Source organism: Vitis riparia, chromosome 13, assembly GCF_004353265.1.
Source record: "Vitis riparia cultivar Riparia Gloire de Montpellier isolate 1030 chromosome 13, EGFV_Vit.rip_1.0, whole genome shotgun sequence".
Taxonomy (NCBI): Eukaryota; Viridiplantae; Streptophyta; class Magnoliopsida; order Vitales; family Vitaceae; genus Vitis; species Vitis riparia.
In genome coordinates this window covers 5,268,132-5,340,220 of record NC_048443.1, presented here as the reverse complement: position 1 = coordinate 5,340,220, position 72,089 = coordinate 5,268,132, and the positions used below count along the sequence as shown (strand labels likewise).

The 72,089-nt window shown below is 32.7% G+C and overlaps 1 protein-coding gene and 1 pseudogene across 1 annotated transcript; both read left to right on the top strand.

The window, feature by feature from the left end:
* The first annotated feature begins 36,702 nt into the window (after positions 1-36,702).
* LOC117929005 ((-)-alpha-terpineol synthase-like) lies at positions 36,703-39,325 on the top strand. Its single transcript, XM_034849183.1, has 7 exons — positions 36,703-36,933; positions 37,013-37,280; positions 37,519-37,897; positions 38,000-38,218; positions 38,294-38,432; positions 38,535-38,783; positions 38,896-39,325. The coding sequence occupies exons 1-7, from the start codon at positions 36,703-36,705 to the stop codon at positions 39,190-39,192; spliced, it is 1,782 nt and encodes a 593-aa protein (XP_034705074.1). The 3' UTR covers positions 39,193-39,325.
* A 21,535-nt stretch (positions 39,326-60,860) lies between these two features.
* On the top strand, positions 60,861-63,842 carry LOC117928207 (annotated as a pseudogene).
* The last annotated feature ends 8,247 nt before the right edge of the window (positions 63,843-72,089 follow it).

Below are 72,089 nucleotides of genomic sequence, written 5' to 3'. Positions count from 1 at the left end.
TAAAATTATATTTCAATATTTAATTTTTATATGGACATACATAAAATCAGTATATATAAAACATATGAAATATTTTTCATAAGAGTAACTTTGCCTAAGTAGAAAGGGGTCACACTACTGTAGATATTTAATTCGGGATCTATATTTATTTGCACTTGTGATGTATATATTATTGATTGAAGGGAGCAATGCAAAATGAATTCATGCATATCTAAAATATACAAATATATTGGTAATTCGATTTTACAGATATATTGGGGTATATTAAGGAATATCAGTGGATATTTAATTATAATATGTTTAATTTTAAAATATATTTAATATTAAAACCATGATCCATTTAATTCAATTGTAATTAATGATATAAAATAAATATTGATATATGTATAATTTTTTTAATATTTAATTAATATATTAATGATAAAAAAATATCAATGAAGAAAATGATTATGATAATTTTTATATTTTTTGATAATCAATTAAATGAATTTTTTTATTTAATTATAAAATAATTATAATTAATTTATTAATTAAAATATCTTTTTAATATTTTGTTTTTATAATGACCGATGGTCTAAGTAGTCATCTAAGGCCAACCTTTTGTCATGGATTGCAATACCGAAATATTGGAGAAAAATGAGCAAATGAGACTTTGCCATTGAATGCTTAATTGTAAAAATAATTAAATAGGCATTCAATAGCAATACCCCTAGAATTTTACGGACAAGCCTTCACGTGGAATTGCAGGCATGCAGTGGTCGTAGTCCTTTGGTGGGGCCCTTTGATTCAGCCTCTGATTCCCCTCTCATAATTTCAATAGCAAAAAGACATGTTGCATGCATGAAAAGATACTTAGATGATGTAGGGCCTCACTGCAGTACTGCACCTGCGCCGAGCACCTGCGCCGACCCACGGCTTTCTTCCGTTGCCGCATTGATTACTCAATACCCATTTGTCATCATCTCAGTCTCCCTGTCTGCTTGAGTTCTTCTCACCCATTGTTTTTACGTAGGAAATGCTATTTTATTTTTCGTGTATAGATATTTTGCCCAATCCTACATTTACTTCGTATTCCTCATATTTTACAAGTCAAACCATGTCAAGTCTTAATGGTAATCAAATACACTGTAAGATGATCCTAGAAACCGATTTTTTTTTAGATTTGGTCAGAAAATAAGGCGTATGTTGGTAATATATTTTAATTATTTTTGGAGAGTATTTTAAAAAATAATTATATAAATATGAAAAATAACTAAAAATATAAAAAATTTATTTTAAGAAAATTTTAAAAATATAAAAATAGATCGAGAATATTCTAAGTTTTTAAATAAATTTTTTATCTAAAAAATATTGAAAAATTATTTTTAAAAATTGTTGTTTGGGAACTATTTTTGAAAATAATCCTTGATTGGATACGGAATTCCAATAATATCTTAATAGGAGGATGCTTATAAGGGAAACATGCGTGGATTCTACTCAAATCAAAACAGAGCATGTTTAGCCTAAAAATCATGACAAATATTCGGTCATCAATTCCATACTTGTAGCTGATTCTATTTTTGTATTATATAGCTGTCTGCTGTAAACTTTAGCATAATTCTAGCATTACCATATATGTATTTCCTAAATTAGCTTCTCTTCATTCTTGTATATAACATACAGATTTCTATCAATGAGAGTGTGGGAATATATTCATTGAAACCTCTGCAGTACTTATTCTCTATATGGTATCAGAGCAGCCGATCTCCACCGAGCCACCGATCCAAGTACCTATAATGTCTTCCTCCTCCGATCAAACTCCCAATTTTATCCTTCACACCCAACCCCCTTCCGCATCCGAAAAATCTCTCGTCGCTCTCAACATCACTGCCCAAATCAATGAAAAATTAACTCCCTCCACCTTTCCTCAATGGCGTGCTCAATTTGAAGCACTTCTTATTGGTTATGACCTCCTCGACTATGTTGAAGGCACCTTTCGGTGTCCCTCTTCAGATGGCACCCCGGCTGAAGCACTACGCAAGACCCACTGGGTCCGACAGGACAAGCTTATCCTGAGTGCGATTTTAGCCTCTACCTCTCCTTCCATCACACCCCTCATTGCTACAGCTAAATCCTCTCATGAAGCTTGGAAAAAGCTTACTCACCTTTATGCTAGCCGATCTCGAACTCGTGCAATGCAGTTAAAGGAAGAACTTACCTTAATCCAGCGTGGAAACAGGACCATCACCGAATATCTCCATGCTGTGAAGGCTTTAGCCGATGAACTAGCCATCATCGATCATCCAATTTCGGATGATGATCTAACCCTTTATGTGTTGAATGGTTTAGGTCCAGATTTTCGGGAGATTGCAGCGCCGATTCGTGCCCGAGAGTCATCTCTCACCTTTGAGGAGTTGCACGACCTGCTGGTTGGCCACGAGGCCTATCTGAGGCGCCTGGAAACTGCAACGCAAAACTTAGTTGCGTCTGCCAATTTTACGAAGACGAAGTCGTCTGCAAATGGGGGAAGTCATCAGCGTTTCTTTAAACAACATGATCATTCCCGTGGGCCTCAAGCCTCCAGTCCAGGCCGGTACTCAAATGGAGCCCAACGTGATGGACGACGCCCCAATTCAAGTACGGGTAAGCCCAACCACTCTACTCGGCGCTATCAGCCCAAGTGCCAACTGTGTGACCAGTTGGGCCACATTGCCAAGGCCTGTCCTCAGTTTCATTCACAGAATGTCTCTATAAATTGTGCCACCACTTCTACGGGCAAAGATAAAAATTGGCTGCTTGATTCAGCCGCTTCTCATAATATTACGGGTGATCTTTCAAATTTATCAATTCATTCCGAATATGATGGAACTGACGAAGTAGTTCTCGGTGATGGTTCAGGTTTGGCCGTCTCACACATTGGTTCTTTGGCTTTACACTCTCCGCACCGCACATTCACCTTACGTGATACTCTTTATGTTCCCAATCTTTGCAAAAATTTAATTTCTGTGCATCATCTCACCAAACAAAATGATGTCTTTATTGAATTTCATCCCTTTCATTTTTTTGTGAAGGACAAGATCACGGGGGCGATTCTACTAAAAGGAGCATGTAACAATGGCATCTACACCTTCCCGGAATCATTGGCGGTATCCAAAAAGGTTGCTAATGTGCATGAAAGGACCTCCATTGATGGATGGCACAAACGTCTTGGGCATCCTTCTCTTAAAATTGTCCATCATCTTGTTAAGAATTTTTCTCTTCCTATTTCCTCGCATAAAAGTTTGTCTTCATTATGTCATTCATGCTCTATTAATAAAGCACATCAACAACCTTTTCGTATCACCAGTCTCCAAAGTCATGAGGCCCTTGAACTTATTTACACGGATGTGTGGGGACCCGCTAGTTATACTGGGATTGATGGATCACGATATTACCTTATTTTTGTTGATCATTATACAAATATATATGGTTTTATCCCATGACCACTAAATCTGGTGTTTCTACAATTTTTCCGCACTTCAAAAAATTTGTTGAAACCCGCTTTCAAAAATCCATCAAAACATTATACTCCGATAATGGAGGTGAGTTTATTGCTTTAAAATCCTATCTCTTACTTCATGGCATAACTCACCTCACCACTGCCCCTCACACTCCACAACAAAATGGTGTTTCTGAACGTCGTCACCGTCATCTCGTTGAAACGGGTCTCACGCTCCTGTCTGATGCAAATCTTGATTTTTCATATTGGCCCCACGCTTTTCAAACAGCCTCTTATCTCATAAACCGTCAACCCACGCCTCTCCTAAAAAACAAATCACCTTTTGAAGCCCTTTTTGGTCACTCACCAAATTATTTAAAATTTAAAAAATTTGGGTGTATTTGTTATCCTCTCACAAGGGCCTATAACTCAAACAAAATGCAACCCAAATCCAAAGCCTGTATTTTTCTCGGCTATTCACAAACTCAAAATGGCTACAAGTGTTTTGAGCCCCAAACAAAAAAATTCTTCATATCGCGCCACGTGTTGTTTGATGAAACCCAAAATCACATCAGCCCATCCTCACCCGTGCCTTCCGAGCTCACTCTGCCCCTTCGAGACCTTCATCAACTGATTCCTCTTCACTTCGGTGCCCAGCCGACTGCAGTGCCATCCTCAACGGTTTCCGATGCACCGGCACCCTCGCTGCCTCCGGAAGGTTCACCTGCCATTGCTGCGTCCTCCCAGGTAATTTCGCACCCTCTGTTCCTTTATTTTCGGATTCATTGCAAGCTGTAGATCCCAACCCCGCCCATCCGAATCCTCATCCAGGTGACAATCGGACTGGGTCTTTCTTAGATTTACCGCTGTCTCTTTCACATGATACAACTTCCCGTACAGCTAATCCTCTTCCCAATCCGAATCTCACAAACCCCAACCCAACAAATCCTCAACCTCAACGCACTCACACCATGACCACAAGATCAATGAACCAAATCTTTAAACCTAAACAAATCCACACCGTGTCCAAACATCCTCTCCCTCCTACCATTGAACCAACAAGTGTGAGTCAAGCCATCTCTCAACCTCACTGGCGTGAGGCCATGTCCACAGAGATTACTGCTTTGATGAAACATGGGACTTGGGATCTCGTTTTACCCACTGCTGGTTGTAAACCCGTAGGGTGTAAGTGGATATTTCGGGTAAAACGGAAAGCTGATGGTTCTGTTGATAAATTCAAAGCCAGACTCGTGGCTAAGGGCTACAATCAACGTCCTGGTGTTGATTACACCGAGACCTTTAGCCCTGTAGTTAAACCAGCTACTATTAGAGCTGTACTGTCTATTGCAGTGATGAATGGATGGAATTTGAGGCAGATGGACGTTAATAATGCTTTCCTAAATGGTGACTTAACTGAAACTGTTTTTATGGCACAACCTTCGGGATTCAAAGATCTGTCCAAACCCCACCATGTGTGCAGACTCAAAAAGGCTATCTATGGGCTTAAACAAGCCCCACGGGCTTGGTACACTGCCCTTAAAACAGCCATTCTTCAACTGGGTTTTCGAAACTCCAAGGCAGACTCTTCTCTCTTCATCTACAGCCACGGCTCCACTCTTTGCTATCTCTTGGTGTATGTTGATGATCTCATCATCACAGGAAATAATCCATCTCTTGTGACTTCCATCATTAAACAGTTGGGTGACAAGTTTTCTCTCAAGGATATGGTTCCCTTCATTTTTTCTTGGGATTGAAGTTATTCCTACCAGAGCAGGGTTATTTCTCTCACAACATAAATACATCCGTGAGCTGTTAGACACTACAAGTATGAGTGGTGCGAAAGATGTCTCAACCCCTCTCTCCACTACTCAACCTCTTCAACTGATTGATGGCACGGCTGCTGTGGACAGCTCTGTTTTTCGTCGAATCATTGGCAGTCTTCAATATCTGTCCTTGACACGTCCAGATATCTCCTTTGCAGTCAACAAACTATCTCAATTTATGCATAAGCCAACTGCAAATCACTGGACAGCAACCAAACAGCTCCTCCGCTACTTAAAACAAACCATTTTTTATGGTATTCAGATCCAAAAAGCTGGACCTTCTGTCCTAAGGACATACACTGATGCCGATTGGGCTGGCAATATAGATGACCGCACGTCAACTTCTGCTTACATCAGTTTCTTGGGTCCTAATCCAATTTCTTGGAGCTCCAAGAAACAACGTGCAGTTGCAAGATCCTCAACCGAGGCTGAATACCGGGCACTAGCTAATGCGGCTTCCGAGACAATGTGGTTGTCTACACTTTTCCAAGAACTTGAACTTCCATTCAAAGACTCTCCTCATCTGTTATGTGACAATATTGGAGCCACACACTTAAGTTTCAACCCAGTCAATCATTCGCGCATGAAACACATTCAAATCGATCTTCACTTTGTGCGTGACTTAGTCCAAAAGGAAGCCTTCAAGTCAGACATGTCCACACTCAAGACCAGTTAGCTGATCTCCTCACCAAGCCACTGTCCAAACAGCGTACAGAATTGCTGCGTTCCAAGATTGGTCTTGCCGATGGAAGCCCAATCTTGCGGGGGCGTATAAGGGAAACATGCGTGGATTCTACTCAAATCAAAACAGAGCATGTTTAGCCTAAAAATCATGACAAATATTCGGTCATCAATTCCATACTTGTAGCTGATTCTATTTTTGTATTATATAGCTGTCTGCTGTAAACTTTAGCATAATTCTAGCATTACCATATATGTATTTCCTAAATTAGCTTCTCTTCATTCTTGTATATAACATACAGATTTCTATCAATGAGAGTGTGGGAATATATTCATTGAAACCTCTGCAGTACTTATTCTCTATATTGCATATGGAATGCTGTTCCAAAAGCTGCCGAATGCTTTATTTAAAATAATGGTGTTGCACCCAATTATTATTATTTTTCTGACACAACTCAGTGTAATATTACTGTTTATTGAGTCATTGAACGTGATCATAATCTGGATCTGGGTCCAGGCATGATTACTTCGCATAAAATATTAACGAGGCGATTCACTATGACCATATGTTATCCCTAACGCTATCTTAAGGTGAGAAAAGAAAATGCTTAGATTAATTTGAGTGTGATGTAGGAGGGTAATATCATTTCAGTGTTTAGCAAAGACAAAGGTGATTTTAAGTAGCTTTATTGATATTATTGAATCAATTAAATTATGAATTGTGTGATTAGAAAGAATCATAAACAATGGGAGAAAAAAATACCTGGGGTTCTTATTATAATTAAATTACTTGAAAAATAAGTATAACAAGAATGGAATTTAAATAGGTTTACCATCAAAGAAAATAAAGAGGAAAGTATTAATTAATCTATACTCCCAAATAATAATAATAATAATAATATAGAAAACAAATAAGTTTACGACTGTAAAAAAACATCGAAAGTTTGCTAACCAAAAACTGAAAACATGGAAATGGATACAACTTGGTAAATAGGTTTGTAATTTATAGGAAAGTAAATTACATAAGGAGGATATACTTAATATTGGAAGATATACTTAAGGTTGTGTTGGCTCAAGATTTGATGGCTTAAGAAGTAAACTTGAAATTATGTGTACTTGAAATTTAGTGTTGCCGTAGGAAGCACACCCAATGTATTCGATTGAGATTTGGTATAATTTAAATTACATAAGGAGGATTGATTTAGAGTGTATTTGATAATAATTCTACAAAACGTTTTAAACATTTTTAACTTTTTTAATACTTGAATGATAAAAAATTTTAAGCATTAAAAATGTTAAAAATATTTTTTAAAATCAATGTTAAACGGGTTCTTAGAGTATATTTGATAGTGATTTTAAAAAACATTTCTAATTTTTCTTATACTTAAAATTTTTTTATTTTTCGAATATTAGAAAGATTAAAAATACCTTTTAAAATCACTGTCAAATACACTATTAATATCAATGGTAGTTAAATGATTTGTGGATCATAGTTGGAAGAAGGCTCTTCTAAGAAATGATTACAAGAGATGGCCTTAGATTTGGCCAATTGTGTAGTTTTGAACTAAACTCACACATTTCTCTATGAGTTTATTTATTTATTTATTCATTATTATTATTATTATTATTATTATTATTATTATGTTGTTGTTGTTGTTGTTATTGTTGTTGGTGTTGTTGTTTCGTATATTCAGAGTGCTTATTACATTGTTATCTTTTTCGCATGAAACTTTATACGTTTATTTGTTTTTGTTTTAGTGGAGCTTTAAGGGGGTGTCCATAAATTAATTTATAGAATGGCATGTGTAAACAGTGGCTTTATCCTTTAACTTTTTGCTTATAATATAAAGTTGAAGGTCAACCATATACAATTGATCACTAGCATATTTGACTCTCCAATAAATTAATTAGATTCAATTCTTATTACTTTCATCTCTAGATTATTGATACGTGAAGTTTGAATCAGTTTTATCAGTTTCATTGCAACCAAACATTTTTGTCTTGTAATTTATTTGACTCCCAACAAAATTAAATTTAGATTTCTATGAATTTTTGGTTCAAAAAATGAAAACAATAATACTAAAATCATAAATTTTGGAAGATATATATATATATATATATATATATATATATATATATATATATATATATATATATATATATATTACTACAAAATTTTAAAATTCAATCTTTTATTGCAATACAAAACTGAAATATTCGATTCTAATGAATTTTTGTAATTAAAACCTTAAGACATAATTTAAACTCTTCTAAATATCCACTAGAATCAACAATTTTAGTTCAGTTTGAAAAATAAAATATTAGAATTTTATACTATTTTTCCAGTTAAAAAAAATATTAAGAAATTAATATCAACAATAAAACTCACATTTAATCATAAATCTGAATAAACTTTAAATAGAAACAAATGTTAAATTAAAAAAATCTTCTAATATTTTCTTAGCAGTCAAATATGGGAAATTCTAATTATTATTGAATTACCAATTTTCTAACTAATATTGTGAAATATCTAGAAATATGTTTTACTTTTTTTTTTCAATTGATTAGTTTTCAAATTAAATTAAAAAAATATTATAATTAAAATTTATATGCATTTTTAACATGAAAAAAAAAATTATTATACATTCACAAATGAATAAAGACAAACTATTTAAGACTTAATAATATTCAGTCATTAATAAAAAAAACTAATGATATAAATACTTAATGATATTCAACCCTTTTTAGATTTAAGTCAAAATCAAGTTTATTCAGATTTAGAAAAAAAAAAAAAAACACTACCTAAATTCCATACGAGAGGTGAATGCATTTAAGTGGGATTTTAATTAAATTGAAATTGATTAAGCCAATGCTATGACTAGGCCACACGAGTGTTAAATCTGGTTTCTACTTTAATTAAGTCTTAAAATTTGAGGTGAGGTCAATGATGAAAATATCGGTAATTACGGATATATCGGTAACTTGATTTTACGGATATATCGGATATATCGGAGAAATATCGACGGATATTTTGGAAAAAAATTTTGGTAAGCAAAAAATTGATCAAAACTTATGGAAATGTAAAAAAACCTTGTAGTAATGTAATTAGAAGTATATTAGATAATTTAAAGTTATTTTGTTGAAAAATTTGATATATATATATATATATATATATATATATATATATAATATGATTTGTGAATCGCAATATTAGACATAATTATATTATGTTGGTTGTACTTGTACACTCATTATGAAGTTTTATGAAAAATTTATTCTAGTAAATATCAATAATTTGTACATATTATCATATAGCTTGAGGTTCAATTCTGACCGTTGGATCACATCCGACTTCAATTTGGACCACCATATGCACATGGGTCATGATTTGTTTCCATTTATTTTTTATTTTTTATTTTATTTTATTTTTTATTTTTTATTTTATTTTATTTCTACTAAATCTAAAAATCAAATGGGCCACACACCACTTCTCTCACCCGGGCATGCCCTTTTCTGAAGATGCCCCCCGACAGAATCCCTAAAAAAACCCTATTTTCCTCTGCCACTCTCAATCCTCGCAGGTACTAATCTAAACATGTTATTATTATTTTTTTTTTGCAACCCCCGTTTGATTCCATAGAAAATCCATCCCCCATTCGATTTCCGGGAAAGTTCATCCTCGTTTGATTTCCGAGAAAATCCATGCAAAACCCCCAAAGAAAACCAAAAAAATTGCTTTTCTTTTGCTCCCTGTGTTTTCAGAATCTGTTTTAGGGTTCTCTTTGCTGTTGTGCCATTGGATTTAAATTTCACGAACCCTAAATCCACGATTTTTGAGCCAGGCTGAAAAACACAAGTTGTGCCTGCAAATCATGATCAGATTTTGTATCCTGTGCGCGGGTTGGACTGGTAGGAAATTTTCTGTTTTTTTGGCCGAAAAATCGCCGAAATAAACCGAAACAAGACGATTTTTCTCTGAAATTTTCCAACCAGAGGCGATTTTTTAAAAAAAATCGCCGAAATTTCTCCTTTTACCGAAATTTATCTGAAATTTCTCCGATTTTTGGCGAAATTTACGGATATTTCTTCCGTCGACATTTCGCCCCCCTCTTTCGTTTCGCCGACCTCCGAAACACGAAATTTCGCCGAAATTTCGGCGAAAAAAACAGAAATTTTCATCCTTGGGTGAGGTCTATGCATTAGTATGAAGGGTTTAGCACTTAATTTGCATTAAGTGTTTGAAACTATAACACACCTCCACATCATAGTTTTAATTTTGAGGATTTGGGTTTTGTTTTTAGGCTTTAGGCTTCAATTGGATTCTCCATTTGAGTTTAGGCCTGAGTTTGGGTTCATGTGCTCTACTCCTTGGGTTGTAATTTGCCTCACTTGGGTTTTGGCCTTTAGACCATAGTATTTGGGCTTCTATTATTGATATTGGGCTCATTGGATTGGACTTGGACATTAGATATTCTTTTGGGCCATCTTTTATTTGATTTTTGGCTTTTTTTTTCTCTTGGGTCTAGAGTATTGATTGTTGGATTTGGGCCTCTGTTTTTTATTTGTTTGGGCTGACATACGACTGACTTTGGCTGTGTTTTTACTTTGTACATGGGCCCATCTGTGGACTGAGATTTGCGGAAGAAAAAAAGGTTGGAAGCTATAAAAGGGCAAAAAAAAAAATTATAGGGCACAAGGGGTGGGCCCATGTATTTTTCAATTTTTTTTTAAATAAAACCCATAAAAATAATATTTTAGATAAAATTACAAAATCTTTTTAAATAAAATGGTAAAATCCTTTTTCTTTAATAAAGTTGTATAACCTTTGAATGAAAATAGGAAACCCTTTTTTAAAAATCATATTTTTTTTATAAAAGTAAAAAAAAGTATATATATTTTCTTAAAAAATAATAAAATTAAAATTCCCTTTTTTTAAAAAATAGGGATAAAATCTCTCTGTTTTTTAATTGTTTTCTTTATATAATTTTGAAATTGTTTTTCTTAAAAATAATAAATTATAATTTTTTTTAAAAAAATTGAAATAATTTGCATAAATTGTAGAGCTTTTTTTTTTTGATAGAATTGAAGAACTTTCTTCAAATAAAATAAAGTTAAAATCATTTTGTAATATAACTTTTCTAATAAAATTAAATAAAAATCACGTTTCTGAAATCAGTACACAAGTACAACGATACAACTGACCAAATTTTAGAAGACTTTTTACGGGGATGGAAAGGAAATATTTTAAAATAGGAAATTTTTTTATTAGAGTATTACTTTGAAAAGAAATTAGGATAAATTTAAAATTCAGAAAACTAATTTCAAGTCTCACTTTATATATATGACAATGCATGAACATGTTTCACCTTAAAGCAAAGGATGTGTAATTGAAAATTATTACTACTAAATTGGTCATCAAAATTGTGAATGCTCAATTCAAAAAATTTGAATTTGACAAGTGATATGCCATATACCTTGAACATATGACATGCAATTTAAGAGGTTATATGGAACAAAAATTCGAAGGCTAAAAAATTAAGTTTGAAAATAATAATAATAATACGTAGATCCAAAAGAGAATTAAAAAGGAAACATGGTTTTTGTCAATAAATTTCTTAAATGAAAGAATACAATCAAATTTCTTGTATTAAGCAATCAAATTTAGGAATATGAAACTCAATTCCCATGTTCCATGTATATATAAAGGTAACCTTTTTCAATTCAAATACGATTTGAAAGCTAAAGTACAAAGGCCCTTACGAGCCACATCAAGTACCAACACATGCCCTTCACTACCTTGAAAGGTCAACAAAGTTATTATGGGGATCTTAAAGGTCGAAGCATGCACAAAAGTCCTTATAATTTTGTGAAAGTAGATCAAATATCATACACATTCTTTCCACCATGAACAAAAATCGATAAAGTCACTTGAAATAAGTCATGTTAAGACCCCTTTAAACTTCAATCCCAAAAAAATGCTTGTATCATTATCTTTGGATTATAATCTAAATGATCAAATTAAAGAAAAAAAAATTATTTTGTAAAGAATATTATTGCAAAAGATTGTACCTCCCATTAATTTAATACAAACAATGTTGTTCATATATTTTTCTAGGAAACTTGTGTTTTGATGGGGCCATTTGGGAAATATATGGTTTTCGAAACCCAACTTTATGAAATTTGAAAACTAACTTTTAATGTGAAAAGTTATATATTTTTCATGCACTCTGAGCCGACTCCATATTTTGTGTCAAGATTGGCTTCCTAGGTTTCTAGGTCAGCAGCATCTTTGAGTCTATGTCAGTACGGGCCGAAACTGAACTGCTGAAAAACTCAAAAATCAAAATTTGACCTTCCCAAAAAAACACCCTAGCCAACAGCACCTGTAATGTCTTACATCTGGGACTTTCCCTCTCTCTCATTTGATACCCATTTCTCTTATCTTTCTTCACTCTGTCACTGAGGCGAAGTAGAGAACCGTGTATATTTTTCAAAAATTTCTCTCATTTCAGTTTAGAAGCCCTTAATCCCAAACTCGAATCTACACTTTTCTTTCTTCAACCCCTTCTCATCTCAAAGTCCTGACCATTCGTACCCGATCGTCCCAATTTCCTCATCCCAAACTCCAATCGCCTATATGTTTTGATTGAAATTCTAGTTAAGGCTAGCGAACCAGAATGGAAATGACAACTGTGATATATTGGCTTCATGAAGAAGAAATCTCCTATTCGTCTCATTGGGTGGAATTTTTCCCTAACTCCCACATAAAATCTTAAGGTAATTAATTTTTATTTAGGGTTGTTTTGATTTTTTTTTTTTTCAAATAGAGCATAAGAGCGATTGTGGAGTGGTAGTTGCAGTCCCAATCTTATGTGCATTGGTGAGGCCATAGCTTAAGGCGCATGTGGATTTTGGACGACATGATCGGACGCTCGATCTCTGTCTTTTTGTGGATTGGAGACTCATGAAATGTAAAATGAAAGTGGTAATTTATTTTTGATTGTCAAAAGAATGTTGTGGAGATATATAGAAATTGGGTGGAAGACCTTTGTTTTTTTTTGACATTTTTAGACTGATGGTAATTATCGATGACTACAATTAGGCAAAATCATTTTTTGGCGAAAAACTTCATAATTCAATCATATTTGTTAAGACTAAAAATAATAATAACAATAAGAATTAAAATGCATAAATTATGTGCTAGTTAGTAGAAATTGTTGGTAGTGTTTGCGAATTTGTAATTTTTGTTAGATTGTGAGGGTACATCTCACAAAGCGAGTGTGGTTTGATTAACATGTTTGTCTTTTTTGGGAATGATTTCATTGTTGTAGTCTTTCAGAATTTCTTTGTAGGAAGATTGAATTTTAGTGATGATATGAAATAAAACCATTATAATCTCCTTTGAGCAATATTTAAAATATTTCATTATGAAATTTTGTAAGCTTGGCTTTCACTGATTATATTAGATTAATCGATCCAACCATTATTATTTCTCCCTTTTGTGATAGTAAAAACATTTTATCTACAAAGGAAGTGTTTGCAAATTGACTTGATGTTGGAAAGAGAAGAGATAATAGGGGATGTTGATGTTTCGAGGGGAGTGCATAAGGGGTTTCGAATAGATTCTTATGATCTCGTTAACATGATCAATTTTGGGTAATCGGTGATTGGGAGGATCACTTTTGAATAGTGACTTTATCAATCCTAGGTAGTTGTTTCATCAACCATAGGACCTACTTTTGTCATTGAATTCAGTCCTAATTTGAAAATGATTCGATATATGTCAAACTTCTGAACTCAGTGCACAATTGACAGAATTGTCGATGACATTGTTATGTTCTAAAATATGTTTTTTAGAATGTTCTACTTTGGTACTAGACTAATGCACTTTAAGTACTATCTTACCACTCTTTAGATAGTAAGGTACATTTCGTTACTACCTTTAATGCAACTTGGACAAAATTTTGCACTTCTGTGACAAAGACACAATTCTTTCATTCATTGCATTACAGATTGGAGCATGACATTATTCTGTTGTTATTGGCTAGTCAATTGGTAGGTTATGAATCATAACAGTTTAAAGATACCACCTTAATGCACCTTAGGTACGACCTTAATGTACCTTAAGTAGTACCTTAAGGTCCTTTAAGTATTACCTTAATATCTAGAAAGTTCTACCTTTAGCACATTGTCATGACATTTGTGAACTTGCTCGATACACCTGATTAGAGCTTGGCCATTAGCTTTGTAAACCATACATAGTTACTATGTGAATCCATTATACTACCATGGTCAATGATGAGATGCATCTTTGGAATACAATTCCATCCTAGTTTGACAAGGAACCAAGGAACAAGACTGAATAGACAATTTCCTTGATTGAGTATGGCATTATAATGTTGTAATAGGTTGGGCATCCCATTGACCTTAGGGAATACCTTATTACACCTCATTCACTACCTTGATGTGACTAAGTTACTACCTTTAGGTGCCTAAGGTCATACCTTAATATACCTAAGGTACTACCTTAGTGAACCTTAGGTACTACCTTAGTGAACCTTAAGTATTACCTTAGTACACCTTAAGGTGCTACCTTAGTGCACCTTAGATACTACCTTAGTGCACCTTAGGTACTACTTGAGTGCACCTTAGGTACTACCATTGTCAACCTTAGTTTTACCTTCAATCATCTTAGGTAGTGCATTCGTTAACCATGGGTAGTTACTTTATAAATCCAATGTAGCACCTTTGTCAACCAGGTCACCTACGTATCCCATTGAATTCTAGCTTAGTTTGAAGATTTGACTATATATATATCAGACTTTTGGACTCAGTAGCAAACCATAGTATTAGAATTGTTTATGGCAGTATTATGTTCTAATTTTTTTTATGTTCTCCTTAGGTTGTAACCTAATGCACTTTAGGTACTACCGTAATGCATTTATGTCCTATCTTACGAGTCACTAGGTACATTGCTTACCATTCCTTAGGTACTAAGGTCCATTTGAGTACTACCTTTAATGCACATTGGAGAAAATGTTGGACTTTTGTACTACAAACACAATTATTTCATTGCATTACAGATTGGATCATGAATTTCTTATGTTGTTATTGGTTGCTAAATTGGTAACTTATGTAACCATACTAGAGTGAAGGTACTATTTTAATGCACCTTAGGTACTACCTTAATGAACCTTAGGTACTACCTTAATGTACCTCAAGTACTGCCTTAATGCACTTTCGAGAAATTTTCCTCTTAGGTCACTGAAGACAAAATTCTTTCATTGCATTACAGATTGGAGCATGACTTTGTTCTGTTGTTATTGGTAACTCAATGTTGAGCTTATGTAATCATACCAAGATGAAGGTACTACCCTAATGCACCTTAGGTACTACCTTAATGAACCTGAGGTACTACCTTAATGTAGCTTAGGTACCACCTTAATGTACCTTCAAGAAATGTTGATTTTCTATCATCGAAGACACAAATCTTTCATTGCATTATAGATTGGAACAGGACATTGTTCTGTTGTTATTGGTTACTCAATCGGTAGCTTATGTAATCATAACAAATTTAAGGTACTATCTTAGTGCACCTTAGGTACTACCTTAATGAACCCGAGGTACTACCTTAATGTATCTCAGGTACTATCTTAATGCACATTCGAGAAATGTTGCTCTTCTGTCATTGAAGACACAATTCTTTCATTGCATTATAGATTGGAGCATGGCATTGTTATGTTCTTATTGGTTACTCAATCGGTAGCTTATGTAATTATAATAAATTTAAGGTATTACCTTAATGCACCTTAGGTACTACCTTAATGAACCTGAAGTACTACCTTAATGTACCTCAAGTACTACTTTAATGCACCTTCGAGAAATGTTACTCTTTTGTCAATGAAGACACAATTATTTCATTGCATTACAAATTGGAGCATGGCATTTTTATGTTCTTATTGGTTACTCAATCGATGGGCTCTTCTATCAACTCTCGCATTGGGTATTTGTAGCAATCATCAACAAAATCAGTAACGTTTTGGCCAATGGAAATAATGACGGTTGCCGTATGTTCATAAGGCATTCCCAACATCTACCAACCCTTAGAAGTACATGTACGGTTCATAATGTCTACATTTTTTTGTCTTCCTTTTTGTCTTACTTTGTCCGCTAAGACCCCCTCCCCTATGTTGATCGAGTAGAGTGATGGAAGATAGTATGGGCTCACGGATGAAAGGAGTTTGATTTCCCCTAAAGATCAAAGTAAGAATCTATGAGTGAGAGCTCGTCTTGGAAAGAGAAAAAGATGAGATGTCAGCTTAACTTGATGCTAAAGAATCGACTTTCTCTTTTCTGTCTGGAAAGTGTGAATTCGATCCAAAATAAGTGAATTGCATTTGAATCTGAAAGTGACTACTTTGAAATCCGGATGATGTGGAGCTAGGCCTGAAGCGAGATCGTACGCTTGTGGTACTACTAATCGTCTTCGTAACAAGGCCCTCCCGATTCATACCCCAAATACTCCATTCATGAACGAGTCACCGGATACACCTCACCCTTTGCAATATTTTGCAACACCTTATTTTCAATTTTTAGGCCTATAGACCCTTTCCAATTGTTGGACTCTTCTTTATGCTTCACAAGCATAGAACCTAACTTAGACATGTGTTTTAATAAAAAGTTACAAATAGAGTGATGTCTTTCATTTTGTAACCAAGCATTAAACAACTCAGCAAGGTTGGTAGTCATTTTATCCTTTTTTTTTTTTTTTTTGGAATTTTGACATGGTCTAATGGTGAGATGCATTTTCTTCAACCCATGTGGCTAAAGCATAGTTGTATTTTTTTAGTTCAAACATGGAAATATTATAATCATGTTCTAATCTTGCATATGCAATACTATCTAGGAATTGAAGTGCATTTTCTTTACCCTTGTTCCCTTGTGTGTTATGCTTGGACAAGAAACTACTATAATTCTCCTTCAAGTGACGGTAGTAATAGACATGGTTTTCAAGGCCAAATACCTCAAGAACACTATGAAGGAGAACAGGATGTCTATCTGAGATAATAATAACTTCATTATTTTCGACAACTATCTTCATAATTTTTTGAGCTCATCACTCCAAATGCTAAGGGGAACATAGAGTCATTAGCATCGTAGGCGGTAGCAGAAAATAGTGCACTGCCATATGGCCCACTCATATGGGCTGAATCAATTGCAATGATTGGTCGACACCCCATTAGAAACCCTTGGATGGATATTGAATGAGTAACAAAAAGCTACTCAAAATGGCCATCATCGGAATAACTTAACTCAATGCTCGATCCCGGATTTGTTGCAAACATTCTTTCACACATCCATGGCAACAATTTGTAATAAATTTAGGTAGTCCATAAATGCGCTCCTTACCCTTTTCTTTCATTTTCCATTCTTGAAGGTAAGTCAACTGGATGCCATGTTGCCTTACAAAGTCCTTACAAATTTGTTGTTGTTGGTATTCAAGAGTAGATCGAATGACATCATCAATGTCCAAAGAGGCACGAGTAGATCTCACTAAAGGTTGAGAGGAGGCAACATCTTCCAAGCAATGGTTATGCACATTTCAAAATGTGTGAACTTGAACAATGTTGGAATTCCCTATTGCACGAGCAGTGATTTTTCGAGGACAATCTTGAATTGCGCATACTACGGTCATGTGTTTTGAACTATTCCTTTTGTAAGAATATCGAAATTTGCCAGCCAAAAACATCAAATAGATTGCATCTCAAAACTCCAAGGCACTTGGGAAGGTATGTCCACTACCTATAATTGAATGTTGGAACCAACTTGGTTGAAGTTGAATGATATTTGTTTCAACACATCTTTGAGAAAACCTAAATGACTCAATTGTAGGCGAGTCATTAGACATGTGCAATGGTAGCTCGCCAATGGAGGAAACATGTGCCAAATTGGAAGCAACAATAGGTGTTGGGGCACTGCGAAAAAGACACGAAAAGAAATTACTCATCCATTGACGTATGTGTGAAAAGTGATTCTACAAAAGAAAAAATGATTGTGGGAAGACAAAAGGTACCTAGTAGGGGCAATGAAGCCATCACCACCTTCAGTACATTGGCAAACATAGGTATGACAAAACATGTTGTTGAATTTGAACATATTGAGTATGTCGGCATCATTATGCAACGAGAGTAAACATAATGGGTCAAACTTCACTTACAAATCCAATTTAATTGAATTGGCCTCCAAGTTCAGTTCACCACATACTTTTGAAACAAATTCAAAATGTGAGATATTCTTGCTAACGACAAAGAAATTGGTCCGACCACCCTTATATTCGACGGACCCAACAACAGTCTTAACAAGCTCACCACCTTCATGAATGTAACAAAACATCTCCTCTTCCATTTCCTTAATGATATAAAGATTTGTTACAAACAATACAACAACGAAAGATTGAGGAATTATGTATGTTGATTGCATTTACTTGTATGTAGGAAACATATAAGCTTCACATACGCATTGTCGAAGCTTCCAACAACAACTACCTAATTGAGGTTTAGACACGATCATTGGATGATGCACAAAAGTAGTGTGCAAGTGCAACTATGGTAGTACCTAAGGATCACTAACTTAGTACCTAAAGATTACTAAGGTTGGACCTAAGGTTAATTAAGATAGTACCTAAGGTACAGTTAGTAGTAAATCTAAGGGGAACCAAATGAACAGAGTAATCAAACACATAATGCCATGATCAATTGTATGTGGAAGTGAATACAATTTAATTTATGCATGGATTGAAAACAGCTTGTGGGTCCTATGTTTGACAAATTGACTCTCTTAGGTTTAAAAATAAGACAACTTATATTCACAAATGAAGTATCTGAATGTTAAAAAATGCAGTTTCGAGTCGTCACATAGGTAGTACCCAAGGTGGGCTAAGGTAGTACCTGATGTTGACTAAGGCAGTACCTAAAGTCAATTAAGGTCGTACTTTCAGGAAGATTAAGCTAGTACATAAGGTTTATTTAGCAGTCGAACAAGGTTAACCAACTGATCACCAAAATAAAACATGATGGGCTAAGGCAGTACCTAATAGCTTGGTAAGTTCTATGCGCAATTGAGTATGTTTTATGGACATAGCCCACGCAATGCCACTTATTGGTTATATCCTTGCCAAAAGGACTATGTAACATTGACAAAGGAATTACCTAATGTTAAGGAATGAAGTTACTAAGGCTAATTTATTCCTCACTAATATTATGATGGACATGTGAAACTTATAGTGTCAAGTACATTGAGTGTCCAAATAATATAGGAAAATGATACATATAAGTGTAATATATAAACATAGGGATGAAAAATAAATGTTTAGGTTCCCATGTATTTATAACAACCTCCATGTCTAAAGCATGCCAAATCTAGTTTCATAATACGTACAACTCTATAATGTTTGGTAAAGAAGAAGTACTGATGGAGGCTTGCAAATGAACCGTACTATAGGTTGAAATGCCTTCAGTTTACAACTTCGAATGGAATTAGAAGAATATCACCTGCATAAAGGAAGCAAGTGAGAAGTCAAATTGCGTATTGTAAGGAATTAAAAACATGTTCAAATTTTATACTAAAACTTATCAACAAAGCAACTTTTAAGTAGCTTGTGCATTAAATGTCAACATTTCTAAGTCATTAAAATACTGGACCAAATTTAGGTCTTAGATCACATATAAATTGTATGGTGCATAGATAATAAAGTGATCTTCCAACTGGCACATTCATTTCCTAAAAACTATTAATTTGGTTCTTTACATATTCTGAAGATCTCCAAATTTACATATTGAGGATTTTTAATGATATTCAAATTTACATGCCTTAAATTACTGGCAAAATCTTAACAGCATCCATGCCTTAATGAATATGAGAAGTGAACATTTTCTAACCAGCACACCACTTCTAAAAATTTGGTCAGCCATAATGAGAAGCAAGGTTTTGTTAAATCAACTTATTTTTTTAAGGAATCTTCATGAGAATGGGAAGTTTGTTTTGTCATAGTAAATAAAAAAGCAAATGAATGGGAACAGGTTTATGGTCAGCCATGGAGAGGAAGGTAGTTCTCTATTCTGTAGAGGACCAAAACTAAGAACAATACCCATGGAGATCTGGCTCCTCCCCACATTGTTTATTCATAAAGAACCATTTATCTGAAGACGAGAGTCATAAAATTTTCATTTTTTCATTAAAGTCGTTGAAAATTTAGTTCCTTCATTTGAAGGGTTACAATTATTACCTACATATATAAAAAATAAATTTGACCAGATAATTTTAATTGTTGAAACCTTTATCATTTTTTCTAAGCATTTATAACAACTGCCTAATATTTCAAGTAATTTTATATAAATATATGAAAATCAAACTGATAAAATTATCAAATCTAGGTCATTTTGTACTAAATGGGAGCAATCACAGACAAACAAAACAAAAAATATATAGATCAAGAAGGTTGAACTCAACACATCTAGGAACCACTTCTCTGATACCATATCAAGCAACCATTTGTCCTAAATGCTTAAAACATCATGAAATGAACCATAAATACATAGGAATCCAATAAATGGACCTTAAATATTTTGAGAATGACTAGACATTGAAAAAGATCAAACTTAGATCAACGATTTTAATTTTTCTTAGTGGTTGGTGTTTGTGCTTAGTTGTGAAAGATCATAGTGACTTTGAGTGATAGCTGTGATGGGAATGATGAAAAAGGTGAAGATGCTATCAACTTTGGCTGTAGCAGTGATGCACATGGCAAAATATGGGAATGAAAATTAATATAAATGTAGGCCAATTGCCATATCAAGATGAAAATGGCTATTGTAGAAATGAGGAATCCAACCCATTGCCTAATGCAAAATTGTGATGAACATGATCTAAACAAAGATTATTTCTTTTAATCTCATCGACTTTTTTTGTTGCAAAGATAAATTTTGGAAGACGAAAATGTTGATTCAGTTGGACTTGTTGTAAGGACCAGCTTTTTTGATAGGCAAATATATATTAACAACAACTAAGGACACACCAAAATACATACAATGTATAAAATAGGCACTAACAGGAAAGTAAATTGGATGCCTCAGGTAGAAAATAATTGATTGAGATGAGGTCTAGGGAGCGAGTGGTGACAAAGAATTAGAGAAATGAAAATGACTCACTTAGCTTCAACTAAACAAGGGGTATTCTAAAATACCAAAAATAATGAATGACATTATGCAGGAAAGGATTGTCCATAGCATTACGCAGAAAAGGATACTATTATCTCATAAACCTCAGGAAATGTCTGCATGATTCTCAAACACCTTATACAGTAAACCCTTCATATTGTGGTTGAGAAGTTGATCTCCATTATAATTTTGTGACTTAACATCTCCTCTGTTCTTATATATATAGATATAGATAAAGTCCAAAGTGCATTTCCTCCATTCTACTTGCATTCCCTAGTTCCAATAATCTTATTAAGGAAATTTAAACCACACCATGGATACCAACACTTCCTATATAGCCTTTCCTATTTCCATCTTCTAAAAGGGATCTCTAAATCAATATCAATTACTAATCAACAAGAAGAGTAACATATACTAACCAAAAAGATTTGAAAGAATGGAACGTAAAATTAAATTAAAAAAATAAAACAAAAAAAAAAAAGAAAGAAACAAAGAAAACTTTAGCACCCATCATCCATCAATATCACAAAAGCCCAAAAAGCAGAGTAATTTGGAATGTAAAAATCACAATTCCAGAAGCACTTATTTCGCTCTCAAAAGAAATACATCCTCCCAAAAAAGTGTTACCTTTTGGCAATCCACTTGAAAGCCTAATCCTCCCAATCTAAAAACACAATCCAAGAAATGGGTTTCACTAATGCATTGTTTCTAAACACCCAAAAACAAAAAGGAAAAAAAAAAAGTTACTTTTTGGCAAATCATTTCAAAATCCACTTTTCCCAGTTCAAAACCACAACCAAAACAAATGTGTTATTTAGCAAAACGATTGCCAAACCATTTTATATCAAAATAGTAGAGTTTTAGGAATTTGGCAATCCAAATAAAACCGCAGAAATTGAGAAAAACTCATTGAATTGAGAAAAGGGTTGATGATTCATCCATGTTACAAATAAATTATCAAACAAACATAGATTTAAAAACTCATTATGAACTCCTAAATGCCAAAATTTTAGCCACACCTAATTGAGAAAAAACCCAAACAAACAGGAGATTTTAGTGAATGTGAATGCGAATGAAAAAAAGAAAAAGAAAGAACCTCGAGAGAGAAAATCTAGGCCTCCAGACCCACAAAAGCGACTCCTTCTATCACTCACTTCTCTCAATGTTTACCAAAACATGTCTTTCTCACTCCAAAACACTCACTATATGTCTTCTCAAGTCTTATAGAAAAAATGGTATGATTTCTGACAGCAAAAGAGAGCAGTGTACGAAGGGACCTAAATGAGTAGTATTGTTGAGGATGTGGTTAGCTGGAAACACAGTGGGGTTAGGGCAAAATGAAAGCATGAAGTTTTGGGAAAATTGGTATGATTGGGTTTAGATGGTCAAATATTGATTTTTTTGTGTTTTTCAGTGGTTCGGTTTCGGTCTGTGCTGACATGGACTCAAGATGCTACTAACTTGGATACCTGGAGGGCCAATCTCGGCACAAAATATGTAGTCGGCTCATAGTGCATGAAAAATATATCACTTTCCACATTAAAAGCTGGTTTTCATATTTCATAAAGTTGGGTTCCGAAAACCATATATTTCTCAAATTGCCCCATCAAAACACAAGTTTCCTTATTTTTCTTGTTATTTTACTTACGACTTCAAAAATGTAAATATAATATTGTTTATTCAATGATCCAAATTAAATATTTTAATTATACATATCCAGTCATTTAAATTCATTTATTAAAACCTTCATAAATCATAGAGTGAAATAATTTAATGAAAAAACATCAATGGAGAGACATGAAGATGGTGATAATAACTCCTAATTTTGACATATACATGCCATTTTAAAAGGCAATGATCACTAAATTGATAAAATCATATGCTAAGTTAGTCCCACAATCTTGACCAATTCCTATAACTCAACCAACATGCAATCTAATTTGTTACATAGTAAAACATGTGTGAGTTCCCAATTTTACCCTTTTTACATAATTGATCTACTATCCTAAAATAAAGAGCTTCAATTCTATTAGCAAACTTTGAGATATTTTTTAGTAATTTGGATCATTAAAACATTTAGGATATGTTTGGTTTTGTGCATTTAACAAAGAAACTACAATAAATGAATAAATAAAAAAGAAAAAAAAATGAATGAATTAATTTGAATTGGTTATAAGAAAAAAGAGTACGGATATTTTTTAGAATACAGCATGGGTTATTTAGATATGAGTTAAAATAATTATCAAATTATCAAATTGCTATTTTTTTTGCTTTATTAAGAAATAATTCATTTTGAACACTTTTACCTCTTTATTTTGTTTGTCTTTAAAAACATCATCTTTCCACTTATCTTATTATTTTATTTCATGCAATAACACATTTATCCATCTGGTTCATATCTTTTCCCCTTTTACATAATTGTTTTATTTCTCAAATAACTCATTCTTGCTCTAATTAAGGTTAATTTAAGGAAAAAAAACGCAACAAAAAAACATAAGAAAAAACCCCAACAAAAAAATCTCAACAAAAACCAACTTAAAATCCCACAAAAAGACAAAAAATAACTACAAAAGCCTTAACAAAAAAATAATAATAAAAAAAAATTGAAAGATCTTGAAAAAGAAAGAAATATGAGAAAGTTGTGATTGATCTTTATCCTTTTATGAGTTTGAACTTCATTACAAAATTCACTAGAAAAAGGGAAAGAGTATGGAGAGAACTAGGTATCAAAAAAGGAAGAGATGAGATATTTCTAAGTAATTTGAGTCATGAATGATATTATATGTATTGAATGTTCTAAAATATTATACATATTTATGATTTCCATGGTCTAATTATTAAATGTCACTTAACAAAATGATAAAAATAATAATAAAATAATTGTTTTAATAAAATATACTCCAAATATTTGGTTCTATTTATTAAATAAAGAAATTATAATAAATGAATGATTTTTTTTTTTTTAATTAATAAGAGGATTGTGGACCCTGTATTTCGGCTCATGCGATTCCACTTGATGGCAAACTCACTTTTTATTGGAAAAATGATTTATTCATTAGAAAATGACTTGGAGTCACCACTTATTTTTGTTTTTATTTTTAAAGAGTAAACAAAATAAGAAAGAAAACCATAAGTGTGACTCTTTACTTTGGAAAAGGTGGTCTGTGAAAAATCGGATCAAGGCTCGGAGGTCAGGTTATTTATCGGGAAGGTACGGTAAAGACCATAACACCCCTCTAAGTCCCTAGAAAAACGGGTATCTACTAATAAAATGAAGCAATCATGACAATTGGTAAGAAAATCAATGGATACCCATAATGATCATGCACATGTGAGAATCAAAACACTCAATAAAGAATGGTCAGAGTGAGAATGGGTGTGTACCTTGACAATGAGCTATAATGCATTATCAAGAAATGGAGTCAATGCACAATTAATGAACATAAAATATGGCTCACATGTCACTAAATAGAATGAGAAATCATCAGATATCACAATTCAATCAGATTTATTCTTAAAGGAAACATTCACTGATGTTAGGCCCTCACCAAAGCCCAATTTATTTTTGCATGAACCGATTCCATGCATTCCACCACTTGGAATTACGAAATTTGATTCTTGCTTATTTAAAAACGTTTTAAAAAAGAGGAGATGTAGAGATGGCTTGCTAGAGAGAAAGATGACAACAAAATTTTTATTGAAAAGTGAATTTTTGGAACCTAAAAATTCTAAGGATGAAAATTTTGAAGAATTTAAATTATTTGAAAAACTAAAATTTGGAAAATCATTTGAAAATTGAAATATGGGAAATTATTTTTAAAATCAAAGAGGAAGAAAAAAAAAATGACACGTAGCCTTAAGGTGGCCATGCAAACCATGCATATGATCCCAGGGGTGCAACTAGGATTGTACTGTGAAGTTGGCGATGGCAAGTGTTGTTCTCTCATCTGGCATGAAGTTATCATTGACCTTCAACAATTTAAATCTAGACTTACTTGCAACTTCAGTAATTTCAAAGTCATTGCCTTCACAACCTTTTCAGAAATTCCCTTCTCAATTTCTTCTTTGGGCTTCTCACAGTAGAGACTCACAATACAACCTTTTGGCTCTCAAGTTGGGTAGTAAAGAAATCACCATGTTCATTGACAATAATTTCTAACTCTACTGTTCAAAAGAGCCTCACTAATTCCAGCATCATCATCTCAGTTATCACTTCTACAACCGTGATCGGCATGCACATGATGAGCATCCAATTCAACTAGATTTCTAGGGAGATCTGCTTTGGCATTATGGTCCTCAGAATGATGTATTGTAAGCTGCTGTTTCTCTCGATGGAATGGTAGGGTCGGCTGTCTCATTTGAACATGGATGTGGTGCAACTTAGAATCATACTTGCTTGAATCAGCAAGAGTAGCGTCAACCATATTACCCAACATTGCATTAGGAACATGTGGAACATTTCTCGAACAATTGTAAGCCAAAGTTAGAATATAATCAGAACCAAGCTGTTCAAGTGGTTATTCATTTCATGATTCATCATCATATGAGCTGCAATACCTGGACTATTAATCAGGATAGGTCATCTCGGTGCCAGATTTCAACATAGCATGCATCAGACACGGTGATTCTTTCAGGAATCGTGAAGGCTTTGGACAATCTCGTCTTCTTCACCGTTCTCACGCCATCAACCAAATGGGTAGGAGATGAGACTTTGGCATTGGACCTTCCATTTTTGGCATGAACCGTCTTCTTGGAGGCAGTGGATGGGTTTATCAAGTTCGGCTATACGTCAAAGGAGTTGCTGGCCTGGGCATTACTGAAACAAATGGAGCTGATGATTTCGGTGTTACTTTTGGAGTGGAAAAATACATTATAGATGGATCTCATTAGTCGCACTTGCAGAATGGGTTCAGATGCCTATGTGTAGGCATACTTGAATGCCTTGAAATTCTACTCAACTCCCATGCAAGTCACCAAGTTTGGAATCATTTAGTAACCCACTTTTAATGGATTCCACAGGGACGACCTAATTCCTTCCACACATCTGATGGTGTTGCAACAAAGGGAATATGTTGACAATCAACAGTAAACCGTAATTCTTCCCCAAGCTTAACATATACCTCCTCCATGTAGAAGTTGCCAACAGTTAAATGAGGAGCAGAAACTTTTTCTATTGAGGATCCTACACCAACTTCAAAAGTATATTCTGTATAATCTTCAAAAGGAGATGGTTAGATGGTTAAACAGTCTGCGCACTTTATTCCCGGTTTATTAAGAGCTACCACTCTAAATGAGAGAACCCATTCCTCCAAATTGTTAGGTCTTCTTCATCCTTCACATCAACATGTATTCAGAACCATGAAGATGATTCCTTTAATAATTCTCAATCAACCCACCCCGCCCTAGAATTTCATAAAAAAAAAAACCCACACTACCCAATTGTAAAGCAGCTGAACATATAAGTGGTCCGACATATTTTTTTTATTTTATCAAACTCTTCATCTTCATTTTGTGGCTTTAAATTGCTTGGAAACATCGCATCTAAAACATCCACCACTTGTGGCTCAAAACCCATGTCAATCATACAATCAACCTCATCTTGAACAACATAATTGCATTGGTTCAAAACAGCATGACGCCTCTCTAGGCAATCAATTAACCACCCAGGTGTCGCAATTACAACCTCACACCCTTGCCTGATCCTAAACCCTTGCTTTTTTATCTACTGACCACCGACAATGGAGACCACTTTGATACTTAAATAATGGCAAACTCTTAGGTCTCATCCTCAATTTGTTGTGCAAGTTCACAGGTAAGAAGAGAAACAAGGATTCGGTGGTGTGTTTAAGGCTAATGGAAGTGGGTGTGACATGGATATGGTAGACGTGAAAGTTAGGACAATGAGGAGTTATAGATGGGCGCGTGCATGAGACTTCATGCACGTTGGAAAATAGGCAACAAAGGGGTAATGAAGGAAATGGATGGTGAATATGGGCATGAAGGGCTTGATGGGCATGTTTGGTATGAGGTTAAAGGTGGAGAAGATGGGTATAGTGGTGAAACAATATGCATGAAGGGTGTGTGGTGTAGAGAAATAAATGGGTTTATGGGATTTAAAGAAAGGGTAACATGCATGGGAGGTTATGAAAGACAAATATGGAAATGGGTATGAAAAGGTGGGCAATGGGTATGAGGATGTAGAGAGACAGGAAGGTAGTGACGGGTTGAGCATGATGGGTAGGAGATGTGAGAGAAACGGGTCTATTTGGGTATGTGAATAATGGAAATGCATGAAGGGGCATGGAGGATAGGATGGCTACGTGGCGGGGTGGTGATATACATGAATGGATCCAATGTAACAGGAATTCTTATTACACGTATGACAAACCAGAGTTGGCTGGTATTGGACTGGGCATGCCTCTTGAGAGCAATATGATTTGCTCAATTTTCATCAGCAAACTCTTCATCAAGCCTCTTATTAGCATCATCTAAACTTTATGTATGGTTTATGCTTGGCAAGAAATCAGATCTTCATGAAAACCATCCATTAAAAATGCTAAGAGTTCCTATGAATCATGTTGATTAGGTCCACTGAATTGTAGTGCAAATCAAGCAAACTTTGTTTTGGATGGTTGGAGAATAACTAGCGTTCGTCCTAATGTCTACAGTTTTCAAAGTACCTTGCCGAATGTTAGGGCTAGCTCACCAACCACACCCAGAGGATTCTGCTAGCTTATCTTTTTATGATTATCTTCATGAAATTATTTAGCTAATTCCGGTACATGAACAGGGCACTATATTGCATTATTCATAAAACAAGCATTTCCCAGATTCAACAACTCAGTAAGGCCAACAATCGACCTTTAGTACTTACGCCATTGAAGAAGAATGACCTGAAGGAGGAGCTACTGTGGGACCTGACTTTGCCATTGAGAAAGATCGAGCATGAGGAAATGTATATTTTGTAAAAGGCAATATGGCTCATGAAGTAAGTGTAGAAAGTCTTGAGGACTTTGATATTGCTGATAGAGTGGGTCATCTGAGTATTCTAGGACCCCAAAAGTCGTCTCAACTCGATTCACCAGGTTTTTATATCATTTCATAAGGCGAAGTCAACGGAATCTCATTTCCTTGAATCGAAGGCAACATATTCACCAATTTCTTAGCAATATGTCCCAGGGTTCCTTCTGTACCCAGAAGTCGGATACTTGAAAAGGAAGCCTTCTATCACCAATCTAGAGAAGATCCCCTTTTAATATCTGATCAAAGTAGAGGTGACATTGAAATGGATTTCTCCATTGGACTGTATTATTTTCGTCATCACCATCAAGAGAAACAATATCACATCCTGTTTGAAGCAAATCTCCTTCATGCCATACTTGCTTGACAACTTTCAACTCCCCTAACGTACAATATGACAATATCTCCAAAAACTCCAACGTTGAGCTTTCTCAAATGCATCCCAATTCAGACGGTCAACCCAAGATATGGTATTCATCAATAAAAAAGAAAAACAAAGCATGTATAAGAGAAGATGTTGTCGTCAAATCCAACCTCTATTTTAATGAAGATCAAGGAGCTTTCAAAAAAAACTAGTGAGAGGGTTCGAATGGTCTTAAAACACAATGCCACTCATAGCAGGAGAAACAAAGACCAAGCAAATAGAAACTGAGAAGCAGGTTTAACACATTAGTAGCCAAAACAAGCATCCAGATATCAGAAAGAAGCATGGTAAGACTGAAAATAAAATAAAATACGATAAAAGTGGAGAACCTAAGGTGCGAAATGATCAAACCTGAGCGATTCCTCCTCTGCTATTCTCTTATAGTCTTTGAAAAGCTCACTCTCGTTTTTCCTCAGGTTATTTCCTCTCAAACAAAAAGCCACAAAAATCTCCCTCAGTCCTTTCTCTTTAAGCTATCTCTTCTAAAAAAAAAAGGCTCTGCAACTCCGCATCTTTCTAGTTCCTTTTCACTCTCATTTTCTTTCTCAAACTTTTTCTTCATCCCCAAAACTCTTTACAGCTCAAAAATATCTATCTCACGCTACCCAAGAAAAGTCTTCTCCTTCTAAATCACAGACATGCTCTCTCCGTCCTACAACCTACCTACTCCCCTACTCATGGTTTAGCCAAGACGTCACTACCGGCTCCCCTATTTCAACCGTCATCCTATGAAGCTCTATGTTCTAGATATCATTCCCCTCGTTCGGAGATGTCCCTCTCTCAACCACCATCATGGCAAGGTGGTGGTCCATGCCACACGTCCATGCATGGAGCTTCATGGATGTTGTCCCCCACTCCAAACGAAATGCTCTCCAACTCCTCCCGGGTGGCCATGAAATGCCCCTTTGATTCAAATTATGAAAACAATAATAATAGATAAAAAAAAACTATGTAACACTTGGTTTGAAATAAAGGGGGTCTACAAGGATGTTTGATAAATGATGATTAAATGTTCTAATACCAACTTAAATCACCGAATTTATTTAATAAGAGATATTTGACTAATCATTTAAAACTAAACATGATAACCTCGTAAGTAAGTGAATTTTTTGAAAACTTAATAATTTTTTATTTTTTATTTATATATTTATTGTTTAAGCCATTTATTTATTTATTTATGAAAGTTATGTTTTTTTTTTTAAATCAAAACTTCTATTATTGGCTCCTTGACTTAATGATGAGGACATATAAAAAATACTCTATGCTCATCTCTGCAATTTTGGCAAATTCTTATAACTCAACTAAAATGCAAGTAACCATCTCCAAACTACCAAATGACATAAATAAATAAACTAATATACTCAATGGCAAAAAGGTTCCAATTTTTAGTTTTAGATTCTTAAGATAAACTAGTGCTAATTTTTTTTTAAATTTTTTTTACCCTTTTCCATGGAAGAAATAATAATAATAATATGCTTTTGGATTTTTTAATTTTATCTTTGAAATGCTTGGCCCAATGATTTTGATATTTTCAAATGTTTGACTAAATTCAAATAGATTACTTTTTACATTTTGTTTTTCAACTCATATAAATCACTTTAGAAAATAAAGTGTGACTCAATGCAACATTATTTTCAAAATAAATTGCTCTTGAAAAAGACATATTTTGGGCCTTAGTTTTTGTGTACCTTGATGATAACTCCTAATTTTGTCATATGGTACATTATATTTCTTTGCATGTTGTCATGATAACTCCTAATTTCTTCATATGATATTTCGCATTTCAAAGGATTCCTAGTTGTACCTTCTTAATAGGATAGACCATTAACTTTTGCAACCTATCCATATGTTACAATATTTTTGCTAATTTTTACCTTTTTCCATGGAAGAAATAATAATACTATGCTTTTGGATTTTCTAATTGTATCTTTGAAATGTGCTTTGCCCAATAATTTTGATATTTTCAAAAGTTTGACTAAATTCAAATAGAATGTTTTTCACCTTTTTTTTTTCAACTCATATAAATCACTTTTGAAATTAAATATGACTCAATGCAACATTATTTTCAAAATAAATTGCTTTTGAAATATATTTGAGCCTTAGCTTTTGTGTACCATAATGATAACTCCTAATTTTGTCATATGGTACATTGTATTTCAAAGAATTCCTAGTTGTATACTTAATAGGATACACCATGCATTAACTTTCATAATTTATGTAGATGTAGTATTTTTGTTAATTTTTACCATTTGGATCTTCTAATTGTATCTTTGAAATGCTTCTCCCAATAATTTCAAAAGTTTGATTTAATTCAAATAGACTATTTTTCACTTTTTTTTTCAACTCATATAAATCACTTTAGAAAATAAAATGTGACTCAATGTAACATTGTTTTCAAAATAAATTGTTCTTAAAAAATACATATTTTGGGTCTTAGGTTTTGTGTATCGTAATAATAACTCCTAATTTCTTTGTATGGTACATCATATTTCCCTACATACCCTAATGACAATTCATAATTTCTTTGTAATGTATAACATTTTTTTTTTTTTTTTTGCATATTGTGATGATAACTCATAATTTCTTCATATGGTACATCATTTTTCAAAAGAATTCCTAACTGCATGTTCTTAATAGCGTACATCAATTTTCATATTTCTTTGCATATAGTGATGATAACTCCAAATTTCTTCATATGGTACATTATTTCTCAAGAGAATTCCTAGTTGCACGCTCTTAATAAGATACACTAACTTTCACAAATCAATCCCTATAAACCAATTAATCTACATGTTAAAGTACTTTGAATAATTTATTACATGATTAATGCAATGAGAATAATATCTGTGGACCCCGCATTTCGGCTCATGCGTTTCCCACTCGATGGCGAAACTCGCTTTTTATTTGAAAAATTATGATTTTTATTGGTTAAGAAAATGACTTGGAGTCGTCACTTATTTTTGTTTTATTTTTAAAAGGGTAAACAAAATAAGAAAGAAAAACCTTAAATGTGACTCCTTATTTTGGAAAAGGCGGTCTGCGAAAAACCGGATTGGGTTCGGGGGTCAGGTTACTTATGGGGAAGGTACGGTACAGACCGTAGCACCCCTTTAAGTCCCTAAATTCGGGTCTCTACTAATAAAATGAAGCAATCAGGGCAATGGACGAGTAAAACAGTGAGTACCCAGAACTATCATGCACATATGAGAATCAAAACATGCATATAGAAATACCAGAATGGGAATAGATACATACCTGGGTGACGAGCCACAATGTGCTATCAAGAAGTGAGGTTAGTGCACAATTAAAGAATAATTTCAAGCATGTCATAGGGCAGAATAGAAACAATCATGCATGGCAACTAAATCAATCAATCAATCAATCAATCAATCAATTATAAAATCATATATGTCGGGCTCCCACCAAAACTCATTTATTTTGCATGAATTAATTCCATAAACTCCATTACTCAAAATTACGGGATTGAATCTATGCTTATTTTAAAACATTTTAAAAAACAAAAGAGTTGTGAAAATTGTTTGCCAGAAAGAAAGATGACAACAAAATTTTACTGGAAATGGGACTCTTGGGTGATCTAAAAAAAATCTAAGGATGAAAGATAGGATGCTTTGAAATGATTTAAAAAAAAAAAGAAGTTATAAAACAAGGATCCGGACATGTCTGATGGGGGAAGTTGAATCGCCTTCTTCTCCCATCCGGCGACAGGCGCCGGATGTGAGATATCCGGAGAAGGCGGAACCTCGGTCGGACAGAATTCCGGATGCGAGACATCCGGAGAAGGTGGAACATCGGCGGGCAGAATTCCGGATGTGAGGCATCCGGAGAAGGTGGAATGTTGGCCGGACAGGATTCCAGATGTGAGGCATCCGGAGAAGGTGGAACATCGGGGGACAAAATTCCGGATGTGAGGCATCCGGAGAAGGTGGAATGTCGACCGGACAGGATTCCGGATGCGAGACATCCGGAGAAGGTGGAATATCGGCCGGATAGAATTCCAGATGTGAGAGATCTGGAGAAGGGTGGGACGATAAATAAATAAATAAAAAAAGGAAATGCAGGCACGACCCCACAAATCAAAAGCATGTGATGAATCTGCTCTCAAAATTTTCCAGAACAGAGAGAATGAGTAAGTATACTCCAGGCATCGAGGATAACCCGCAAACAATCAAGAAACAGAGGAGAGCAGTTTAAAATAGTCGGTGTAAACAAGTTGAAAGCCAAGTTAGAAATCAAGCACAACATGGAGGCAAACGAACTCAGATTCCATAAGAACATAATAAAATCTCCAATGCTCACATCCAAACACCAAAATAGAATCTTATCGATATCCAAAAACAAAATAGAGAAGGTAATGAACAGTGTCCATACCTGAGAAGCTTTCTCGTAGATGGAAGCTCACCTGACTTCGAGCCCTGTTTTTATGACCCTTTGGGAAGATGCCCAGATCCAGACCTCTTTTCCAAAGGCTACTCCTCGAACTCTCCTCTCCCCTCCTCACTCACTAAACCCCAGCTCTCTCTCCAAAAAAATCTTCTTCCCTCCTCTCCTCCTCAAGCCACTCCTCTGCCCTCCAATTCACCGGTCAGCAAGCATGGCTTGCCCAACCACTCTCACTACTGCTCATGCCTCCTGCAGCCGGGATTCATGGTAAGAGAGGGGGGGTCCCCCTCCAAAAAGTTACTCCACGTGTCAAAGTCCTACCGCAGCTTCAAAAAGCGAGGTTGATTCCTTATGGCCACTAAGGATGTGACACGTGGCCCGCTGGAATAGCGACACCTGGCTAAAAAAAGTGATCTGCAAAAACAAATAGAGAAAAAAAAAGTGACCCATGCCTAAATGGGGATCTACATATCCTAACTTACCACTTTAGTTAATAAATGAGTGATGTTGTACAAAAGTTTGACTCACAAATTTAAAAAATGGTGCATGAGTTTTTGAGGGATAGATGAAGATATCATTGAGTAATTTAAGTGATAGATGGTTTTACATGCATCACTATTTTTATTATCATTTTTTAATTGCTGGCATGTAAGTGATGATTAAATGTTCTAAATACCAACTCAAAACCACTAAATTTTATTTAGTAAAATAGATCTGGCTAACCACTTAATGCAAATCATGACGAGTGAATTTTAAAATTTTATAACTTTTTTTATCTCATGTTTATAGTTTTTACAAAATAAAGATTTTTATTATTTAAATCTTTTTTTCAGGATGAAAATCTATTTTCTTTTAAATCAAAATATTTATTGTTAGTTCATTTATTTAATAAATTTAAATTTCTAACAAAACTCCATTTTAATTCATTTATAAGAAATATATTGAATCAAATTTTATTTAATTAATTTATGTTGAAATTGAATTTCTTTTATTTAATTAATTTATAAGAAGCATTTTTCCATTCAAGGATTACCAAATAAACCAAAAGTACGATTATATTTCTTTAAATGCATGGTTTTAATGAAAAATAAAAAATAGTGAAATAAATTAGGTAATAAACTATTTTTATCTATTATGAACTCTTGATATTATTTAATTTTTTTTTATAATTCTTGTTGTGATATTTTATTCTAAAATTTATTTTTATTAATTTTCTTATTAAAATTGGTTGCCAAAAAGTTTGAAAAAAAAAAAGTAGAAATTAAGATGAAACAAAAAACAAAGAATTTTGTTATCCATGACAATTTTGAAAAATAAAACATTAAAATGATGAAAAATACACTTCCCCAAACTTTACCTTTTTTCTTTCGGAAATTATTTTAATTTTTTTATCTCATTTTCTATATCATCCAACCATAGGGAAATGATTCTTCTAAGAATTTTTTTTTGGTCTATTTTTAGCATTTTCCAATCAAACATACCCTAAATGGTTTTGGTTAAAAAAAGGTGTTATGATGAATCAAATTGGATAATTCATTAGTTTGCTTATTATTAATTATTTATAATTTATTTATTATTTATAATTAATTTATTTCAATTAATATGAACAACATAATAATAAGAGTGATGAATTTATGAGAAGTGTATTAAATCATTTTTAAATTAATCAAAGTGGATTTTCATTCCAAAAATATTATATAATTAGGTTAAAGTTAGATTTATAAAAGGAATCATTTTCATATTTAAGTTGTTTTATTCTCAAATTTGCCACTTAAACCTAAGATTATGCCAAATATTTTTCTATTTTAATAATTAAGGTTGCTCAATCAAATCGATGAATCAACTCAAATTAAAAGAATCATATTTAATCCTTAGGTGCTTAACAATAATTTGACATTCACTTTTCTAATAATTTAAAATTTTTAATTAAATACTTGCATCATTTTTTCTTATGAAATTAAAATTCAAGAAAGACTCTTTCAACTATCATCGAATAAAAATGCTTATTATTTTTATTTTAAAATTTTTTCAGGAAACCAATCTTAATTCTCATTCTTGTAATATTAGTAAATTGATTTCATCACTTAATTCAATTTTTTATTAAGTTTATTTTAACTTTTCCTTTTGTTTTTTTTTTTTTTGCCCCTTTCCGTTCATTACCTTTATGATATTTATATTATGTTACTATTCTTTTACTTCTTCATAATATTTTTTTGAATATCTTATTTTATGAAATGATAATCATGTACTCTATCAATATATCATATAGCATGCTTTAAGTTAGACTCCATATATTGCTTGAGTATTGTTAAGTGTTAAATCTACTTATTTTTACATATTAAAGTATCTAAAATTTTATTATAATGTTTCCTTTTATTTTATATAATTAAAATAAAAATATTTTAAAGTTACTAATTTTAAAAAAGTAGTAATTTAACAATCATAAAAATACCATAATTTATTGTAATAAAAATTGTGGTAACTAATTATATAATTAGTTAGAAAAAGATTCACTTAATTGTCATTAAGAAAATAACATTAAGTTGAGAAGCACAATTAAAATTTTGCTAAAATTATTCGAGTTTTATTAAAGCTTATATCTGTTTACTATTTATTTTTCTTTTCCCACATTTCTTTTATTTTTCATGAAACCATTATTTTTATTTTAACACTTCATGAATTTCTTACTTAATTTAAAATACTTTTTTTTATCATGAATGTATACTTTTACAATGTATGTATAATTTTTCTTCTTTCAAAACATATTCGAAATATTTTGAACAATTTTCTATCCTTCAAAATAGAAAATTATTTTCTAGACTTAAAAAGACATGTGGTAATTTTTTGAAAAATGTTTTAAAAACAAAAAACTTATTCTAAAAATAAGATTTTTTTAAAAACATATTTTAATTATAATAATCAACAATTTTTAGGAGACATTTCAAAAAATAATATATGAGAATTATTAAAAATAAATCATCATAGATAAAAAAATATTTTTAGGAAATATTTAGAAACACATAAAACAAGTTGAAATATTTTGCTTTAATTTATTTTTTATTTGGTTTAATTTTTTTTTTCATGAATGTTTACTTTTACGATGTAAATATCATTTTTCTTCTCTTAAAACATATTGGAAATAGTTTGAATAGTTTTCTATTCTTCAAAGTTGGTACTTTCTTAAGAGCTTGTCCTAAAAACAAGAAACTTGTTATGAAAATAAGATTTTTTTTTTCTAGAAATATATTTTAATTCAGTTGTTTTTAAGAATTTTTTTTTAAAAATAATTATACAAATATGAAGAATTATTGAAAATAAATAATTACAGATAAAAGTTATTTTTAAGAACTATTTAAAGACACAAAAAATAAGTTAAAAACATTCTAAATCTCCAAACATGCTTTTATTTTAAAAATATTAAAAAACTGTTTTTCAAAACTTTTGTAAACAAACCTAATAATAAAACTCTTTTTGAATATTTTATTCTATGAAAAGATAGTTATGACCCGATCAATACAATATGCTTTGAGACTCCTATCTAAAGGCCGACAAGCTGGGCATACTAGCATTATTGCAAATTTGACATAATACTATTGCTTAATCTTACAGCAAACATGGGAGCACATGACCACAAATTCTATATATAGCTGCTGGCAATGTGATCCAGCTTGTCCCACTCCTATGGCTCTTCTGACGCTTTCTTCAAACCCTTTTTTCACTTTTACAAGACTGCAACCTGCAAGCCGCTTCTGCCTCGGAAAATCGCACGGCGTTTGCATTTCTGGTCCAGTCCAATGCACGGGTGGGGCTAAAACTAGTAGCCAAACTGCTGTGATTGTGAGGCGAACCGCAAGCTACCAACCTTCAATTTGGGACCATGATTATATCCAGTCACTAACGAGTGATTATGTGGTAGGTGCTAACTTTTAGTACTATTGTTCATTAATGGACTCAACTTGATTTTTTGACGGATATAGTGTCTTATATGCAGGGAGAAACATATACAAGACAATTGGAGAAGCTTAAGGGAGATGTAAAGATAATGCTTGGCCAAGTCGGGGAACCTTTGCATCAACTGGAGCTAATTGATACCTTGCAAAGGCTTGGAATACATTATCACTTTGGGGAAGAAATAAAGAGAATATTGCATAGCATATACAACAACTACAATAGGAATGATACATGGAAAAATGGAGATTTATATGCCACAGCTCTTGAATTTAGACTCCTAAGACAGCATGGCTACCATGTTCCTCAAGGTATTAGACCCTACCGAGTCCTAGGTTTAAATTTAGTCTTCACTACCGTTTTAATAATTTTTTCAGGCAGTGGAAAGAGGTACACGATCTACCAGGTAAAACAGCATATACAGGAAGCACTAGATCAATTAGTTGCCTAATGAGAATAGCATAAAGAGCACACGATTTTTGGGATTTTATAAATTCTGTGCGACATATTTATACTTCAGCATAATTATTGTCATATTGAATGTTGCAGATGTTTTCCATATTTTCATAAACAAGATGGGGACTGTTAAGCCATGGCTTAATGAAGATATCAAGGGAATTCTATGCTTGTATGAAGCTTCATACCTTTCCGTAGAAGGTGAAAATATCCTAGAAGAGGCTAGAGATTTCACAAGAAATTTTCTTGAAGAATACCTTGAGCGGACTGTAGATCAAAATGATCTTACTGCGATAATAAACCATGCCATGGAGCTTCCGCTGCACTGGAGAATGCTAAGGCTAGAGGCAAGATGGTTCATAGATGTATATGAGAGAAGCCAGCGCATGAATCCCATTTTACTTGAGCTTGCTAAACTGGATTACAATATGGTGCAAGCAACATACCAGGAGGATCTAAAACATGCATCAATGTAGGAGTGAGCATATTCTCATTTTCATGTATAGTTTAGCAGCTACAAAGTATTATCAAATTCTAATATTGATATCCCCTCTTTTGGGCCTTACAAATGCAGGTGGTGGAGGAGCACACGCCTCCCAGAAAAATTGAGCTTTGCTAGGGACAGATTGATGGAGAATTTCTTTTGGGCTGTGGGATTTATATTTGAACCTCAGTTTGGATATTGCAGGAGAATGTTGACAAAACTCATTTCGCTGATAACAACAATTGATGATGTTTATGATGTTTATGGGACGTTGGATGAACTTGAGCTCTTTACAGATGCTGTTGACAGGTTGGTGGTTTCTGTATACTTCTTGTCCTTTTAATTTAATAGAGGTTGGGATGCTAGTTTTGTTTCCACTGTCAGATGGGATACCAATGCAATGGAGCAACTTCCACAATACATGAAGATCTGTTTCCTTGCTCTCTACAACTTCACTAATGAAACCGCTTATGATGTTCTTAAAGAACACGATCTCAACATCATTTCATATCTCAGAAAAGCGGTAACATTTCAGATTAAAAATTCAGTCCTCTTTCTATAATCAAACTGACGAAATTTCCTGTGCAAAATATGCTTTTGGCTCATTATATGATTAATTCTTCAGTGGGCAGATTTAAGTAAATCCCACTTAGTGGAGGCGAAATGGTACCACGAAGGTTATATGCCATCTCTACAGGAGTATATCAACAATGCCTTGATTTCAGTGTCGGGTCCACTAACACTAGTTCATGCCTATTTTTTCATCACAAATCCAATGACGGAGGAGGCCTTGGGAGGCTTAGAGAGATTCCGCGATATAATCCGTTGGTCATCAACTATTTTCCGTCTTTCAGATGATCTTGGGACATCATCTGTATGCAGCCTAATTATCAGAGATTGCTTTAGTTTATTTTCTATGCTAACAATCCATCATTTAATAATAATAATAATAATAATAATAGTGATACATATATTTTTTTTCTCAGGATGAGTTAAAAAGAGGAGATGTTCCTAAATCCATACAATGTTACATGTATGAAACTAGTGCTTCTGAAGACGATGCCCGCAAATACATAGGCTTCTTGATTGATGAAACATGGAAGAAGATGAATGAAGAGCGAAATCTGAATTCTCCCTTCTCCCAAACTTTTATTGGAATGGCAATGGACATTCCTAGGATGTCTCAATGCATATATCTGTATCGGGACGGGTATGGTGTTCAAGACTGTGAGACTAAGGATCACGTAAAGACATTATTCATTGAGCCTATTTCCCTTGTATAGAGAACCCATGTCCTTCAGTCTGAGATGTGAATGTGATATAAGCTTTTTAGAGTTTGGATGTGGTAGCTTGGTAAATTTGTGCAAAGGATATTTCCCTGAAGTTCAATTGACTTATTTGGTTGGTTTGTTCTCATGTTCCTCAGCTGTTAAGACTGCTTTCTTGTGAGATTCACCATTAGGTAAAACAATAGCAGAAAAATCCACACATAAGTAATCCAAGCATCTTCTTGAAGGCCATGGTTGATATTGATGGTTTAAATTAAATCATCCTGTAAATTAGTGTTTTAAATTAATTTATTATAATCTTCATAAATTAGAGAGTATAGTTCAATGAGAGTGTATAATATAACTAAAAAATGTTGGTGGAGAGACGGACGAAAAGGGTGTTTGATAAAATTTAATATTTATTATTTAATGATTTAAATTGACTTTAAATTAAATTATACTCAGGTTGTTAACTTAAAATTTGTTATTTAATTTTTTCTTAAATTCTTAAAATTATTTAATCAAATTAATTTAAAATATATTTTAAATTATTAAATTAATATATTTATCCTTATAAATTATAATTAGAATAAATGAGATTGAATATTAGTAAAAGTAGTGGAGTAGTAAAGGGGATCCTAGAAATAATTAGGACAAATGAAAGTAAAAAAGTAAAATAAAAATGTGAATTTAAAAATAAATCAATTAATTTTACTTATCATTTAAAATTATTTTTAATTCTAAATCATATCAATGTATTGGTTCCACGTTGACATCAAACTTCATCCTTTATATAGAACATGATATAAGCAAGAGGTGTGCACAGGGTCGGTTGTTGAGCCTTGCCACCAAATTCACTTATTTAATGTGTCTTTATTTCAGTGGAGCTGTCGGGAGGTGTCCATAGATTGTATAAAATGACATGTTTAATAAGTGGGACTAGGCTAGATTCGGTGATAAGATCTTATCAAGGATTAAAATATCAAATATTATATAAAAAAAAACGTGTCGGTGGTTGAATTTATGAAAATATCAGAAAAAATTTTAGAGAAAAAAATTTCTTTTGATCAACCGAGTACCGAGCAAAAATGACTAATCGGAGAGTTAAAGTTGTCTAGAAACTCCCATTATGTAATCATTCAAAAAGAAAAAAGAAAAAAGAAGCGTTCTCTCTCTCTTTAAGAAAAGCCGAAAAGAACACACTTCTATAATAAGTCATTTTTCTTGAATTTATTTGAGAATGAAAGTTAAGACATTTGTGCTGTGAAAATAGAATGATTATTAATTTTTGTAATTATATTCATACCTTGGGATGGAGAATTCGATAATGAAACAATCAATCTAAATTTTGGGCATTTTAAAAGGTAATATGAAGCCTTATTCCCATCAGTAGTAAAAAAATAAAAATAAATAACAATACACTTAATTAAATTATTTTACTAAATATATATATATATATATATATATATATATATATATATATATATATATATGATAAAATTTATAGTATTTAAAGAAAATATTTAGAAGTTGATTTTATTTGTATAAAAAAAGACCAAAAAAAAAATCATTGAGAATATCATAAGAATGACTTCCTATTTTCAATAATTAGTCAAGTAAAATTAAAAAATAAAATAATTCAAATTTATTAATTCATTAAAATTATATTTCAATATTTAATTTTTATATAGACATACATAAAACCGGTATATATAAAACATCTGGAATATATTTCATAAGAGTAGCTTTGCCCAGGTAGAAAGGGGTCACACTACTATAAATCTTTAATTCGAGATCTAAATTTATTTGCACTTGTGATGTATATATTATTGATTGTAGGGACCAATGCAAAATGAAATCATGCATCCCTAAAATATCGATTTTGACAAATATATTGGTAATTCGATTTTATAGATATGTCAAGATATATTAAGGAATATCAATAGATATTTTCACATAAAATATTGGTAGGGTAAAAATTAATTAAAACTCATGAAAATATTGAGAAAAACTCTAAAAATGGTATAAAAAGTAATAATAGAGATTTTAAAGTTGTTTTATTAAAGAGAATTATATATGTATGATATAATTTATCATATTTACTAATAATATCATATGTGTGGATAAAAAATATAAATTTTATAAATGTATATTTATTATAAAGTTACATAAAATATTATTCAATAATAATATCGTGACATTTAATTATAATATGTTTAGTTTTAAAATATATTAATATTAAAACTATGATCCATTTAATTCAATTGTAATTAATGATATAAAATAAATATTCATATATGTATAATTTTTTTAATATTTAATTAATATATTAATGATAGAAAAAAAAAACTATGAAAAATATTATTATGATAATTTTTATATTTTTTGCAATCAATTAAAAGAAAATAATTATAATTAATTTATTGATTAAAATATCTTTTTAATATTTTGTTTTTATGATGACTTATGGTCTAAGTAATCATCTAAGGCCAACCTTTTGTCTTGGGTTGCAATCCCGAAATATTGGAGAAAAATGGGCAAATGAAACTTTGCTATAGAATGCCTCTAGATTGCCCCTAGATTGGATACGGAATTCCAATAATATCTTAATAGAAGGATGCTTGATTGCATATGGAATGCTGTTCCAAAAGCTGCCGAATACTTTATTTAAAAAGATGCCCAGTTATTGTGCTGTACATGTGGTTTTTGCACCCAATTATTATTATTATTATTATTCAGACACAACTCAGTGTAATATCACTGTTTATTGAGTCATTTAACGTGATCATAATCTGGATCTGGGTCCAGGCAAGATTACTTCACATAAAATATTAACGAGGCAATTGTTATTATGATTTTAAGTAGCTTTATTGATATTATTTTATTACGATTACTTTATTATGATTGTTATTATGGGTCCAGACACATAAAATACTTTATCCAAGGTAAAGGTAATTTTGAGTAGCTTTATTGATATTATTGAATCAATTAAATTACGAATTGTGTGATTAGAAAGAATCATAAACAATGGGAGAAAAAAATATTTGGGGTCTTATTATGATTACTTGAAAAATAAGTATAACACCAATAAAAATTAAATAGGTCTACAATCAAAGAAAATAAAGAGAAAAGTATTAATTCATCTATACTTCTAAATAATAATAATAATAATAATATAGAAAACAAATAATTTTACAACTGTAAAAAACATCGAAAGTTTGCTAACAAAAAGCTGAAAACATGGAAGTGAATGCGACTTGGTAAATAGGTTTGTAATTTATGAGAAAAAAGAAACAAAAAAAGGCATTTTTGAAAATAATGATGAGTGAAGTGTCAATCAATTTGAATATATTTGGTCCTTTCATAAATATGGAGTTGTGTGTAATAATCAAAATAACACTTTTGTTGTCACAATACATAGGAGTGAAACAAAAAAGAGAAATACTCATATTAGTCAACTGACATAGGAGTGAGATAAGAAAAAGAAATACCCACATCAAGTGGTTAACATAAGAGTGTGACAAAAAAGAAAAACACTCATATAAACAAATAATCAGTGTAACTAAACTACTTCATTCGTGGTAGACATCATATCATGATACTTAGCTTGTATGAAAGATAATGAAATGATAGTCAATTTCTTGCTCTTCCAAGAATAAGAGAATCACCCTAAAATATATAAAATTTAGTGGTAGACTTGCAATCTTTGTGATCACTAGCCTAGTTAGCATCAACATGTGCATGCAATTCTAAAGAGGAAGTGGACAAAAGTAAAAGATTTTAAAATAAAGCACCTTGGAGATACTGTTGAATAAGAAGAACAACAACCTAATGAATTATAGTAAGATAAGCAATTTGACTAATAATGTTAACAACATAAGCAATGTTCATATGTGTAAGAGTAAGATAGACTAAGTTGCCAACAATAGTACAATATAAAGTAAGGCTCGATAGGGGTCGATTACCACTAAAAGAAGAATACCAAACATTAACCTTAAGAGGAGTATCAATAGTCTTAGTATTAGTAAGTCAAGCATGATCAAGTATATAGACTATATACTTAGATTGTGAGATAAGATAACCTTTCAAAAAAGAAGCTACCCTAATATCCAAAAAGTATCGTAAAGAATGCAAATCCTTCATTTCAAAACATGAAGTCAAATCTAATATCAATTCTATAATCTCATCAACATAATCAAATGTATTAATCATATCATCAACATATAGAAAAAGTAGAATATGACTAGAAATTAATGGTGCATTTTAAAATGATTGTAGGTTCATGATAATTGGGATGAAATCAAATAGAAGTAAGAACATCAAGGAACTTTGCAAACTAAGCACATAGAAGGTGCTTGTTTGAGACCATATAAAGTTTTTTTAAGTCTGCAAACTTCTCCAAGGTTATGAGAAACATCAAGAGTGGGTACCACGTAGACTTCTTCTTATAATCACCATTAAGAAGACATTTTTAACATCCATTTAAGAAATATGTCATTGATGAACAGAAGCAACTACAATAAGAGTACAATTAGTAGTCATTTTTGTAATAAGAGTAAAAGTCTCCTCATAATCCATACCATACTATTGAGAGAACCTTTTAGCAACTATTTAGGCTTTTTAATTGCTCAACCAAACTATCAAACTTAGTTTTGCTTTTATAGACTCGATGAACCAATTGTAATCCTACTAGGCAATAAAGGTACCAAATCCCAAGTGTTAGTCTTATGAAAAGCAACAAGTTCCTCAATCATAGCCTACTACTAAAGAGGATCAATAATGACTTTTCTAAAGGTTAGAGGCTCAAAGATATTATGAATATAAGCTAAAAAGGATGTAAATGAATCTAAATAAATGCAATTAAAAAAATTCAATAATTGAGTACACTAACGAGGATGCTGAGAAGTACATGGGAAAAGAGGATCCATAGTTTCAGAAGGTGTTGGAGTAGCCATAGGAGGAGATGAAGGAGCATGATGATCAGAAACCAAAGTACTTGTATCTATAGGAAAACTGTCCACAACATCTAAGAAATTATCAATATGAAAAAGTTTAGATTTAAAGACATTATGAGACTCGATAGGAATAGAAAAAAAATGTATATGCTCAAGGAAGAAAATATAACGCGGTATATATAATTTATAGCAAACAGAATCAAAGCACGATATCCCTTTTGACCTCATTCCTTAGAAAAACACAAATAATAGAACAAAAAGATAACTTACTATGCTCTACAGAGGATAAAGGACATAACAAGAACAACCAAAGACTCTTAAGGAAAAATAATCAAGAGCATAGCCATACAACTTTTCAAACGATGATAGATGATGAAATTTTGTTAATTATGTGAACTGCAGTAAGAATTTATTACCCTTAGAAATCACTAGGAATAGATGTAGATAATAATATAGCTCAAGCTTATGTTCCTTGGTGATATCATTTATAAGGGTTAATTAAGTTCTTTGTGTTAGGAAATTTAGATTTCTCCATTTCTTGTCCCTGGATCTCGTAGGTTACATGCACTATTCCTAAGCTTCTCTAAATCTATCAAAGCGAAAACATATGGCTACAAAAACCATATTAAAATAAAAATCTACAAAAGATAAAGCTTATACTTGGATCTAGATATTCTCAAATCAATTCCATGTGGAGAATAAGAAGTTTAAAGTTCTTGTACAACCAAGATTTTCTGCCTGATGACTTGAACAACAATTTTGGTACTCTAAAGTGTGGGTAATGAATGGTGGAAGCTTTAGCTCTATCTCTTTTTCTCTAGAGGTGGAAGACGATTAACTAAAAGTCATTAGGAAACCTTAACCCCTAAGGGGGTATTTATAGGGTTGCCTACTAGGCTTAAGTAACTTAAGCCCATCAAGACTTGGGTCACTTAATTTAGCCCAAAACACATCCTAATTGATTAATTAACCACACAATATCATCTAATTAATAATTAGCCCAATCCAGAGACCTTGTTCACTATATCTTGTGCAACCTTGCATAATTACCAAAGTGCCCTTATGCACAAGAGTGAACCTAAAGTCAATCCAACCCTTATAAGTCATGTCAGCATGGTATATGAGCTTAGAGGAGGGACCATTGGGATCCATGAGAATACTATGTAAATAAAAACGAGACGAGGTTCAGGTTTGTGACCTACCATCCACTGCATGCAAACTCTTTATGAATTGGTGTCCATAATCTACCAAGGGATTATTATCACCTATCAAGATTACCTCTCCAATCCTTGAGTTACAAATCCCACTTATTATGTGATCAAACGGCATACTCTAATTCATAAAGAGCATATGTCAAATTCACTTAAGGAATTATTGCAACGCCACAAATTTCATTATCACATGTGTTTTGGATTACCTAAAGGGACATACTATCTCAATCCTATGAAATATCATGTTGCTTCTATTGAGAATACCTATTGCCACTAGCCTCCATCAATAATGACCCAATCTTTAGGAATATATGACCACCTTAAGATCTCACTCATAGATCAAAGTCTCCTATTGATTTTAGCACAAACTCAATATCCTCTTAAAGTTGAGAATCCATGTAGTATAGTTGTTGGGAACTTAGATCTAAGCAACAGAAGTAATACCAATTTTTTTTTTTTAAATGATCTTTTAGGGTTGAAGTATTAACTTTTATGTTTGGATGTTCCCAAACCTTAAATTCCAAGTGTTGAAGAACACCTTGAAGTTGTTGGAAGTCTCGTAAACCCATGATCTTTTGCCCGACGACTCAACCTTGATCTTAGCATGGTTCCGATAAAGAGGAAAAGAGGGTGGAGGCTATAACTCTCTTTCTCTCTTGATGGTGGATAACAAAAAAGTTATAGAAACCCTAACCCTTAGGGGGTATTTATAGAATCATAATTGGGCTTAAGTGACTTGAGCCCATATGCGCTTGAGTCACTTAATCTAGCCTAAAATAGGTCTTGATTGATTAATTAACCCAATAGAGTCTACTAATTAATCAATTAACCCAATCCAAAGACCTTGTCGATTACTTATTTCTATGCAACCTTATATAATTACCAAAACGCCCTTAAGCACAAAAATGAACTTGGAGCCAATCCGACCCTCATAATTCATGCCAACAAGGTATATGAGCTTAGAGCGAGGACCACTATGATGCATAAGAGTACCAACTCCCTCAAAATCCAATTCTGAAGTTGATTCAACATCCCGTTATAGAGAATCAGCTAAACTCTATTATTCTATGTAAATGATAACAAAACACTAAATGCTCTGGTCCTTGACCTACTATCCACTACATGCAGACTCCTCATGTACTGATGTATATAATCTAACAAGGTAGTGTTATTACATGTCAAGATTACCTCTCAAATCCTTGAGTTATAGATCTCACTTATTATGTGATCAAATGACACACTATATGTCAAATTCTACTAAAAAATTATTATGACCATAGATTTCATGATTACATATCCTTTGGATCATCCAAGAGGACACATTGTCTCAATCCTATGAGATATCATGGTGTCTATATTGAGAATACTTGCTGCCACTTGATTTTATCAACAGTAACCCAATTTATAGGGATATACGACCACTTTAGGGTCTCACCCAAAGGTCAAAGTCTCCTGTTGATTTTGACACAAACTCAATATGTTCTTAAGGTTGAGAGTCCATGCAATATAGTAGCTTGGTGAATCATGACAATTGATAGTCTTGTGTCATGATTCACCATAGGTCCTGTCTAGTGTGCATCACATATACTAGTGCACTCGCCATGGGATATCCATCCCGACGGTTAAGACAAGTTATCCCTCCAATTATGAGGTGGTACACTACAATCTCTACTGGATTGCCCAAATCCATGAATCAACTGTAGACAACTTATCTACTTATAAGGAACCCATGACTTGTATCTTTTATGCAACTTATAATACACCATGTACAATGTAAGAGACATGGATTGAATGTTCAAGTCAATGTTAGCACACCAAAAGAATAGTAGGGGGATGGTTAAGTCTAACTTTGTTACATCATGTCTTGCTTTTAAGGGTTCAATCCTAACAATAGTAACTTGATAAATCATGACAATTGATAACCTTACATCATGATTCACCATAGGTCCTACCTAATATTCATCACATACACTAATGCACTTACCATGGGAAATCCACCATGATGGCTAAGACAAGTCATCCCTTTAATTAGGAGGTTGTGCATTATAACATCTATTAGATTGTCTAAATCCATGAATTAACTATGGAGAATTTATTTATTTACAAGGAACCTATGACTTATATCCTCTTTGCAACTCATAATGCACCTAAGTCATGTACAATATAAAAGACATGGGTTGAATATTCTAATCAATGTTAATACACCAAATGGATAGCAAATGGATAGTCAAGTCTGACTTCGTTGCATCATGTCTTGCTTTTAGGGGCTCAATCCCAATACTTTGTCTATTTGTGTGTATAAGGGTGTTTTGATAAATATTTAAGGTTGCATAGGAGTTTGGAATGGTTTGAGAACTAGACTTATTCATTAATTGAAGCCTAGTAGGGCTACTTAAACAATTACGACCTATGTGTGTTAGTTTAAGTGACCTAAACCCAATATAGACTCTCAAGTCACTTAAGTCCATAGGAAACTTGTATAAACCTCCCTTTTAGGTGTTTAAGGCTTCAATTTTGTCATTTAATCTTTTATTTTGTAAAGAGAAAAGAACCCTAGCCACCAATAGCTCTTAAAGGACTCCATTCCTGGCATGTTAGGATCCAGAAAATGCTATAAGGTGGAAGACTCTTAGGTTTGTGAGATCTACCATGTATTTAACGAATTTTCACCAATAAGATTTGATATAGGAATATCCAACTCTAAGGTAAAACAACTATTCTCTAGATATGAAAGTTTTCATATGCATATTGCTCTCATTGCTTAGATATAGAGAGTCTTAGGGATAATTTGCATAAACCCTAATCTATCAAGGGTTGGGAATGGAGATATCAACATATTCCCAACACTAATAAACCTAAATATGTAGACATAGCATGTTGCTATGTGGCAATGAACTTCTAGATTTATTTAGTAAGGACAACTACCATGTAGTTAAAGGATAATATAACTCTAAATCTAAAAATGTTTGATTGAAGAATAATTGTTGTAATATTAGACGATGAAGGTTTATAAGAACATTGTTAAGGAGTATTGCCTTTGCTAAGATTGTTGAGAAAGTTGTTGTTGTATTGTTCTATTCAAGATCTTAGGACATTTAGCCTTCCAATTACCCATCTACCTACAATTGTTAGGATATAGCTCTTAAAAGTAAGACATGACGTAACAACGTTAAACTTAACATTTTATTTACTATCTACTTTTGTATTGATATTGATTTAAGCATTCATGTTCATATCACTTGTATTCTACATGACTTAGGAGTACTAGGAATTGCATAAATGATACAAGTCATGGGTTCTTTACAAGATGATAAGTTGTTCATAGTCGATTTATAGAAATCCAATAGAAACTATAGTGCACTACCTCTTAATTAGAAGGATAACTTATCTTGACTATTGGGATGAGTTTCCCATAGTGAGCATACTAGTGTGTACGATTACACATTGGATAGGAACTATGTTAAATCATCATGTATGGTTATCAATTGTCATGTTTTACTAAACTACTATATTGCATGAACTCTCAACTTTAAGAGAATATTGATTTTATGTTGAAATCAATAAGAGACTTTTACTTATGAGTACGTAAGAGTCTAATGTGGTCATATATCTCTACGAATTACGTTACTCTTGATGGATGTTAGTGACAATAAGTATTCTCAATAGAGGCACCATGATATCTCATGTGATTGAGACAACCCTTTAGGTGATCCAAAGGACATGTGATTATAAAATCTATGGTTGTAGTAATTCCTTTAACCAAATTTGACATATTCTCCCTAGAGTTAGAATATGTCAATTGATCACATAATAAGAGGATTTATAACTCAAGGACTGGAACAGTTATCTTGGTGAGTTGATTGCAACAAAGATGAAAATATCGGTTTTGATGGATATATTGGTAACTCGATTTTATGGATATATCAAAACATATAAAAAAATATTGGTGGATATTTTGACACAAAATATCGGTATGGCAAAAATTCTGGTTTCAAGTCATGTCTTTATCTTTGTTGTTGAGTTTGTTTAACTTTGAACCAAGCCTTTAGCTTTCAAATTTGTTAAGCTTTAAGTTGCAATTTTTTCGTTGCAATTTGTTTGACTTCGAGTCGTACGCCCTTATTTGCTTAGTATTTTTGGCCCTGAGCCTTGCCTTTTTACGTTAAGTTTCCCAAGATTTGAGTCATGTTTTTTCATTGATTGAGCCTTTTTGGTCTTAAGTTACTCTTTCAATTGTTGTCTTTCTTTATTATCTTCTACCTTTTATCTTTTTGTTCACCATTTTTGGTAGTAAAGGTCCCTAAAGTTTTAGTAAATACTATTAGTTACCCTTTTAGCAAAGCTCTCCTTGAGATTCACGTAGATATCATTCTAGCTTTCCCTTTTTGCCATTTTATGAGCACGTTATATGATTTGAGTGAGCTCACATTATACTTGGACAATTTTGGTGGACCTTTTTATTCTTCAGTGTAATTCATTTCATTTCATTTTAGCATTCACATTCCTTATATTTATGGACTCTACCAAATACGGACATATTTGTAAACCCCAAAATTGGTCTTAGGACTTTTTTTTTTTTTTTTTTTTTTATAAATTTTAAGCCCATTCTTTTTTATATTTTTATGCACATTCTATCTAAACTTTAGCCCAATTTTGAGGCCCACTCATATCTATTTAACCCTAGCCATTCATTTTAATTAACCCTCACCATCCATTTCAAAAAGCCTAAGAGACCTATTTTGAAGTACCACAATTGTCCCCTCTCTTTCTTCTCTCTTCTTCTTCCTCTTATTCTTCTTTTTCTTTATTTCCTTTTTCATTTTTTCTTCTCTGCCCATACCACAGTGCACTACTGCTCACCTTTGTGTCGCCTCCATCTCTATTGCCATCATTACACCACCGATGATGTTGTACCTCTCCATTGACTATCTTGACTCCCATGTCAAGAACATCGACACTACTCTTCATCACTACCTACACTCAGACTACCCTCAATCCATGCTCCCACATGCCACTCTGCCACCTCTCTTTTCTCCCACGCCCTCTCACCCATCCTCGCTCCACCCTTCTCCCATGCCATCACAGCCACTCTCTACACCACATTGCCAATAACCACCGCCATTGTCTGTCTCAAGATTTCTCTCTCTAGCCTTCTCTCTTTCCCTTTCTTCCCTCATATCCATGGCCACCAAACCCCACTGCACCAACCACGACCACCGCCAACTTTACCCACCATTTTGGCCACCAAACCCCACCATTCATAGCCCTCGCGTCGCTGTGACTCCATCCTCCACAATCACTACGATGTGTCTCCATCCATGAGTTTTAAGAACATGGGTAAATCCCCCCTTCTGACCTCCGCTTTCTTCTTTATGCATTTAGGCCTTGTTTCTGGGCTTTGGCGATATTAATTTGCTTGTGTTATTGTGCTCTATTTGTTTTATTTGGGCTTGGGTTGTTGGATTTTCTATTAGGCCTAATTAAGTTTATTTAATTTGGATTTCATTTGGATTTGGTTGCGGGATATTTATCTTGGGCTTCAGTTATTGAAGATTGGGCTTGAGAGATTAACTTTAATTGGGCTAATTATTGCTCTTGCTCACATTCATTTGGGTTATTTATTCTATTGAGAGTTCTTCAAGAAGCGGAAAATTGAGGAAAAGTGGGAACCCATGGCACTCATCCAGAAGGGCAATTAAAGAGCAGTAGGAAGGTGGATGCATGACAGAAAAAAAAAACAAATGGTGGCAGCAAGGTAGAGAAAAGGGATATTTTCTTGTAAATAAAAATTGAAATGGAATATTTTCTTTAATAGAAGTCGTAAATCATGTTGTTGATAAAAATAGATAATATTCAGTCTCTTGAAAAATATAAATAAGTTCCAATAATTTTCTAGAAGAAAAACTGCATGTAAAAATCCTTCTTTTTCTGACAAGAATTAAGAAAAAAAAAATCATTTCCTTGTAAAATAAATCATTTGAAGCATTTTCCATAAATAAATAAAAAAAGCAAGTAACTTTTTTTAAATAAATTCAAGCTTTCTTTTGCAAATAAAATAAATTGAAACCACTGAATTGGAATAGGTTTTTATGTAAATAAACTATTTTGAGTTCTTTTTAAAAATAGGTTTTATGTTGTATTTTAATAAGTCAACTCATGCAATTTGCTTGTCCATTATTCTATATATTTTTGTAATATGTTGTTTTCATGTCATTGTTTGTATCCGACAATATGCATGCCTTACTCATTTGCCTGTTATCCATTTATTAATTAATCGAATGCCAAAGTTCCCTCATGTGTTTATTAGAGACCATGTTTATTTAAGTTTAGAAAGGTGTTATGGTTTATCTCTATACCTTACTAATAGGTAACCTATCATAAAACTCATTCTTAATTCATAAATTTCTCTTTTTCAAATAAGGGGTTTTTTCTTTTCTTTTTTTTTTTTTTTCTTTTTTTTTTTTTTTTTTTTCTTTAAAAAAAAGTGACAACTCCAAAAAAATGGTTTTCAAAGAATCAATTTTTTTTTTTTTTTACAATTAAAAAAAAAACAATCTCATCATCAAGTAGGAACTCAAATGAAAAATGTGAGTCTACAGGTGTCCTTGGAAACAGTTTTTTATAAAATAAAATAAAAGTACAGTTTTTTAAGTTTGTGCCCATTTAAATATTATTTTCCCTACAAATAAATGAAACATGGGGCCACATCTCTTATGGAGTAACCACCCATGTCTATGAGACATTACTTGGTATGAAAACTACTCTAAGTCTTCTTTGATGGGAAGAAGAGAAAAAAAATGCATATAAATTGTATTAATTCCAAAAGTGGGATAAGTGTCTCTAGTTTTCAAGAATAGGTATGCGAGTTCCATCGGTGCATAAACATAAAGTATTGGAAGGATTAGCCAACTAATCCCTATTTTGTGTGAATTTGATTGTCATGACTGGAGGTAAGATATTGAAATTTCATTTTATTACTTGCAACTTTAAAGATTTTTTATCTTTCACCTTCTTATTTAAAGAATATTTTTTTGTTAGTTAGTTTTTATTTGTTAGAGTATTGAAAATGGGTAGAAATAATAAAAATGTTACCAAGATTTCCAATGCAGCGAAGTTATTCTTATTTTTGAAAGCCTCATATTCAACTAATTTGTCATTAAGTTCATCCAAGGTGATCATTGTATCCCATGCTTGTACAACTACAATATTTTCTTTAAATTTTTGGTCAACACCATTTAATGTGTGAGTGATGAGAGAATGGTTTGGGATGGGTGCTCCAAGAGTAGGATCTAGTTCATTAGTAATATATATCTTGGATTGTGTCAAGGTAATCTACCACATTTTTTGAGGGATGACGTAGAAGAGTCAGCTATTCTACCGATACCCGTGGTTTTAGAAGAGGAAGGATTGGTATACAACTTTGCAAGACGAGTCCATGCTTCAACAAATGTTTTGTAGACAGATTTTGATGCTATAGTAGACACTAGTAGGGTTAGTAGATCACGTGCCATTTTAGATAGCATAGGAAAAATGGATTCATGAGATTTCAACCACTTCATAATATCAAAATTTTGTACTTCATTAGGGGATAAGTATGAACAATAATCAATATCTAAATATTTTGAAATATCACACCTACTTGAAGGACCAACTTATCATTTTCCCTTAGCTAATTGTATAAAGAATGGATCATTTCCAAATATAGATGGATTTATAGTACTTGAAGAGACACTACCATATTTATTCTCATAATACTTATATAAGTTGTTTAATTGTTCGTATATCTTACCATCTCATTCAGATGGTTGGTTCATACAAATAGCTATAAAATTTAAAATGTTTTCTACACCTTCAACCTTAACCCTTGGATCTATAGAAGCAACTAAAAAATACAGTGGTGGAATAGTCTTCCTATATTTCAAAAAAAAAAAAAAAAAAAATTCCACTTGTACTCACTAGGGGATGTTCCCTATATTGTCGAAACGCATCACTCATGTTACAAATACATCTAAGTGATATGTAAGATGTAGGAGTATATACATCAAAACACATGTTAGTAGTATCATAAAAAACCTTCAAGAATTTTAAAAAAGAAAAACCTTTCTCCCAATCATTTGAAGTTATTATAATTTCACCTATCTTATTATTGACATAATCTAATAGTATGTTATGATACCCTACATAAGATTTTAACATTAAGTAGGTAGGATTCCAACAATGATCGATATTAAGACAAAATATTCTCTTCTTCAAACCTACTGATTGACATAAAGTATAAAATTCTTATAATTTGTTAGATGAATCAAGAAATAGTATAGTAGACCAGATAGCATGTAATGAGGGTGATGTTAATTTTAAACCATCTTCTACTATTAAATTAATTATATGGCAAACACATCTCACATGAAATATTTCACTTATTGAACCTTCTCTAATTATTCTTACAAATAAATTTATGACATTTTTATTATTTGATGCATTGTCAAAGGTAATACTAAAAATTTTGCTTTGTATGTCATATTCTTTAAAAACACTGGTCAAAGAATCATATATGGCAGACCCATCATGAGGATGTAATATTTTACGAAAACCTAATATTTTCTTTTGTAATTTCATATTTGAAGTTATATAATGTGATGTCACATATGTAAAAGGTTCATTACTTTGATTAGTCCATATATCTGAGGTCACAGATACAATACCACTATGATTTTTAAATTCTTCAATTATTAATTGTTTTTCATTTTTGTAACATTTAATTACATCATTACGAGAAGTAGTCCTAGGAATTCTATGATAGGCCGGTTGGGCATACTTGTGCATGAAATGTACAAATCTAGGATCTTCCCCAAATGTCAATGGAAGCCCCATACTAGCTACCATTCCAACTAACCCTTCTCTTAGGAATTATTGATTGTATATAAAGGGGGACATTGAAGATGTACCACATCCTATTTCGTTTTGACTTATTTGGGATTGTCTAGGGTCTAATGCACTATGTTTTTTGGTACATTGTTCAGCATGTCTTCTAAGGTGACCTGTGTCACCACTAACTTTGCAACTATATGTTTTTTACAATATTTACATTCTTCTAGATTTTCTATCTCTTCTCTTGTATTTTGTTTATTTATTATAGTGAAGTGATTTCATACTATAGATGTGCGTCTACTAGCCCTAGGTCTTTTGCCTGTGGGATTGGGTTGAGGAAGGTTAGTGGGAGGGACATTAGAGGAGGTGGGGTCTCGTCATCTTCAAAAGGATTAAATTCATTACATGCATCAATACCAAAGTCAATATTTTCAACATCTAGGTGATGATGATCCATTTTTAATTTTAGAGGAAAAAAAATAAGGTAAAAGGAAGAGAACAATTAAATGAAATATATAGAATTAAAATAAATAAATAAAATAACTAAATATAAATACCTCAACCTTGTAATAATAACCACTTATAGAATTAGTAGATATCTTTAGCACTTGTAAATAACTTCAACTTAGAGAATTATGGAAAGAAGAATTAAAGAGAATTGTAAACAATATAAAGAGAGAGATAGAGAATTGTGTGAGAAAGAATTAAAATGAAAGGTATTTATAGAGAATTATTGGTGAGTCATTTACTTATTTACCCCTAATACTAGCTGTTATATAGTTGTTGAGACAGGTATTATAGATATTTGACATAAAAAAATATTAATAATGAGTGATTTACTTATTTATCCTTTAAACTAGCTGTTATATAGTTGTTGGAGGGGTAATATAGATATTTGACATTAAAAAAGTAAAAATAGTTATTGATTTACTTTTTTACCTCTCAAACTAGTTGTTATATAGTTGTTGGGAGGGGTATTATAAAGATTTGACATGTAATAAAAAGGAAAAAGGAAAAAGTAAAAAGTGAAAAGTGAAATTTAAAAAGGTTCTGGCCAGCATGGTGGGCCTGCACGTTGGACCGACACGACGAGCCGCACAAACTATTTCCTGTAGCCCAATAAGGCCTGCTCCTTTGGGTTGTGTTGGCCTGGATTGCTACAATATTGGGTCATGTTAGCCCAGCCCAGTCTTTTGGTTTGTAGAGCCACGGGCCAAAATGGGTGATCCGACTCATTGGACACCTCTACCCAGACCCAACTTGGTTTTCACAGACTTATCTTTTCTTTCAAGAGTCACATTTAGTGTTTTTATTTCTTATTTTGTTTACCTTTTAAAAAAATAAAACAAAAATAAGTAATAACTCCATTATTTTAAAAAATTAGTTTTTCACAAATAAAAAGCGAGTCTCACCATCAAGTGAGAACTCATGTGAAAATGCGGGATCACACACTTCTTAGTGGCTGAACATAGTTGTAGTCCCGAATAGGAGCTTGATAATTTGCATTCGCCTAAGAGCAATTTCATAAGAAGCTCTGTTGACAACTATGCTTTGTACCGGATGAGCAGCCTTGCTACTAAAGGATTTTCCCAACCAAAAATCCCTTATGGGTGGTTGTATAGTATTCCTGAGAACAGGGGTTGAAGAAAGCATGAAACGGACCATTGAGGAGAACTTAGCAAGAGCGAGCTGTAGATGATTGTTTGGGTTCTATTTGGTTCCATGGACATCAAACTTTATCCTTTATATAGAATGTGATATAAGCAGGAGGTGTGCACAAGGTCAGTTGTTTAGCCGTGCCACTAAATTCACATGTACAATACGTGTTTATCCTCTATTTGTTTATGTTGTTTTGTATATTCAAATATGAGGTGGTTGTCACAATCTTTCTAGTTGTCTTAAAAGTTGCCATCTCTGCCCATCAACCTTTGTTACATATTAATTTGTCTTTGTTTCAATGGAGCTTTAGGGAGGTGTCCATAGATTGATTTATAAAGGCTTTGGTTCCTGGAAAATATTAGGGAAAGAAAAAAAATTGTTAAAAAAAATTAATTTTTTCATATTTTGTTTCACTATAAAAAATATAAAAAAATAAAATATAATTAAAATTAATTTAAATTTTATATATTTTTTAATTATTTAGTCTTGCTATAATAGAGATAAATAAGTAGAAACGAGTTTAAAGAAATGTATAAAAATAATTTGTTAAATTTAATTTTTTTTTCATTTTTTATTTCCTTCTACTTTTCCTCTTTATTTTCTTTTCTTCACATTTTTTCTCAAATTTTTCAAAAACCAAGCATAGCCAAAATGACATGTGTAATAAGTGGGACTATCCTTAACTTGTTTATATTATAAAGTTTGTATATGTTTAGTGAAGGTTAAACATATACATGTGATCAGTAATGCCAAAGTGTTGGTGGTTTAAAATTTTAATAACTAATAAAACAAATAATAATACACTAATTGAAGTTGCTTTACTAAACGATATTATACCTACTTTCATGTTTTTGGTACCATGAAACTTTGTTATCTATTCATATGTGGCAAGATCAGTCCTCTAGATTGCCTCTAGATTGGATCAGCACTGGTCAAAGTCACCAAAGTGAAAATGCAGAAACGGAATTCCAATAATATTTTAATAGTAAGATGCTTGATGGCACATGGAATACTGTTTCAAAGGCTGCCGCATCCTTTAGTGAAGACGATGCCCGGTTCATACCTTAAGAAGATTTTATATTAGGAGCATGCTAGGCTACCCTATGCTATGTTTTTTCCACTCAATTATTATTATTATTATTATTATTATTATTTCACACACAATTAAGTGTAGTGTCATTGTTTATTGAGTTATTCAACGTGATCAAAATATGGATTTGGGTCTAGGTATGATTACTTAACATAAAATACTGGTAAGGCAAATCACTATGACTATATGAAAAGAGAACTTGTTTTTAATCATGCTTAGATTAATTTGAGTGTGATGTTGGGGATCAGATCATTTCAATGTATATCCAAGATAAAGGTGATTATAAGTAGCTTTATTGATATTGTTGAATTAATTAAATTACCAATTGTGAGATGAGAAAGAATCATAAACAAAGGGAGAAAAAAATCTGGGTTCTTATTATGATTATTTGAAAAATAAGTATAACACAAATTGGATTTAAATAGGTTTACAATCAAAGAAAATAAATAGTAAAGTATTAATTCATTCATTCTCCTAAAAAGAAATATAATAATTTTAATATAGAAAATAAATAATTCTAACATCTCCCCGTGAACTCAAGATGCAACTGCAAAAAGTATCAATAATTTGTTACTCTCAACCCTTCATATTTTATGAGAAGAAACATGTGTCAAATTCAGACTCTCATAAAATTTAATTCCTTTTGCAATTACTTCTATCCTTGTGTCAATAAGTACTCTTAGCCCAAAATACTATATTTTATTTGAGGAGTTGGACTTAAATGAATAGTACTTACTGCTCTTACTTCTAATTCTTCTCATCCTTCATCTATATATCATGCTCTTTGATTTCTTGCCTTATAATGCTTGAAGAAGTCCTTATTGCTCGAAAATATCTTTTATAGTACTCTGCCAAATACTGAAATTGTTTTTTCCATTAAAAGGCTCAATATCATATTTTAAGCTTGATATCATCTTCAAAATAATTTTTCTCATGATTTTCTCATCATGACTCTGATACCAATTGTTGGGAAGAATACAACACCCAAACACAATAGAAAAAATAAAATGAAAAAAAAAAAATATTTATATGGCCCAGTGTAATCACCTATGTCCATAGGAAAGGAAAATCAAATTTATTATATACTTCAAGAATACACACTTCAAACTCTCTAAACCTTTCTCTAACCAAAACCTAATATACCCCTTGTTTAACTCTATTCACTATTTTCTTACTTTTTTTTCTCTTTGTCTCTATAAATCCTATATAAAACCACATATTTATAAAGTCTTATCGATTAATCCTAAATCAATAGTTTTCTAATTCTAGTCAAACTTAAAAATGTGATTTGTTAACCCCATTTTTTTTTTAATCTTGGAAATTTTAGTAAAGAAACAAAATAGTCAAGTTTTTAGCCATATCCATATGGCTCTCTTCTAGATTTGATTTATTACCGGAGGCATTAATTATTTCACAAAATGATTTCCATGCCTTCATACGTTTTTACTAATGAGTATGAGGATTATGATGTAAGGTTTCTCTTGTTAGTTCATGTTTAATCTGTATTTTCATTTTAATATTTATAAAAAAGGAAAGGTTTTTCCTATTTCCCACCTTACATAAGTAATCAATGTTTTCAAAAGTGAAGAGATGAATGAACCAAAAAAGTACTTGGTCATAGCTAAAAAGAATTATAAAATGTTAAAGTTATATATAAATAATAGAAAAACTTAAAGATGTTTCATCTCTTTTATCTTAAATATTTATATATTAAATTATAATGGAAATAAATGTTTTGATCAGAGTATTCGAGATTCACTCCTTCGACTAAAACTGATTTGAGAATATTCAAATCAAAGGTAATATTCTTTTAAAATCCCTAAACATTTTCGTTAAATATTCATAAACATTTTTGTTGTGTTTAGATCTAGATTCATAGGAAGATTAAATGTCTACAACCTTGTGATCCAAGGCTCTAACAGGATTTTTCCAAGGTATTCCTACAGTAAGGTCTAAGGTTTGGTGAATAGTATGTTTAGGATTTGATGTCAATGTGAGTATAGGGAAATATACTTAAAAGTTGTGTTGGTTGAGGATTTGATGGATCAAGAAGTAATGAAATTTAGTGTTGGCCTAGGAAGCATACCCAATGTATTGGATTGAGATTTGGTATCATTTAAACTACGTAAGGAGGATTGATTTAATATCATTTGTAGCCAAATGATTTTTAGGTCATAGTCTCAAGAAGGCCTTGGAGAACTATGTAGTTTTTAGCTAAACTCACATGTTTCTCTATGAGTTTATTTATTTATTTTATTATTATCATTATTATCTTGTATCATATATTCAGATATGGGGTGCTTACTACACTGTCACAATTTATCTAAATAATTGCATATTGTGCCCATGCACCTTTCTCTATACATTCATTTTTTCTTTTCAATTTTTGTTGATCATATGAAGTTTGTATAATCTTGTATCAAGTGATCACTAGCAGATTTTACTCTCCAATAAATTAGATTTAATTCTTATAACTTTTGTCTCTAAATTTTTATGAGAGATTATTGATTTGTGAAGTTTGAATCACTTTTGTTGTACTACGTAAAGGATAATAAGGGTTGAATGACAATTTTACCATTATTGTATTTAACCATTTTATAATTTAGGATTTGTTTAACAAGTGAAAAAAAAATGTTGGGTAGCCACATTTGAGAGGAGAGGAGAGGAGAGGAGAGGAGAGTTTTTACCATTCTAACATTTTTATCTTTATCTTATTAGTAGATTCTCAATTGCTAATACGCTCTATGGGTGTAAGGATCATATCAGTTATCGAATCATGTTAAAAATCTTGTCTTTTCTTATACCATTCATCCAAAAGACAACAAAAAACCATCAGTCATCCTTCAAATAAGAGCACACTTCACGTGTTTCATACCATGAACTTAGTTATCGAGTGAAAAGTGAAGAAGTTATCTAGATTGGATCAGCTCTAGCAGAAGCCGCCAAAGTAATAAAAAAAAATTAATGAAGAGAGTCGTTTTGATTTTGTATTAGTGGTGGATTTGGAAAAGAAGATCAACATGCAGAGATGGAATACTAAATACTGCTCCGCACCAACAACAATTTAATAGAAATATGCCCGGTTTCACACCATGTGCCAAATCATTTACCGAGACATGGCCACATGCTAGCTAGGTTACCCTACGTGCTTTTTTGGCACTCTATTTTGTTTTACACACAGTTAGGTATGATGTCAATTTGTGAGTTATTCAAAGTGATAAAGACATGAATTCGGACCTAGCTAGGTATGATTACTTAATATCAATTAACGTCATGCATCCATTTAATAATGCAATTTGCAGTTATGAATAATAGCTTTAGCTTAAGATAAGAGAAAACAACTTGGCTTAAATCATGCCCAGTAAATAGTTTTATAGTCATCTTTAAAATTTTAATGCAAGACTTTAATATATCTTCATAAATCTTGTTCCTCCGTGGGATTCAATTGTTGTAATTCACTATGTAATGCTCAAACATGTCCCATCCTTACCCCCATCTAGTTCTCTTATAGGTGGAAATTTATGGAAGGTGTAGCTTTTTTTCTTTTTTCCTTTTTCTTTTTTTTTATGTCTTTCTCATCTTGGAAGTTTTATGGAAGGGGTAAAATAGCCGGTAACATGTCTAAGTTGTCAATAAATTCATGCCTTTCAAGTCTCATGTGAAAGAGAGTTATATGGATGTACATTGAGAGATTATTTTGCTATTTCAATTGGGCAAATGCGTTCATAGTAACTAGGATGGATATCTCGTATATAAGAATTGACAGTTCGTCAAAAAAGAGAAAAAAAAAAAAGGAGGGGGACAATCCATCCTTCTCCAAAAGGTGATTTAATTGACATTAATAATATTACTCTGCCTTTAAAACACAAGGATCTTTCAAAAGATATGTATTAAGAGTGGATGAAGGTGCGTGATGCTTATAATACGTATTGGGGTAAGTAATATCAATAAAGGTAGCTAAAATCACCCTTTTCACATATTGGAGAGAAATTAGAATTCCTTTTCTAAATTTGATTAGAGAGAGAGAGAGAGAGTTTTGCACATTTGAGCTGATAACAACCTTTGATGGTATGAAAAATATGGAAGTACGTAGTCTCTTCAATCAATAGCATAGATCTCGAATTAATTACTTTGGGAGGTGGGAGCAGTTATTAGAATTATGGAATATAGTTTAGAATGTCGGGTATTGATTTCTGATGCAGAAATTAATTTTGGGATAGAAGTAATAAGAATTACTGAATCTCTGGCAGGACTAATAATCACATGTGTAAGTTTAACTTTCATTAAATCATATATACAAACTTTATAATATAAACAAGTTAAGGATAGTCCCACTGTTTGCACATGCCATTCTATAAGTTATTCTGTGGACACCTCCCTAAAGCTCCACTGAGACAAGGACAAGTTGATATATAAACAAATGTCCATGTGCATGTCGAGATTGCAATTTTTTGGGACTACGACTATGTCCAGTCACTAAGAAGTGATTATATGGTAGCTAATCATTATTCTTAGCAATGTTTGTAGTCATTTCTTAGCTTGATGTTGCATATCAATGTATAGTTATATGTGCAGGGAGAAACATGCATAGGAAGATTCGATCAACTAAGGAGGGAGGTGAAAATGATGCTGGGAAAGGTGGACAAGCCTTTGGATCAACTTGAGCTGATCGATCTCTTGCAAAGACTTGGAATCTCTTACCAGGTCGAGGATGAAATCAAGAGACTGTTGAACAGCATATACTGCAATTATAACGCGGATGATGAGTGGAAGAAAGAGAATTTATATGCTACAGCTCTTGAATTTAGAATTTTAAGACAACATGGGCATAGCATTCCTCAAGGTATATCAGTAATTTCTTCATTTTGCTACAGAAAGATGAACTGCAGTCTAAAGGATGTTAGAGATACTAACTAATTGGTTGCTAGCAGTAAACGTCTTTATTTGACTTTGTCTCTATAACATCTGAAAAATGAGCATTTTTTATTGCAGATGATTTTAGTAGTTTCAAGGATGAGATGGGGGGCTTTAAGGCATGCCTTCATGAAGATATCAAGGGAATTCTGTGTTTGTATGAAGCTTCCTATCTTTCCATAAAAGGAGAAAGTATCTTTGAAGAAGCTAGAGATTTCGCAAAAAAGCATCTTGAAGAATGGCTGGAGCAAAATACAGATGAAAATCTTGCCATACTTTATACTAGTGAGCCATGCTTTAGAGCTTCCACTGCATTGGAGAATGCTAAGGTTAGAGGCAAGGTGGTTCATAGATGCATATGAGAGAACACAGGACATGAACTCCATCTTGCTTGAGTTCGCAAAATTAGATTACAATATGGTGCAAGCAAAGCACCAGGCGGATCTAAAGTATGCGTCTAGGTAAGAGCAAATGCGCATATTCACATTATTTTATTTCAGATACAGCCAAATACAAATATAACATCTTATCATATTCTAATATTGCTGTTGTCTCTTACTTTGGACTTTATATATATGAATAGCTGGTGGAGGAGTACTCGCCTTGGAGAAAAGCTGAGCTTTGCGAGGGACAGGTTGATGGAGAATTTCTTGTGGACTGTGGGGGTGATATTTGAACCTCAATTCGGATATTGTAGGAGAATGTTGACCAAAGTAAATGCACTAATAACAACAATAGATGATGTTTATGATGTTTATGGAACATTGGAGGAACTTGAACTCTTTACAGATGCTGTTGACAGGTTGGTGGCGGTGGATCTCCTCTATGTATCCTTTAGATATATACATGTTAACCCCAACATAGCCGCATGATAAAACCTCAAATATGTTGTTTTCACATATGTTCAGATGGGATATCAATGCAATGGATCAACTTCCAGAATATATGAAGATACGTTTCCTTGCTCTCTACAACTCGACCAATGAAATGGCTTATGACCGTCTTAAAGAGCAAGGTTCCCACATCATCGCATATCTTAGAAAAGCGGTAATGTTTTGGATTCCAAACTCATGTCACTCTTTGAATTAAATTTCATGAAATTTTCTGTCTCCTATTTACTATTGACTCATTATACAACTCTTAATCCTTCAGTGGGCAGATTTATGTAATTCTTACTTACTGGAGGAAAAGTGGTACCATGCCCGATATACACCAACCCTGAAAGAGTACCTTAGTAATGCATGGATTTCAATATCAGCACCAGCAATACTAGTTCATGCGTTCTTTTTTGTTACAAATCCAATAACCGAGGACGCCTTGGAATGCTTGGAGCAATATTGCAATATAATCCGATGGTCATCAATTATTTTACGCCTTTCAGATGATCTTGGAACATCATCGGTAAGCATTCTTCCTCTCTTCCTCATTTTGATTAAGATGTTCAGTAACTGCTTTGATTTCTAGGTTGAACAACAAATTATAACAGTTCTTTTAATTCATTGCCTCAGGATGAACTAAAACGAGGAGATGTTCCTAAATCCATGCAATGTTACATGCATGAAACTGGTGCTTCTGAAGAAGATGCTCGTGAACACATAAAATGTTTGATTGGGGAGACATGGAAGAAGATGAATGAAGATCGTGTTATGGAATCTCCCTTCTCCCAGACTGTTATTGGAATTGCAATAAACCTCGCTAGGATGGCCCAATGCATGTACCAGTATGGAGATGGGCATGGTGTTCAAGATCGAGAAACTAAGGATCGTGTATTATCGTTACTAATCGAGCCCATTCCTCTGGTCTAGAAAGTTGTCAAAGATTTCTGGTTTGATAGTTGCTTTTATTTATTTGTATTAGATGGTTAGGTCATACACGAAATATAATTGTCTATATCTAATCGGGACAAATATAAAATTATGCCAAATGAGCAAAATAAAAGGAATAAGTGAATCATCATTTCTTTCTTAATCATCTAAATTGACAGTGATTTCTTCCATCCAGTCATTTTGTTACATTATAATATTGGACAAAAACTTCCATTAACTTCGCTTAACTCTTGATTTTCTTACCATGGACTAGGATACCCGCCAACACATTGATGCATTTGTGTACAGGACATTAATATCTACTCCAACATCAATATTTAGATTTTTGAGCATCAAAGGATTTAGTGCATTATTACTAGTCGGTCACTTCAGAGGTAGCATTGTTGTATTAATATATAAATAGTAGCAAACCCTTTTTGGAGTTCTATATCATGCACTTAACTAAATGTTTGTCAATATAACATAATTTTTTTATTCTTGCAGTCCCTAAGGACCTTAATCCCAAAAATATATTGCGTCCCTTCTAAATTTCCATTTAGAACCGAGCAGACAACCATATCTTAGCTAATGAAAATATCCTTATATCATTCCAAATTAGTAGATTGTTATCTACAACACAAGATCTTAGAGCATTATACCATACTTCCATGTGCCTCCTTACACACACAAGGTCCTTTGCTATGAAAATGTCTTGTTGCATCATATAGATGCTAACATCAAGATGATCATTCAAGAACATTATCCTGATATCCAATTCTCATATCTCATAATTGAGATGCACCACAATGGATAGGACTACTCAGATGGACTTGAGTATGGCTACTAAGGAAAAAGTTTCTCATAGTTAAAATAATGTTTCAAACTATAACTTTTAGTTATAACCCTAGCCATATAAGTCTCAACCCTTCCATCTACTCTTTTGTTTCTCTTGTAGACCAACTACTACCTATGGATTTTATCCCTTTAGGTGCTTCTACAAGAATCTAGACTATGTTAGTGTAATGAATCTAACTATTCCCTTATAGCTCCTTACTAGGAATGAACACCAACACCATTCATTGCTTCATCATAATCTGTGGGATACAAACCTCCACTATGAGGAGGTACTAGGAATGTGGGACTATCTTTTAGTGTTTTTCAATCTATATCACTCTTTATCTTATTACTTATCATATATACTTCATTAGAAATCTGACATTTTTATTAACAAACATCTTCTTATTATCTTGACAATAAAGCAATAACCCTAAAATCCTCTTGGATATCCTATAAGCTTATATAAATCTTAGGAAAAAGAGGTAAGACATAATCTCCAAGTTCATAAAGGGCATATGTCAAATTCCCAAAATATATATATATATATATATATATATATATATATATATATATATATATATATATATATATATATGGGAAGTGGTGAGAAACCTATCATCAATCTCAACATACCTATCAAAGTTTGGTCTCTTCTTTCCATTACTTCATTTTGCAATGGAGTCTCGGATGCATTTAACTAAGATCTAATCCAATGCTCTATAGGAAAGAGTCAAACCCACTAGACTCACAACCTCGATCTAATCGAAGTGTATTGATATGTTTACCCAATAGGTTATCTGAATATGTCCTATGTATGAGGTAGACATATCCAAACCTAGAGTATTTATCGATAAAAGTGTTAAAAGATGCATATCATTCCCTTGCATGAATACTAAAAGGCCCATACACTTCAATATGCAATAATTAACTTCAAACATTCTTCAACTCTATGTCCTTTAGTAATAAAGGTCCATTTGGTCATTAACTTCAAACATTCCTCAACTCTATGTCCTTTAGTAATAAAGGTCCATTTGAATCCTATTTAGATTAATATGACTTAGACTTTTAGTAGTTTAATGTTTGATTAGTGCTAGGATCATTCCTATTAGTAAGATTTGACTATTCTCACTACTTGGGAAAGTGATAATTGAGTCACACGTAAAAAAGGTAAAACATCCCACTAGCCTACACAACTAACCTTGCAACTTAAGTTAGGGTAAGTAAAATCCATCATGTAACCTTCTCACTTCTTAAAAACCCTGTAGAGATTTATAGATAGCGAGCCTAAAATGTATGCACTATAATTGGTGAAATTCACCACTATTTATTCAACAATAAGAAGATGATGTGTACCTTTTTTTTCCTTAAGTAACCTAGGCATTCCTTTTCCAATGTCTTAGAAGGCCAGAAAGGAATTATCTACCCCAAAGTTTGCTCTCTTATTCCTTCTCTTGAACTTTCCTTATTTGGTATCATTCTTCTTCTATTTGGTAGAAAAGTCCAAATATCCCTTTGACTCCCATATGAATACCCTTATAATCTTTGAGAATCTCCTTAGCCATCCTGAAGGAATCTAGTAAAGTTTCCAAGATCATATGTTCTTCCCTTTTCTTCACCTTATGTCGAGAACCGAAGAATCATGATGCATGTACCAAAGGTAGAAACTTTCAAAAATAAAAAATAAATAAATACCAAAAATATTTTTTTTCTTGAAAGTTGAAACAATGTTGCTTTGACACTCATTAAAACAGCATCGTGCTTTTAGGTTAAATGGCGTCAATTTTTTTACTTTGTATAGACTATTGACTGTATCAAAATACAGCTGGTGTATCGAATGATACAATGTAATTTTCCAATGCACTATATGGTATGTATTGATTTCACTCTAAGGTGATACGTATCGCACAATAAGTATAGTGTATCATACGATGCTAATAACCATGGATTTATGAAGTCTCCTAAGCGGATGCATTGGAAGTAGTGAAAAGAGTACTTCTTCATTATGTGCTCGCATGGCACTATAAATCATGGAATTCATTACAAGAAGGTTCAAAATTCAATTCTGATTGGTTACGGTGATAGTGATTGGGGTGGAGACATAGATGATTTGAAAGGCACCTCCGGACGGGTTTAGGAGCTCTTTCCTGAATTTCAAAGAAGAAAATTGTTGTTGCACTGTCTACTACATTTCTCTATCTGCAGTTAGATGCCAAGAACTTTGGTTAAGATGGATGTTAAAGTAATTAAAGCATCATCAAGAAAAAGGAACAGAGTTATTTTGTGATAATAGTTCAGCTGTTGCACTAACCAAAAATCTTGTTTTGATGGAAGAAGTAAGCACTTTAGGATCAAGCATCATTTTGCTAGAGATTTAGTTAAGGATGGAAAACTTATCATCAAGTTCTATAAGACACGAGACGAGATTGCAGATATACTCGCCAAGTCGTTGAAGTTGGGAACTTTTGTGAAAATGAAAGAAAAGCTTGGTGTTAAACAAATCTAGGTTAAGGGGGCAGTTAGGATATAAGCTAAACATAATTAGGAAACATATTATATGCTTAATTAGTGTGTGTTATTACTTCATGAAGAAGTTCATATTTTGGAGTCTATCAATTGTCCTAGGAAAGTGTTTCTGTTTTGGGAATTTCAGTACTCTATCTAGAAAATCTCTACACTTTGGAATTTCTGCTTAGGAAATCGTATCCATGTATGTCTTGCAAGAGAACAATCTTCTTCTCTTGAGTGTTGTATGAACTCACCATATTTTGTTAGAACTGAGAGAATAAAGAGAGAAAGAAGCGAGAGAGGGAAAGAAAGGACGCAGGTGAAATCTGGAAGAAATCCTCTGTTTTCTTTACAGAGCAAACCTCAATATTTATACTACAATAGTTTCTACCTACTAACAAACTTGCTTACACATGTACAACACTAACAACCTGTTATAGCAAACTAACAGCATCTAGCAGCTTAACAGAAGCAAACTAACAGTTAACAGCTTATTTTATAATCCTAACATTCATCAACATGTCATTTCTTGGGGCCGAACCCCGAGTGAGGGGAAGCATCAGACGTGATTTAGCGAATAGTCAGCAAGCGGAAGGCAACACGCGCTGAGCCTGAAACTTGAGTCTGTCTCTTGGGCAGCACACACAGCCGGTCATTCTCTTGACTCACTCATACTTCCAGTGTCTTGTGCAAGCACCTTCACCTGATGATGGGATTTCACCAAGTTGCGCCAATAGTGCTTACAGCTTCTCTATACTGCAATACTGTTCCAGCTTTGTGCCTAAAATAAAGATGATCGACCAAATCCGAATGATCACTGTGGACGACCAGGTTGGACAGGATCAAACTAAAGCGAATTATGCTGGTGATTGACACATATATTGTTACCTTTCTTCAAAGTGAACCACTTTTTGTACGGGTCTTGTAATGGTTAATTATCATTAATGGTTAGTTCATGCCTATTTAGAACTCCCTATTTGATCTTACTCCCCCCAAATTTATCCCAACCACTATCGTGTCCTCTTTGAATCCATCCACATCTTGTGGGTTTTCAAATAAACCCAGTTGTACTCTTTACTTAGATTCAGTTGGAAAGTCTTCGTCTGAATCTGTTGGGCACCTTTTCCAACTGGTATATATAAGATAGATTAGGACAGAATAGATAACGACAGCCGCCCGGCCTGCTAACTAATTTGCCAAAAATTGAGCTATGAACGGAAGAAAAATGATAAATCCCGCCCTAATAACACATAATGGGATTCATGTTGCTCATCATTGTCATATCAGATCCACCTGTTATCTCACTAGATATTTTGCCTTAAATAGCTTAAATGCAAGCCAATTTAGACTATTCTTGGCATTATTAATGGCACAAAGCAAAAGTGAAACCTCACATTAATGGATAAGGTCTTCCCCTTCATAAGAGTCGATGCCTTCTACAACCAACCCTCAGCCGAAATATCCCTTCCCAATTCATTCTCTCCATTAATCTCTGGTTCTTTTCTGGATCGTCTTCCTTGAGAGTTCAGATATTTGGCTTCTTTTCAGAAAAAAGAATTGTAGCAAGCCTGAAGAATAGTACTGCTCATGGCAATGCAATGGAGCAATGTCCTGTGGACAGCCCACATGGTTCGGGGGGGTCTCGATAGGTGGCTTTCTATATGCTTTATTCTTGCTGAGGAGATCGCTATTTTTCTCAATTATGATGACCAGATTGCCAGCAGCACCCTCAGCGTCTATGAGTTCCATATCTGATTGCTTCATTGCGGTTTTGTGTTCATGTGATATAAATTTCCTTCCGCCGATCCTCTTGTGAATTATTTTCTTAATGATGCTTTATTTTCTAATCAATTGTCTGAAAGAAAGATACTTCTCAACACCATTAAAGTCAATGAAAAACTTGTACGTAAGTCATATAGGAATTCAGAGGAATAATAATCTTTTGCTACCCACCATTTCATTTTTCTCAAAATCTCCGAGCTTCATAGTCAAAAGATTCAGGGTGGTTTGAAATTTTTTATGCTGAATTAATTAGCTGGGACTGGAATAGCTCAACATAATCAAAGGAGCCACCATTGTTAAGAGGGTGGAGCCACTATTGTTGTATCAGTCAATTAATAATGCATGTCAAGCTCATTTAGGATACATTTGGTTGGACCAGAGTTGAATGATTTATTTTTCTAACAAAACAAATATTAAGTATCATTTAGGTTTATTTTGTCAAACTTCTAAAATATTATGGTACTAATTAGTACCATTATAAATTATTTTTCATATTTATTCTATATTATCATATTAAATTTAAAATAAAAATAAAAAAATCTTCTTGCTTTTACACTTCAAACCTCTTCCGAAAAAGTCCTAAAAAAATCGTCTTATTCATATTGAATGATCTTTAGCGAGGATTGGGCTAAGTGAGAAAACTTCACGATCTCTTTAAACCATTAGACTTTTCACTTGTAACCGTTAAAACTTTTCTAACTTCCAATAAGGATGGCCTTTTAAATCCTTACAATTTTTACTTCTTTTTCTTGATAGCCCTTAACGTCTAATACCTACACAACTATAATTTATCAAAAAATTTATAATTACAATTTTATTTATCTTATCACATTATAAATTGTTTAATAATGATGAGCAGTTTTCCTCCTTAAACCTTGTCTTGAATTTGTTATTTTATTTCAGTTTACTTATATAAAACATATCATTGTACTCTAATAGTTCTTTTCCTAAATTCTTATTTGAATATGTTTGAAATATTGAAATATTAAATCATCAATTCATAATATCTCATATTGAATGAGAGGAAAAGCTCGTAACACTATATATACAATGCGTTTTTTTTAACCATATTTTAAAGTTGTGAGGTCACTATTGGGCCTTAAGTGAATAATATTAAAACAAAGATGGTATATGTAACATCCTAGGTTTTTAGATAGGAAATTTGCTATTAAAAATATATATATATAATCAATTAAATTAAAGATAATTAAGAAAGTTAAATAACCTCAAGACTATACAAACAAGCTAGAAAATAATTACATTAACTAGACTATTCATATAAGTATAATTAAATTGGAAATGTAGTAGAAGCACTACATGTCACACTTAAGGGTTATCACATGTCACACGTAAGGATTGTAAAATATCACACATAAAGACATGACCACTACAAGAGAAGAGGGTATGCTTGAAATTTTGGTGCAGCCAAGGGCAATTTAGTCATATCCTAATGTAGATAAGGGTAGTTAGGTCAACTCATATTTGAAAAGAAAATATAAAAGGGGTAAAAGGCAGTTTCATCCTAATATAGATAAGAGTAGTTAAGTCAACTCATTTGAAAAGAAAATATAAAGAAAAACCACTTCTCAAAATTTTGGTGGCAGCTAAAAGCGTTTGGCGGTCACATCGATCCTAATATAAATAAGGGTAGTTAGATTAACTGATATTTGAAAAAGAAATATAAAAGAGGTAAATTTTAAAGAAAAACCATTTCTCAGATATATTAGAGATAAACAATCTCATTTTATATTTTTACTTCTTCTTTTTTCTTCTTCTTCTCCACCTCTTCTTTTGGCAAGTGTTGTTAGAAATTAGGGTTTTTTAAGTGTGAAATTTCTTTTACATTTTTAAACCATTTTTCTTACTTCCTAGATTATTTGGTTGCCAAGAAAGTAAGGGATTATATCTTATGATGTTGATACTCAAGTGGAATTTTGCAATACCTTTCAACCCACAATGAGTGAAATCTAATTTGTTTCAAACAATCTAATATAATATATTGAGTTAGGTTTATGGAGGTAACATCATGAGAAAAAGGGATTTCCTAACAATCAGGAATACCCTTTATATATATATATATATATATATATATATATATATATATGAATTTTTGTGACTTTTTCATAAAATATTAAAATTCCAAATTATTTTTACAAATAATAGACTTGATAATGAGTCTAGCTATCAATTCAAGTCTTGTTACATTTGGACCATGTTCTTAAAATTTTCAAGATTAGTTTTCAAGAAAATTGTACTCCAAATTATTTTTATATAATATTAGACTCCCTAAGAAATCTAAACTATAAATTTCACCTTACTTGGACATTGATAAAATTTCAAAGACATGGGTAAGAAAACAAAGTGGTTCAACTAAGACAATTTTGAATCACTTAGGTTTCTTGAAGTTTTAGGATACTTTGGCTATATCATAATCTTTAATTACTTTTATACGTTAGTATAATCAAAAAGGAAATTGTAGAGTCCAATTTCATGCAATTCTAAATTCATTTTCATAGGAAAATAATTAAGGAAACATTAAGGGATTTTCAGCAACATATGCTAAGATAGTTTCTATTTTTTAGAGTTTGGTATTATTAGAATTTAGTTTAGGTTTATAAATTACTTGTAAAATTTTTTTGGCTCATCACATATTAGATTTAAAGAATTTCATAATTTTTTAAACTCATTTTGTTGGTGAGAAAAATCGAGAAAGTGAGTAGCATTGCAACATACTATGTTTTGGATAAATCTGGTATTGATTTAAGTTGAGGCTTAATTGATAATCTTTTAATAAGCATTTGACTCAAAAATTAATTTCTAAAGTTTCTAGACTCGTTAACAAACTCTTTGGCTCAAGTCTAATCTGAATTGGACTCCATTTGCTTAGCTTTTCTTTTTTAGGAAAATTGCGTATTTCAATGAGAGTGCTATCAAGTTAAGAAAAAGTTGAAAAAGTTGGGAGAACCTTAGAATCATAAGTCCTTTTTATGGAATTTCCAATTCTCTAAGTTCACTTAAATTTCTTTTGTCATGAGAGGATTTAGACTTCGTGGAGCCTTCATATTGCGAGTTCTACTCTAGGTTTGATTGTTGGAATTGTTGTCAGTAGTTACGATATGCATGATTTTGCTAAGTTCTTCATAAAATAAATAGCTCTTGCATATGTTATATGTATTACTTGTTTAATTTTTCTAAAGGTATAAGATATATGTTGAATTCTTATTAGGTTAAAATGCACATTGTGAAACCAAGGTTTGGTTAATCTCGGTTTTGATGATAACAAAAC

Coding starts and splice junctions, on each gene's coding strand:
- LOC117929005 (XM_034849183.1), top strand. CDS start 36,703: ATGGCTCTTCTGACGCTTTCTTCAAACCCTTTTTTCACTTTTACAAGA. Junction 37,281..37,518: donor TGGCTACCATGTTCCTCAAG/GTATTAGACCCT, acceptor TGAATGTTGCAG/ATGTTTTCCATATTTTCATA. Junction 38,784..38,895: donor ATGATCTTGGGACATCATCT/GTATGCAGCCTA, acceptor TTTTTTTCTCAG/GATGAGTTAAAAAGAGGAGA.